Raw genomic sequence first — 72,089 nt, 5'->3', positions numbered from 1 at the left:
CATATCCTCAAAATATCTAGGATGGAAATTTCCTAATTTTACATGGTTTTCATTATTGTTTATAGTTTGACTCAGTCCACAGCTTCATAACTCTATCTTGTTCTTTTGAGTATCCTTGTGTTTTGGGTTCCGTATTCATAATATTCCCTAAACTAAAAAAAGTATCTTTTGCACATTTCATTAACTTTATTTGTTTTGAAATTCAGTACATGTCATTTATACCACAAAGATTCCTAAAGAATCCGGTGTTAGTCCTGATTTTTTCAGCTTATAATATAAATTCTATTACTGATTATCTATGTATCTCTGCTCTATTTTCATATAAATATATTCCTAATAAGAATTTGAAAAACACTGCTGTGTTTGTGTGTAATAATATATGTTCTGTAGTTACATAAATGATTATAACATAAATTTCAATAATGAAATAATACATTGATTTTAATAGGAAGATCACACGTTTTCCATTTTTATCTCCTGGAACATTATACAGTGCCTTTGATGTAATTAGTATTGTAAAAAGTTACTCACTGAATTGAACTGTTCAGCAAACTTACAGTACAGGAAACACAATTTTATTATAGAATACATATTTATTGGTTGAATAAATAGTCCTTAGAATGTACAAACCCATAGCCAGGAAAATGAAACATGGTAGATATGTAACTTATTATGTTAATTGCTTTATGTCATATGCTATAGTGTGTTTATATATGTGCTTATAAACATATATAAATCATATGCTTATAATGTTCTAGTTTACGGATGCATTTCATCCAGCAATGATGACTCCATGAAGCTGCATGAAGTTTAGGCAGTTGAGGGTTAGAATGTTTATCAACATCCCTCACACCGAGAAGCCCTGTTCAATGCTGTGCAACCTAACTGCTATACACAACTTCATGGCAAGCCAAAGCATTCTGCCTGAAAGCCAAGCAATTAAAACAACATCAGTTGCTTCTCACTGGCACTTCTATATTGTCACTCCTGTGTTGTAACTGGATAATTTTAGATAGCCTATAAAAAGCACACTAACAATTTACAAAAGTCTTTTCACTTACCATATTGGGAAGAAAGATGATTTAAACTCCCTTTAATAACTTCTCCCGGAGATAATTTAATGTTAACATCTTAACTGGAAGTTTTATAGCAAATAGATTAGTGGCTTGAGAATTCTCAGCAACACAGAGGTAAAGAGAAGCCCAAATATTGAATTTCCTGGCAATATAGTACAGTGTGAAAGAGGACGAGGGTTGGAAATCATCAAAAAGAAAACCTGCCTATGGCAAACTTTTCAATGTACTTCTGCTACATGCTGACTTTTCAGGAAGCAACGGATGGAGAGGCAAGGTCATTGTGCTAATAATTTGTTTTCCTGTAACAAACATCAGTGGAGAAGTTATGGGAAGGTTAAAAAAAATCTCTGAATGAACATTTTGCCGAGTGAGAAATAATTATTGCAGGCCTAAGTCTAAGTGCACATTGAGTAAAGACCACCGCCGTGGTGAAGGCACTGTTGGCATGGAGAATGTCTTTGCTTGGGTAGAAGATTGCCACTTGAAGCCAAGCGTGGTGTGGATAGCTTCTCTTCTGACCACAGCTGGAAAGTAATTTTCTTTTTCACTGCGTGCCTTCAGAGCCTTTAAACACACATTAAGTTGGGGCTGAGCTGTTCTTTTTTTTTTTTTTTTTTTTTTGGATTTTTTTTTTGGATTTTTTTTATGTTATTATTAACTTGAATATTTCTTATATACATTTGAGTGTTATTCCCTTTCCCTGTTTCGGGCAAACATCCCCCTTCCCCTCCCCTTCCTTATGGGTGTTCCCCTCCCCACCCTCCCCTATTGCCGCCCTCCCCCAACTGTCTAGTTCACTGGGGGTTCAGTCTTAGCAGGACCCAGGGCTTCCTCTTCCACTGGTGCTCTTACTAGGATATTCATTGCTACCTATGAGGTCAGAGTCCAGGGTCAGTCCATGTATGGTCTTTAGGTAGTGGCTTAGTCCCTGGAAGCTCTGGTTGCTTGGCATTGTTGTACATATGGGGTCTCGAGCCCCTTCAAGCTCTTCCAGTTCTTTCTCTGATTCCTTCCAACAGGGGTCCTATTCTCAGTTCAGTGGTTTGCTGCTGACATTAGCCTCTGTATTTGCTGTATTCTGGCTGTGTCTCTCAGGAGCGATCTACACTTCTGCACTTCTTTGCTTCATCCATCTTATCTAATTGGGTGGCTGTATATATATGGGCCACAGGTGGGGCAGGCTCTGAATGGGTGTCCTTCAGTCTCTGTTTTAATCTTTTGCCTCTCTCTTCCCTGCCAAGGGTATTCTTGTTCCCCTTTTAAAGAAGGGTGAAGCATTCACATTTTGATCATCCGTCTTGAGTTTCATTTGTTCTAGGCATCTAGGGTAATTCAGGCATTTGGGCTAATAGCCACTTATCAATGAGTGCATACCATGTATGTCTTTCTGTGATTAGGTTAGCTCACTCAGGATGATATTTTCCAGTTCAACCATTTGCCTCACAATTTCATAAAGTCGTTGTTTTTTTTATAGCTGAGTAATATTCCATTGTGTAGATGTACCACATTTTCTGTATCCATTCCTCTGTTGAAGGGCATCTGGGTTCTTTCCAGCTTCTGGCTATTATAAATAAGGCTGCGATGAACATAGTGGAGCACGTGTCTTTTTTATATGTTGGGGCATCTTTTGGGTATATGCCCAAGAGAGGTATAGCTGGATCCTCAGGCAGTTCAATGTCCAATTTTCTGAGGAACCTCCAGACTGATTTCCAGAATGGTTGTACCAGTCTGCAATCCCACCAACAATGGAGGAGTGTTCCTCTTTCTCCACATCCTCGCCAGCATTTGCTGTCACCTGAGTTTTTGATCTTAGCCATTCTCACTGGTGTGAGGTGAAATCTCAGGGTTGTTTTTGATTGCATTTCCCCTGATGACTAAAGATGTTGAACATTTCTTTTAGGGTGTTTTGGGGCTGAGCTGTTCTTAATCAATGTGTTCCTCTAGCATGGCTTCGCTGCTCCTTTCTATCCCCTCAAGATCATTTCCTGTGCTCATTTATGAGCCTGAAAGAATCTACGTAAAGCACTCAAAAATAGACTCCTTTATTTATCTTTTGCTTGCTTCACATTGTGGAAGGGTTGGAGTCATCGCTGAATGACGTCTCCTGTGCACCAATCTCATCTCCATATAACACAGATAATGATGTCTTATGTTAAAGGGTATGAATCAGTTACCTGACAGGAGGACTTTAGATATACAGTCAGATGTCAAGAAACACTCAGAGGAAACCATTCTTCATCATAGAGTTGAATAAAAAGCCTGTTATCAAGAACTACGCCAAGGTGGACCAGTGATTTTGGGGGCAAGCATAGGGTAGGGGGCAATTGATGGGTTAAAATTCTCTTCATTAAAAAAGAGTATGTGAATATTAAAGTAAGTGAAATTGGGAGTTAAAAATCTTGTCAGTGTTTGTAAGATATTTCAAAAGCTTGGGTTGCTTAAGCATATAAAAAAAAGATAACCAACACACCAACACTCTAAAATGTTTTATGTACTTTATCCTCTTAATATCTTTTAAAAATAACTTGATTACAACATCATCGTAGTGCTCATTACCACAAAACCACACAACTGATTAAAAGTGGAACCATGATTGGGAATCTATCTGTAATATTGTAATGTGTATTTCTGTTCATGATTCCACATTCTTCAGTTACTGCTTTTCGTATAACTGATATTATAGGGCTATTTTAGGCATCTGTATGCTTTCTAATTCTAAAAAGAATTCTCTAAGAGAACCAACTATTGACATTGTTTATTCACTAACGATAGGTATGAAGGATGTGTTCCACTGGTCCTAAAATAACAGCCAACAGCCAATTACCACTCTGCACTGAAGGATAGCACACAGCTACTAGTTGCCCCTCAGCTTGGGTGTGTCACTTGGAATAAAGCACAGAGCATGTCCTACTCTTCTTTCTCAGTCAGGTCAGAGTTTCACATTTCTTATTTTAGTTTCCTGCCAAGAACTAATATATTAAGATATATGTGATGAGACTTTAAAACACAGGTAAGAAAATCTTGCATTACAAAAGTCAACAGTGCAGCTCCTCGAAGCTTCTTTTTTCAACTTAAACTTGTGTTAAATCAGAACACTTTCTAATTGGAGCCAAATGTAGTGGAATCTGAGGCATTTGTGAGCTGTGAGCAGCTTTGACAGATGCATGGTAGACACAGGGTAAGCTGTGGGTGAGGAAGGAGGTTACACTTGCTTGGAAAAGCTTAGGATTTTTAGAAGCATAAAACTTGTAGGAGTTACAGAGAAAGGTGAGAAAAAGAAAAGATCCTTATCCCTCCTCTGGGGTTCCTGCCTGGCTACAAGAGGTGGCACCTTCAGGATCCATATCTCCACTGCTAGGAATCTTAGCTAACGTCATTGCCATAGACTCCTGGGAGCCCCATGTATCTCAGGTCTCTTGCACATCCTAGAGATGCTCCCACTGCCACCAGCTGCTGATTTCCATTTATTCTTCTGGCCTCTGGCCCTCTCTCCTGTCTCTTCACACATGATCCTGAACTCCCTTCCATTCCCCTCACTGTTCCCTCTCCTACCCACTTCCTTCCCTCTGTCTCCCTCCTATGACTATTTTTCCCTCTTCTAACTAAGATTCAAGAACCATCTCTTGGGTCTTCCTTCTTGATGATCTTCTTTGGGTCTATGGAGTATAGTGTGGGTATCCTGTACTTTATGGCTAATATCCACTTATATGGGAGTACATGTCATCCATGTTCTTTTGAGTCTGGGTTACCTCACTAAGAATATTTATAGCTTCATCTATTTGCCTAGAAAATTCATGAATTCCTTGATTTTTAATAAGTGACTAGTGTTCCGTTTTGTAAATGAACCACATTTTCTGTATCCATTCTTTGGTCGAGGGGCATCTAGGTTATTTCCAGTTTCTGGATATTACAAATAAACCTGCTGTAAACACAGTAGAGCATATGTCCTTGTATGGTGGGGTATCTTTGGGGTATATGCCCAGGAGAGGGATAGCTGGGTTTTCAGGTAGAACTATTCCCATTTTATTGAGAAACCACCTGATTGAATTCCAGAAGGGTTGTACAAATCTGGACTCTTACCAGCAATGGAGAAGCTTTCCCTTGCTCCACATACTCATTAGCATGTGCTATTGCTTAAGTCGTTTATCTCAGCCACTTTTATGGGTGTAAAATGGAATCTTAGGATCATTTTGATTTGCACTTCCCTAATGATTAAGGACATTGAACATTTCAACCCACCTGCAAAATATACAACCCAAAATTTATCCTGTCTACAAGAAATGCAGGGGAAAAGATGGAGCAAAAACTGAGAAGGGCCAACCAATAATGAACCCAACTTGAGACCCATCCCATGGGCAAGCACCAATCTCTGATACTATTAGTGATATGCTGTTGTGCTTGCAGATAGGAGCATAGTACAACTGTCCTCTGAGAGGCTCTAATCAGCAGCTGGCTGAAACAGGTGCAGAGATCCACAGTCAAACATTGGAGAGAGCTTGGGCCCTTTTATGGAAAAATTGGGGGAAAGATTGGGGGACTCAGAGGGGAACTCCATAGGAAGACCAACAGACTCAACTGACCTGGACCCTTGGGTCTCTCAGAGACTGAACCATCAATCAAAGAACATAAACAGGCTGGACGTAGGCCCCCTGCACATATGTAGTAGATGTGTAACTCAGTCCTCATGTGGATTCCCCTCAACAACTAGAGCTGGGGCTGTCTCTAAAATTTCTGTTTGCCTGTGGATCCCATTCCTCTAACTGGGCTGCCTTGTCTGGCCTCAGTGGGAGAAGTTCACCTACCCCTGCATATACTTGATGCGCCAGCATGAGAGGATATTGAGGGTGTGGGACAGGAACTCCTTCCTCTCAGAAAAGAAGGAGGAGTAGGGACTGTGTGAAGGGGGGACCGGGATGGAGCAGGGGGTAGTAACCAGAATGTAAAGTGAATAAATAAACGAACGAATAAATGAATGAACAAAGAAAAACAAAAGATCCATTCTTCTCCTTTATTGTTAGTTCTTGGCTTATCAGAAGTTGTCTGATTCTGGACCATATTTAACAAAGACAGGTAATCTTGGAAGATAGATTTTCCACTGAAAGCCAAGGAAATTCTTTCAAGCTTGAAATTGGTTAATAAAATAGTTACATTTCTCATTGCTATGTTAGAATGTCTGACAGGAGTAAAGTAGGGGGAGGTTATTTAATCCCACGGTTGCAGAAGCCTTGAGGACATCTTGTAAAGGACAGGGTAATGACAGGACCTCAGTCATTTGGTAAGAGTTCACCACGTGGTTTTTCACATATTCACAAGCGGTTCCTACGATTCCCATGACTCTGGGACTCATAAGCACAGTTATGATGTCATGAATTAATTATCTGTTCTACTGAGTTATGCATTCACTGCTCATGCTTTATCTTTTTCAGACATTGCTGCAATATTTCCAAGTGTCAGTGCTGTTAAAAACCTTGAGTAATGAATGATGGTAGGATTATCTTGTGTGCACTCTCTCAGCTAGTTAAGAGAATCATGTAAGAGGGTTACAGATATAGATATAAGCAATTTTGTTCCAAATCGAGCATTTGGGGAGCACAAATACACATGACCATGACTATACAACAAAAATCACCAAAAGGAGTTCACTGGAGGAAACACTGGAGCAGGAGCATCTTGTCAAATCAAAAGTGTCTGTCCTGAGCTAAACAAAACGTTCTCAGCTGAGGATTATCAAATGGCCAAAAAGCACCTAAAGAAATGTTCAACATCCAACATCCTTAGTCATCAGGGAAATGCAAATCAAAACAACCCTGAGATTCCACCTCATACCAGTCAGAATGGCTAAGATCAAAAAACTCAGGTGACAGCAGATGCTGGCGAGGATGTGGAGAAAGAGGAACACTCCTCCATTGTTGGTGGGATTGCAGACTGGTACAACCATTCTGGAAATTAGTCTGGAGGTTCCTCAGAAAATTGGACATAGTACTACCTGAGGACCCAGCTATACCTCTCCTGGGCATATACCCAAAAGATGCTCCAACATACAACAAAGACAGATACTCCACTATGTTCATAGCAGCCTTATTTATAATAGCCAGAAGCTGGAAAGAACCCAGATGCCCTTCAACAGAGGAAAGGATTAAAAAAATATGGTACATCTACACAATGGAGTACTACTCAGCTATCAAAAACAATGACATCATGAAATTCATAGGCAAATGGAACGAATTAGAAAATATCATCCTGAGTACGGTAACCAAATCACAGAAAAAGACACTTAGTATGCACTCATTGATAAGTTGATATTAGCCCAAAAGCTGGAACTACCCAAGATGCAATCCACAGACCACAGGAAGCTCAAGAAGAGGGATGACGAAAATGCAGATGCTCCCACTCCTTAAAAGGGGGGAAGTATCCATAGGAGGGGATATGAAAGCAAAGTTTAGAGCAGAGTCTGAAGGAACGGCCATTCAGAGCCTGCCCCACATGTGACCCATATATATATATTCAGCCACCAAAACTAGATAAGATTGATGAAGCTAAAAAATGCATGCTGAAAGGGACCGGATATAGATCTCTCCTGAGATATACATCCAGAGCATGTCCAATACAGAGATCAATGCTAGCAGCAAACCACCGAACTGAGAACAGGATCCCCTTGTGGGGAATTAGAGGAAGGATTGAAAGAGTTGAAGGAGCTTGCAACCCCATAAAAACAACAATGCCAACCAACCAGAGCTTCCAGGAACTAAACCACTACCGAAAGACTATACATGGACTGAACCAGGGCTCCGACTGCATATGTAGCAGAGAATAGCCTTGTTGGGGCACCAGTGGAAGGGCCCTTGGTCCTGCCAAGGTTGAACCAAAAGGGAAAGGGAATATGGGGGGCAGCAGCAAGAAGGATGGAGGCGGGGGAAGACCTGTATGGGGGAGAGTGAGTAGAGAGGATGGGGGCTTATGGACAGGAAATCTGGAAGGGGAATAACGTTTGAAATGTAAGTAAAGAAATATATCTAATAAAAAATTTGAAGAAAAAAAGTGTCTGTCCCAAACCGTGGTAGCCTCAAATATATGTCATTGGTATTCAGGTTTGGTTAGCATTAATGTCATTTTTGAATTTTTATCTGTATTGTTGTTGTTTCTCTTAAGATAACCTTTGGAAAGAAAGGGGCTGTGACTTAAATAAGTATAAAACTGTAGTAAAAACTTATCATGCAATCTACTTGGGAAGATAATTTTTTATTTTATTTATTTTTTATTTTTTTTTATATACATTTCAAATGTTATTCCCTTTCCCGGCTTCTCATCCATAAGCCATCCACCCCCCTCTTCTATGAAGGCGTTCCCCCTTCCCAACTGTCCCCCCTTCCTGCCTTCCCATCATCCTGACATTTCCCTACACTGGGAGCGGGGGAGGGGGGGCAGCCTTTGCAGGACCACAGGCTTCTCTGGGGAGATAAATTCTTATTGGTTTTCCAATACCAAGTGGTCAGCCTTGAAATCACACACACACACACACACACACACACACACACACACACACACACACACACACACACTAGAAAAAGGCAGATTGCATTTACATATTTAGGAATACATGCCAAAATGTACATAACAACAATAAAAAATCGGGAAGGAGGAACTTGATGTAATTATATTCCATTTCAAAGAACAAAATAAATAATAAGCATCGTTGTTCATAAGAGGTGACTGTGTTCCAAATGTCTCTAAAAACAGTAACATAAATTCAATTTTCCATTACTGTAAATCAAATTATATGATATTATATGATGTCCATTTATAAAAAGAGACATTGAGGCTTCTCACACTCTTAGAATCCTAGTCAGACTGTACTAATTAAAGGGGGAGAGTGCAGTTTACTTACAGTAAGAGCGAGAAGCATATAAGCAAGTCTACGTGAAAGACCAACAAGTATAAAACAGAAGCCAGTATGCTGAAGATATATTTGTCTTTCATGTTCATTGCAATAATGTTGAATTAAATATTAATTAATAAACTTCAATGCAGGTTACCTTCTCCCTCAATGGTTTATATTCCTGAATGAAGACACACGCACAGCCTTTATATTTTAATATGCCTTAAACAGCACAATAGCTGGGCCATTGCCTAGCTTCCATGCTGCTATAATCTACCTCCGGCCAATAATTCCAAGTTCCTACCTACTAAATTCTATGTTCTATCTTGGTTGCTCTAAAACCAGTAGGGCAGCCCTCTTGGCTGCGCTCTCTTGGCTTCTTCACATGGCGGCTATGCCTCTCTGTCCTGCACTCTTCCCGGGCATGGCATATCTGTTCTCCTCCATTCTCTCTGGGCATGGTGAATCTCCTTTATTCTCATCCTGCTTCCAAGCCCAGGAAATCCTAAAGTCCCACCTCTGTCCTCCAGCTTTTACCAATCAGAACCAACTGGGGGAAAGTTCCCAGAAGCTTTGTGCAGATACCCTCCAGTTTGGGGGGAAAAAACATAACTCACTTTGTGATGCAAACAGCTACCCAGTAATATTAAAAATTAACTAACTTAAGTGTCTATCAATAAAGATATAAATTAAAAAGTGTGGCATATATATGAAAGAGAGTACATGCAGTTTTAAAAAATATTCAATCATACATATAACATAGATGGATAGATGGAATTGGAAGACAGTTTACTAACTGAAGTAAGCCAGGACCATAAAGACAATACCCTATGATCTCACTTATATTGGAAGACAAAAAGAATTAACTCAGAAACAAAGAGTAAAACTGTAATTTGTGGAGGCCAAAGATTGAGAAAAGAGGTGATGAAATAAGACAATGAGGAAATGATACACAATTTTATTTAGACTATAGAATTAAGCTTAGTTTCACTGCACAGTATGGAAATCATAGCAAAACATATTGCTATCACAAACTGCCAAAATAACAGGTGGCTTACATTGGCTTAACTAAATCTTTTTATTACATTTATACACACAGTTAACCCCATAAATTATAGGTAATTATAGGTAATTATCTTTCAATTAGTATAAATATCAACAAGTAAACAAGGAGGAAATTAGTCACCAGTTCCTTGTGGGTTTATGCATTTTTAACTAGAACCTTCAAAATATTACACTTTTCAGTTGTTGGTTAGTTCTTGAATATACATCTGGAAATAATTCTAATAAAGAGAAAACACATTCTCAGATGAATAACTGGTTTCACTATGCAACTTAGGAAATATAAAGCTGAATTTTGTTTGTGAGGATATTGATCACAATTCTTGACATTTATTTACTTTCAATATATTATGTCATACTGAGGTTAATGTTGCAGTGCTGTGCGGTTTGGATATGAGCTCTCTTTCTGGTTGCCAAAAGCTATCTTCTTACTGTAGCTCTACATCAGAGAGAAAGTGTGGGAGAGAGAAAGATGAAGGGAAAGAGTCAGGGAGAGGAGAGGGGCAACAGGAAGAAGAGAGAGAGAAATGTTGAATAATTTTTAAAGCATTTTTAATACCTGAACAATATATTCAGAAACCACATGACTCAACATGTTGTAGGCTTTAAGAATGTTTTAAAGGAAATGGTAACATTAAAAAATATTACTGGGACAAATGTAAGTTTCCTCTGGCAATTATTCCTTATGTGAGATGTTATTCTTCACTCAGTAAATATTTAATAACTACTTGGGTCAATAAAGCTCTGTCTAAATGGATTGATACCCATCAGTGAAATGTATAATACAAATAACATATAAAATGAAGTTACAGTATTCAGTTATGTATTGATTTTATGTTGACTTTCAAGGTGTTTAGGAACAAAATATATTCATAATTCATATACATATTATGTACACATACAAAAATGCATAAGTAATGTTAATAATTTTCTATTGGAGCTGGGGAGATATTACCTAACAAACACAAGAACTTGATTCTGGTCTCTAGAAGACATATAAAAGAATATCTGGGCATGGTGAAACATGCTTCTAATTCTAGAGCCAGGAAGATTCCTAGACTCATTGACTAGCTAGCCTAGTCTATTTGGTAAGTTCTATGTCAATGATAGACATTATCTTAAGAAAAAGTGTGAATAGCTTTCGAGATATAATACCTGAGCTTGATCAATTGTTTCCACATGCATAAGCAAACAGACACACACACACACACACACACACACACGCACACACGCACATACACACACACTCACACACTCACACACATTCATCAACATGCACACACAAATGCACACATATGTATCCACATCAATAGCTTACTATTGCATCATTTTCTTGCTCTTTTCATTTTTCTTGATTCTCTTATCTAATCATTATATGTCTGTCCTTTGTGAATGTGTTTTACTTTATGCAACATGTGTCCATGCTTTGAAATACAGAGTGACAGAAAACAGGAAAAATACCCATGTTCTCATACTGTCTGCATTAACCAGTTTTACCTTAAAACAAAAACAAGGCACGATATCTCCTAAGCTGGACTTTTAAGCAAATTAATTGAAAACAACAAACTATTGTTTCTTCCTAAATTGATCTAGGTTAAAGTAGAGCTCATCCCTTTCAGGTAATTTTGTCTAAGAGAGCAAATTTATATGAACATTGCAGTGGAGTTCTTTACTATATTCTGGATTTTTGCTTCTTTGTGCTCAAAGATGTTTGTCTCAAATCTCTAGAGCGTCATCAGAACGCTAGAACCAGCAGGCTGTCATGTTATACCTTCAGTATTAAGAGGGGCCTTTTCTACAAGTAAGAATGGTGGAATTCAGTCTAGGGATGCTGGGAAAGCAAGCCAGACTGTGAGCTTGAATACAGTGCGGCATTATGTAAAATGCCATGAGCCCAGTGACTGCACAGAACTACTGACAGGGCCCCCTAATGCATAGGTGTGAGTGTGGTGGGAGTTTTATTGCTGTGGTTTTCTAATCTGAGTATCCAGTCCCAAATAGTAACTAGAAGTTTACCTTCAAACCAGTTTTCATATTCGGTATGTGTTTCATAATTGAATGTATGTGCACCTTCAACTCATATGGTGCCATGAAATTTTAACTGAAAGTATGCTAGAGATTTGAAAATGAAATATCAGTGTGATTTACCTTAAGTGTTTAGAAACGTCCAAGAAATCATACTAAAGCATGTGCTTCATTTCAAGTAAAGTTTTAAAAATAATGCAAATATATGCTTTTTTCATTTAAATGATGAGAACCTTAATTGTTTATTCAATACAAAGTGGATGTACACATACATACAAGCCCTAAAATCATATACATACGACAATACTGACAGACTCAAGAGAATGTATGTATGTATATATGTATATATGTATTATGTATGTATATGCATATGTATGTGTGTATGCATATATGAACAATGATAACCAAAGAAAAAGATGCCATGGCACAGGGAGGGAGTAGGGGAACATAAACGAGATTGGAGAGGACCCAGGGGTAAGCAGAGAATTGTAAGAATGAAATGGCAGTAACAAAATTATGTAATTATATTTTAAAGTAAAAACATTATTAAAGAAGAAAATACAACGAAAACAATAAAATCCATCTGTAGGTTTTCCAAGGATTTTTTAAATACTTTTTTAAATATTGACTATCATAAACAAGCCTGACAATTCAACCACCAACATTTTGCACTGCACATATAATTTGGGGAAAGTATACAGCCATTGCTGACTGGCACGTAGCTGTTAACTGGGCACTGTGAGGTTTGCCTATTTTTAGGATATAGGCTATCACCATGGAACATTCATTCCTTTGTTTTGTTTTCATTATTGTAAAGCACTATGTTAGGATATTCCCATTATTAGGAACAGGACATACTGAAGTCAGTTGATGAGAATTTATTACTGGCATTCCTGAAATCAGAGACACTGAGAAAGCCTGCCAGGCCTCAGTTAAATGGAACGCTACTTGGAATTGCCAGTTACTAACAAATTAGATGAAACAAAAGTAGTGTTGGAGATAAGGGTTCTCCCTTCCTTCCCATGCTGGTGATTGCCTCTGACTTACGAAGAGCACTTTGTCATGTTCTTCATAAATTCTTCCAGCCTACACTTAAACCACATCATTTTTTTAAACTTGTCTCACTAAGAAACAAATTGTTCCAAGAAAGAGAAGAGATTTTTATTTTTATGGAAAATATTTTTTTTCATGTAATTTATTTTGATCATGATTTCCCCTCTCCCAAATCCTCTCAGATTCCTCTCTCCTGTCTTCTCTCTCTCTCTCTTTCTCCCTCTCTCTCTCTCTCTCTCTCTTTCTCTCTTTCTCTCTCTGTTCTCCTCTCCCTCTCTCTTAAAAAGCAATAAAAAGCTATAACCAAGGATTAAACAAATTATTAAATAAAGCACTCTCACTGAACAGTAGTAGTATAAGTATGAAATAGAGCTGCAATATATTTACTTTCTTGTCTAACAAATTTATATTTCTAAAAGGAAAATACAGGAATCTATATGCTATAATGGTAATTATTAAAAATATTTACCTACCAGAGGCACAAATCACATTAGATTATTCTCTGGTCCTCATTACTTTCCTATGGTATTGACCCATTTGCACAGAAACAACGCATGACCCTCACAGAAAACCAACAAGAAGAAATTAAGTAACGCTAGTGAACTGTCTCAGGAAGAAGTAATTGTGTTGGAAAGAGCAAAGTGCATCTTAAATAAATGGAGCCTCGACTGCAAGGGGAATTATGTTAAGTGCCATTATCCATGACAAATTCATTTTGTGAAGGTATAACTCCTACAATTTTTATTCTTGCTAAAAGTCATAAGAAAAATACCCAAATTGTTATTTCTCTATTGCTATAAAAAGATTTGACAATACAGAACTTAACAATTCCTACCTTCCTTTCCATTTTTACGTCCAGGTCATAATGTGGTATGAAATTCTTATGAAGCAGCTCTGCCTAGAGATCTTCACAGTGCCATTGCCCTGTGTAACGAGACTGTGCAGCAGAAACATCACTTACCACGCAGATGGAAAGATAGAAAGTTCAAAATACGGGCTTAGCGATGTGCAGTTTTTGCATAACAATACAAACTGTACTTGGTGTGTGGAATTAATCTATGGACACTGAAACAGTTTATCTCAAACGTTTGAGTCAGTAGAAAAAACTTAGTCATATGTACAGAGACATGCCTATGCTTGTAGAGACGTGTGGTGTATGTGTGCATGTACTTGTGTGTGCGTGTGTGTGTGTGTGTGTGTGTGTGTGTGTGTGTGTGTGTACATACCCAAACAGTTAGATATAGATCCAGAAGACCTTTATGAATGGGAATATGTCTACATTTGTAGAATTGTACACTATGCACATTTTTGGCATATGCATCAAACTAAATAGGTGAGGATGAATACAGATGGTTCCTGAATTAAAATTGTTCAACTTAATAGTTTTTCTACTTTATGACAATTCAAAAACAATGGAAATTCATCAGAAATCTTTTGAATTTTACATTTTTAACTCTTCTCAGGCAAATGGCTTGCCACCTTTGTGGTACTAGCCCAATCAATGAAGTTCCTCTTGATTTGGAAGAGCATAAGTCTCCTAATAGGCTGTTCTTACCTCCTTCACATTGGGTAAGCCTTCCACCAAACTTCATTGCCCCATTCTTATTGCCCTCCAAGTTTGAACCTTACTTCCCCAGTCTTCCAGTCTTGCATTGCACTGACTTTCCTCCCTTCAGGTGTCCATTCACAAGCTTCCTCATTCCCATTTTTGTTTGTTTGTTTGTTGTTGTTGTTGATTTCTGGTTTTGATACTGGTGTTATACTGGCATCGCTAGTGCTCATTCCCTTTCTGTGTTTTTAACATTAATGAAGTATTGGCTATAGATCTTCGGTAACTCCAGTTGATAAGAATGGTCTCCTTGTTGGTGGGATTTGTAGAAATAAGCAGATGAATAGCAACAAGAGTAAAAATAGTTTGATCCAAGTACTTGCACTATTTAAATCTACAATTTCTTGGATTTATGCTGTTCACTTTAACAAAATAGACCACTTTAGACAGGAGATTCAAGAGCTTTTACACAGCCTTGAGTCTTAATCTTTTTCTCTACAGGAATCTTATGTTCACTCACTCTAACAATAATTGTTCACCCTCCTGAAGAGATGATGAGGAGAGCCAGTAAGAACAAGCATAGTAGCTGCTTCACACGATGTCGAATCATATCTTTACTTAAATGTGTTCATTTGACTCGTCATTACCTACTAAATATTTTTTTACCAGAACCTTATCATTATAAAGTGTGGTATTTTCTTAAAATCACAAGTTGTTCTCTCTAAACAAATAGTTGCATTTGATTGGAAAACAGGAAAAAGGTGCTGAAAAGCTTGGAAAAATGTTCACCTTTCAGGAAATCAACCTAATTCAAAGACGAAACAGTACTGGAAGTTATGTTCCTGATGGAGAGCACTTTTGAACTCTCAAAATGGAATTTATTTTGAGCTTTTGCTCATAACCTTGACCTTTAAGGAATCTAAAACAATTATAAGAAAACATCAATTCCAAATATGATAGAATAGAGAAAATATATTTAAAATGATAACATTGGCACATATAGGATGTTGTTATATTGTTAATAATGAGGCATTCTATATAAATGTACACCTCTATTCATGATATATATTTACATTTTAGACTACTTTATGAATTATGGTAATATATAATTTATATTTTAGACTCTGTCATGAACTTTGTTATAGTGTGAATGTGTCAAGGAAATTAGGAAAGTGCATCCTGTTGAGTATGCTGAACATGCAGAATGGGTTGTGAAGTCAGTCTCTTAGCAGGGCCAGACAGTAACCAAAGGAGAGAAATAAAAACTAATGAAAGAGATAGACATTGGCAAACTCAGGACAAAATGTTTCTTTTAGAAGGTCACAGTATTTTTTTTTCAGTCTGGCTGGTTGTTTCTTCATAAGAACTTAGAAATATTTAGTTTACTGTGTTCAAATTTTTCTAAAAGTCTAGGTTTGTATTATTATCTTTAGGCATTTGCATTTACTTAATTGATGGCTGCCTACCTAATATACATTATTCATGTTTTCCTTTTTAGGAGATCCTTAGTTTCCATTCAAACATCTTTTTTCCACTCATTAACTAATACAATTATATTCCATGTAGCTGAGGAGAAATTGATCTCTCTGTTAATACTCAGAGTGGTAATAAAGTAAAAAAACAGAACCTTGGAGCAATTATTGATGGAGTCATCCACACATGTGAACTCAGTTATCGAACTTCAAACATCAGGACCTCTATGTGACCTTTGGACCCTTGTTCATCTATATCCAGGATATGTCTTGAAATGATTTTCTGTGAAATAAAAATTTGATCTGTGGTTTGGACCAGTTTAAAGACATCCTGCTACCTCTATCAAAAACAATTTAAAATTAATTTTTAATATTGAAAAATAATAGAAAGGACACGTAAATGTCAAACCTATTTCCTGAACTCTTGAACAGTCCTTTCAGCTATCACCTGCTGGAGGCACAACCAGGCACACCATGTTGTGATTTAACACCAGATAACAGCAAGGAGAAAATGTTTATTGTTTGTGTTCTCTTCCTAAGAACACAAGAGCCAGAGCAAAACCAGTGAAAGTGAATTGAAATTGTCATTTGTAATAAGATGTTTATTATCTAATGGTGGTAATGTTTATACTTATTTAAATCCATGAGGCTGAGAGATTGGTGAGAACGTTTATCATCCTGTGAGAACAAATCATGGTTATTTGAAAGGCTTTGAGTATCATTTAAAGTTAAGATTAGTGGTTAGGATCCTACAACTGATAGAGGGCTTATATACAAAATATACAAAGAACTCATGAAGTTAGACTGCAGGGAGACAAATAACCCTATTAAAAATGGGGTTCAGAGCTTAACAAAGAATTCACAGCTGAGGAATGCCGAATGGTTGAGAAGCACCTAAAGAAATGTTCGACATCTTTAGTCATAAGGGAAATGCAAATCAAAACAACCCTGAGATTCCACCTCACACCAGTCAAAATGGCTAAGATTAAAAACTCCAGTGACAGCAGATGTTGGCGAGGATATGGAGAAAAAGGAGCACTCCTCCATTGTTGGTGGGATTGCAGATTGGTACAACCATTCTGGAAATCAGTCTGGAGGTTCCTCAGAAAATTGGACATTCCACTACCTGAGGACCCAGTTATACCTCTCTTGGGCATATACCCAAAAGATGCTCCAACAAATAACAAAGACACATGCTCCACTATGTTCATAGCCGCCTTATTTATAATAGCCAGAAGCTGGAAAGAACCCAGATGCCCTTCAACAGAGGAATGGATACAGAAAATGTGGTACATGTACACAGCGTCATACTACTCCGCTATCAAAAACAATGACTTTATGAAATCCATAGACAAATGGATAGAACTGGGAAATATCATCCTGAGTGAGGTAACCCAATCACAGAAAAAAACACATGGTATGCACTCATTGATAAGTGGATATTAGCCCAAATGCTCGAATTACCCAAATGCACAGAACACATGAAACTCAACGATGACCAAAATGCGAATGCTTCGTTACTTCTTTTAAAACGGAACAAGAATACCCTTGGGAGGGAATAGGAGACAAAGTTTAGAACAGAGGCTGAAAGAACACCCATTCAGAGCCTGCCCCACAAGTGGCCCATACATATACAGCCACCAAACTAGATAAAATGTATGAAGCAAAAAAACAGGCTGACACGAACCGGATGTAGATCTCTCCCGAGAGACACAGCCAGAATATGGCAAATACATAGGCGAATGCCAGCAGCAAACCACTGGTCTGAGAACGGAACCCCTGTTGAAGGAATCAGAGAAAGGACTGAACGAACTTGAAGGGGCTTGAGATCCCATATGAACAACAATGTCTTCATAGAGCTTCCAGGGACTAAGCCACTACCCAAATACTATACATGGACTGACCCTGGGCTCCAATTGCATAGGTAGCTATGAATAGCCTAGTAAGAGCACCAGTGGAAGGGGAAGCTCTTGGTCCTGCCAAGACTGAACCCCCAGTGAATGGGATTCTTGGGGGGAGGGCGGTAATGAGGGAGGAGGAGAGGAGAATACCTATAGAGAAGGGAAGGAGGAGGGGTTAGGGGGATGTTGGCCTGGAAATCGGGAAAGGTAATAACAATTGAAATGTAAATAAGAAATACCCAATTTAATAAAGATGAAGAAAAAAATAAAATAAAAAAAATAAAAAGATCAAACATTCAGGTGTATTCATAAAAAAAAAAGATTAGTAGCTAGACTACGTATTTGTTAGAACCTCCTACATTTCTTGTATTTATTTTATCTCAATATTTGTGTTTGTGTGTTTGTGTGTGTGTGTGTACATGTCTCTGCTTGTGTGTGTGTCTGTGTGTGCGCGCGCGCACGCGCGTGTGCGTGCATATGGAGGTCTGGAAACAACTTTGCTGTATGTAGTTTCTTGAGAACTACCCACTTTGGTTTTGGTTTTAAAATTTTAATACTTTGAAATTTTTACAAAGATACATATCCACCCCTCATCTTACCAGTATATCCCTCCAACTTCATGTCCTCCCTTTATAATTTTATAAATAACTTATTTATGCTTTAACCCACATACTCCAGTATGTAAGCACATAAGGATGTATGTGGGAAACCTACTTGGGACAACACCCCCTAATTAATGGTGGTGCTTCCCAATAGCAATTGCCTTCCACAGCTCCTCAGCTGGGGGCGGTGCCTCAGAAGCCCCTGCTCAATCCACACTAGAAACATTTAATTGGCTTGATCTTGTGCAGACAAAAACAAGTCTGAGAATTTCATTACACATTGTGTTATTAACTGTTTTTAAACTTATATATAAGTTTTTTTTATAAGTTTCAGTTAAATATTGGTGAATTTCTTTGTCCTTCTTAATGTAGAACACTTTTCCTTAGCTCTACCATGTTTTCCCAAGACATAGGAATTTGAGCATTCATCTTCAGTCTTATAGTCCTATAATTATATCTGTTCATTCTTATGGTTAGAGTCTTACAAGTATCACTACTATTGTTATTTTTCTTTCTTTTCCTGAAGCATACTTTGTGAAAATTACTTAAGTATGACTAACACATAATTATTTTACTTTTAAATAAAACTTCAAATTTTCTTTATGAACAGATTTCTCAACATAAGGAGTTTGCTTTCAATGTGTTTGTGTGTGTGTGCTTCATTTTAATTAAGTTACAAAAAGAGTTTTGTTTTTTCCAATATGTATTGTATATAATCTGTATGATTTCAGGTTCTAAAATAAGTACCTGGGAATACTCAGGTCCTTCATATATTTATTATCTGAGTGCCAACTTCCATTGTTAAAGTTTATTACTATCATTGCAATTTTCTCTTCAAAAATGCAAGAAAATTTACAATGACACTTAGTTACTAATGACTGACAGTCAGTGGTACTCCACTGATGGTAGCTACTCCCTTCACTAAAACTAGGGAGTTTTCTGCTTACAAGTGTTACACTGTGCAGTGGTTAAAAGTTCAGAAAGCTTTGGGGTTGAAAGTTTTATTGAATATTTCTGTATCAATATTCATAAGTGAAATTCTCTTTCTTTGTTGGGTCTCTGTGTGGTTTAGGTATGAGCATAATTGTGGCTTCATAGAAGGAATTGGGTAGTGTTCCTTTGGTCTCTATTTTGTGGAATAGTTTGGGCAGTATTGGTATTAGGTTTTCTTTGGAGGTCTGATAGAATTCTCCACTAAACCCATCTGGTCTTGGACTTTTTATTTTTTTGGGAGACTTTTGGTGACTGCTTCTATTTCTTTAGGGGTTATGGGACTGTTTAGATGGTTTATCTGACCCTGATTTAACTTTGGTACCTGGTATCTGTCTAAAGAATTATTCATTTCATCCACATTTTCCCGTTTTGCTGAACATAGGCTTTTGTAGTAAGATCTGATGTTTTTTGGTTTTTTGGGGGTTTTTTTGTTTGTTTGTTTGTTTTGGTTTTCTCAGTTTCTGTTGTTATGTCTCCCTTTTCATGTCTGATTTTGTTAATTTGGACACACCCTCTGTACCCTCTGGTTAGTCTGGCTAAGAGTGTATCTATCTTGTTGATCTTCTCAAAGAACCAGCTCCTGGTTTTGTTGATTCTTTGTATAGTTCTTTTTATTTCTACTTGGACAATTTCAGGCCTGAGTTTGATTATTTCCTGCTGTCTACTCCTCTTGGGTATATTTGCATCTTTCTGTTCTAGGATTCTAAGATGTGCTGTTAAGCTGCTAGTATACGCTCTCTCCAGTTTCATTGTGGAGGCACTCAGAGCTATGAATTTTCCTCTTAGCATTGCTTTCATTGTGTCCCATATGTTTGGGTCCCTTTTTATATTATTTTATCACCCTCAAATAGCTATACTTTTACTTCTTCCTTTCATATTTGTATCCCCTTGATCTCTTTTGGTTGTCATATTGATCTGGCTAGAACTTCAAGTATTATATTGAATAGATAGGGAGAAAGTGGCAGCCTTGTTTTATCCCCGATTTTAGTGGAATCCCTTTTAGTATCTCTCTATTTAGTTTGATGCTGTCTATTGGCTTGCTATACGTTGCTTTGGTTATGGTTAGGTTTGTGCCTTGTACTCCTGATCTCTCAAGTACTTTAAACATGAAGCAGTGCTGGGTTCTGTCAATACCTTTTTCAGCATCTAACTAGGTGATCATGTAATTGTTTTTCACTTTCAGTTTTTTATATGATGAATTATCATGATGAATTTTCATATATTGAACCATCCCTGCATCCCTGGGATGAAGCTACCTAATCATGGTGGATGGTGTTTTGGTGTTTGTGGATTCAATTTTTGAGTGTCTTATTGAGTATGTTTGTAACAATGTTCATAATGTTCTTTGGTTAATTTAGCCAAGGGTTTTTCTTTTCTTTTTTTTTAATTCTCAACTTTATTAGACAAATGGTACTAAAAAATAACAAAGATTCCAACATTTGCTCTATTCTACTTATATTTCATTAATAAGACAGTGGCTGAAGTAAGACACTACTTCACGATCTCTCCACAGATGTCCAACTATTTCAGTGTCAAAATAAGCTGTTTATCAGCCAACCATATATGGCTAAATGATTAAAATGGCCATCTATACTTTACATAGTAAAGCATTTTCCAACTTTAATGTACACAGTGACAAAAAAGAAAACACACACATAGTAATTCTGAACACCTGAAGATGATCAAGCAGCTTCATAATCGAATCAGGCTTTATGATTTGCAGAAAGGGCCTTTCTAGTCTTCAGATTATAGTTTCCACATTATTAAAGTGAAAAAGACTCGAGTTGAAACCAAGGAACTAAAGTGCTACTTGGCTTTTGAAATCTGGGAAAGTAATTCTTCATGAGGTAAGGCACCTGAGTCATTTGATTGTATTGGGTTCTGTTAAAATAATTACACTTGATTTTAAAACAACCTTTGCTAATTAAAAGTAGGGTTCTGTTTGTTTTGGAAATGTAACAATATTAAATAGTCCATTACCTAGAATGTATAGTTTTGGAGAAAGCATAACACAGATGTCGTTTTACTACTTGCATACTTTCTGCAAAAAGTTGGGCCTAAGATTGATGGATGACCTGTCTCTTAAACTTGAATAAGCATATCATGAAACAAAAATTACCTGTCCATATGCTCCTAGTCATTCCTTTAAGTATAATTTCTGCATCATGAGGAGAAAATGATTGCAAGGAATATTAAGACCAACAACCAGTGAAGTCAACTTGCAATTTTCCTCTGATCATGTAAGAGCATCTCTCCTGTTTAATCACCACAGTATAAAGCTAGTGGTCCCCAAATTATATTGTGTTTTGAACCTCCACACATCCTGTAAACAGGACTTCCTTTTCTTATCTGAATTAAGAAGTTCTTCTGACACACCACCTGCACACTTCCCAGTGGGAGAGAGTAGAATACCTCCGTGTAGATTCCATATTAGTTAAGAATGACTAGCACATATACAATCCTGGAAAACGGTACAGGACACACCGCAGAAGGCACTAAAGCCTCAGCTGGTGCCCAAAATGCCCACGTCTGAAAACTCCGTTTCCTTGTTATAAGGGCATCTTTGCTGCCTACAGCTGACAAGACACGCTGCAGTATTACTCATGGGCTTGGAAATGTTAAGGAAGTTAAGAAGAAATGCTCCTTTTATGGCAGACAATGATTCTAAACTCTGAAAACGTCATTAGTATTCGACACAGCTGCTCGTCTTCTGAAGAACAGTACCATACACTGTCGGTTGGCTTTTAATCATTTATTTAAGCGATGATAATCTGTAAAACTCTCTTAAAGAAAAACTGATGTCCAAAACAGTGGGCAAAAGGGAACCCAATGGGGAGAATTTACCACAATCACTGTAACCCCTGTGAAGTAAATGTTAAAACTTCTTACATATTTTGCACTTTACAAGAGTGTATGTATATTTGCACAAATTTCGAGCACATCATCAAACTGTATATATTGAAATTTTATGTTAAAAAAGTAAGACAATGCAAAATCGAGTAACTAGCATCATTTTAAAGAGCCTCCACTGCTCATCTCCGTGGAGAGTTCCCCTCCGGATCTCTGCTTTTCTGGCAAACACTGATGCACCCACCACATGACAAGTGTGGCTGCCACCATGGAAATGGAGACTTCAGAAGATGGTCAGTTTCAGTAACATCTGGTATTTCATGATGTCCGTGCTTAGCAACGGGATGTCCACAATGTCCCCTCATAGCTGGAAGAGCTTTAGTTGCCATGTGTTTCTCTCTCCATTTATACCTTGGGTTTGATCCCACCGTGAAGGAGAGATAGAGCGGGTAGGCCTACACAGCGCCAGCCTTGCTGCACAGATGCTCTTTATGTGTTTGGCAATTCCCATTGTGCTGTACTTTATTTTCTTCCTCAGTCCTTGGAGAATCCTTCTCATCTATATCTTTTCTCACAGTTGAATCTTCCTTCCTCTTTATTGTGTTCCTTCTCCTTAACTGGTATTAGTTTTCTCCACCTGCTCCTCTCTCTCTCTCTCTCTCTCTCTCTCTCTCTCTCTCTCTCTCTCTCTCTCTCTCTCTCTCCTCTCTCTCTCTCTCTCTCTCTCTCTCTCTCTCTCTCTCTCTCTCTCTCTCTCTCTCTTCACTAGTTCCTTTCTCAGGTATCTTTTCTCTTGTCCTGTGACTGCGACCAGCTCCTTGACTTCTGCCTCTCCCTACACTTAGAATGTTTCTTATGCGGCCTGTTGGATCTACGTCTTTCTTTCTATCTTGAACATGACCTGTTATGTGCTTTGACTGTGATCTCTTCCTTGTAGAATGGGATTTTGAACTAGACCTGGACTTTGAGCAAGTCTGGGAAGGAGATCGCCCGCCTTTCCTTTCATTGCTCTTTCCAGACTCTGGTTCAATGGCTGCCGAGATAAATGACTGAGCCTCTCCTCCTGTACTCTTTTCATTATTTCTTCTAACTCCTTAGCTACAGCCTGAGGAGTTATCTCAGGAGGTTTTACTATGGCATTCTGGGAGTGATTTATTTTCAGTGCCCTGTTTCCAAACATAACTCCATTAAAAGCAAGGGTCCTTGGTACAGAATTTTGGTCTGCAAATTCCACAAAAGCAAATCGAGTTGGCTGAGTCTCATCATCTGTCATCCGAAAAAACTTCACTTCTCCAACTTGTTTAAAAAATTCAAGTATTTGATCAGCTGACATTGTCTGTGAATTCAAATTTCCAACATAAATTGTTCTCCTAATTCCATCAGTTTGGGAAGGATCCACATTTCCCGTAAGTGGTGGCTGTGGTATCTCTCCAAGTGTTGTAATATTTGGGTCCAGTGCTGCTTTCGGTATGGCTCCCATACTGCTCAGTGAAACACCAAGACTACTCATCGCAGTCAGGGGACTGGAGGCTGGTGTGGGAAGCAACCTGCATCAGGCACCAGGTACCAGGCACCAGGCTTGTCATGGCTGGAGCAAGAGTCGGTAAAGAAAGGGATTTGGCTTCTTCTGGGATTTTACCTTCTGCACAAGGAACTACAATCAGAGTTTAGTAAATAAAAACCATGTTAGAAAGGTGCTGGGCCACACCAACACTTGATGGGTCATGAAACTTAATATAACATACTTGGGAGAAAAAGGCAGGAGGTATATTGTCTGGGAGGTAGAGCGTAGCTCCTCAATTTCTTCTAGGAAGGAAAAGAGCATCCCCTGGTCACTGCCTCACTGTAACGAGAGGTTCCTCACCTGAATCACCAACTAGGGAAGAAGCCTGAAGCCACTTCTATTCATCCCAGTCCCTCTGCCATTGCCTTCCCATTCCCCAAGATTCACGATGCATCAGTGACTGCTAAGGGTTTGTCTATCTTGTTGATTTTCTCAAAAAAGCAAAACAAACAAACAAGCAAAAATCAGTTCTTGGTTTCATTGATTCTTTGTTTTCTTTGTCTCTCACTTCTTGATTTCAACCCCAATTTTCATTATTTCCTGCTTTCTATTCCTCTTTGGTATGCTTGCTTCTTTTTTCTTTTTAATCTAGAGCTCACATGTGTACTTTTAAATTGTTGGTAGGAGAACTTCGGAGGCTCTTAGGGCTATGAACTAAGAGCAGTACTTTTAGTACTGCTTTCATTGTGTGTCATAAATTTAGGTATGTTGTGCCTTTAATCTTATTGAATTCTGGAAAGTCTTTAATTTCCTTTTTACTTCTTCCCTGATTCAGAGATCATTGAGTAGAGAGTTGTTCAATTTCCAGGAGTGTGTAGGCTTTCTTGTATTTCTGTTGTTATTGAAGTCCAGCTTTAATCCATGGTGGTCTGATTAGATACAAGGTGTTATTTCAATTTTCTTGTACCTGTTGATTCTTGTTCTTGGACCAACAATATGGTCAATTTTTCAAAAGGATCCATGAAGTGCTGAGAAGAAGGTACATCCTTTTATGTTTGGGTGAATTATTCTATAGATGTCTGTAAGGTCCATTTGATTCATAATGTCCGTTAGTTTCATTATTTCTCTGTTTAGCTTTTGTTTGGGTGAATCATCAATTGGTGAGAGAGAAGTGTTGAAGTCTCCAACTATTAATTTATGGGATTCAATATGCTCTTGTGTTTGGGGCATGGATGTTCAGAAACTGAGATATCATCTTGGGAGATGTATCCTTTGATGAGTATGAAGTGTCCTTCCTTGCACGTTTTGATTAATTTTAGTTGAAAGTATTTTATTAGATATTAAAATGGCTACCCCAGCTTCCTTCGTGGGGCCATTTGTTGGAAAACTTTTTTCCAGACTTTTACTCTGAGGTAATGTCTATCTTTATTGCTTAGGTGTGTTTCTTGGATATAGCAGAACGATGGATTCTGTTTTCACATCTATTCTGTTTCACATTCTATTCTTTTTATTGGAGAATTGAGCCCATTGATATTGAGAGATGTTGATGACCAGTGATTGTTATTTCCTGTTAATTTGGTGTTATTTGTGATTGTGTGTGTGTGTGTGTGTGTGTGTGTGTGTGTGTGTGTGCTTCTTTTGTTTTTGCTGGTATGGAATTACTTATTTCCTGTATTTTCTTTGGGTTGCAGTTGTCTTCTAGTATTTTCTGTAGGACTGGATTTGTGGATAGATGGTGTTTGAATTTGGATTTGTTTTTGAAATATCTTATTTTCTCCTTCTATGGTGATTGAGAGTTTTGCAGGGTATAGTAGCCTAGGTTAGCATTTGTGATTTATGTTTTTAGAGGTCACAAGATATCTATCTAGACCCTTCTAGAGTTTTGAGTCTCTGTTGAGAAATCAGGTGTAATTCTGATAGGTCTGCCTTTGTACGTTATCTGGCCTTTTCCCTTGCTGCTTTTAATATTCTTTTTTGGTTCTGTTCATCTCATGATTTGATTACTATGTGACAAGAGGATGTTCTTTTCTGTTCCAATCTGGTTGGTGTTCTATAAGCATCTTTTATGTTTATAGGCATCTCTTTCTTTAGGTTGGGAAAGTTTTCTTTTTTAGTTTTCTTGAAAATAATTTTCTAGGCCTTGGAGCTGGGATTCCTCACCTTCTTCTATTCCTATTATACTTACATTTTTCTTCATAATATGCTAGATTCCCTGAAGTTTTGTGTCAGGAACATTTTAGATTTAACATTTTTCTTGACTGATGCATCAATTTCTTCTTTTGTACCTTCTAAGCCTGAGATTCTCTTTTCCATCTCCTGTGTTCTCTTAGTGATGCTTGCATCTGTTTTTCCTGTTCACTTCCCTAGGCTTTCCGTCCATAGGGTTACCTCAGTTTGTGTTTTCTTTATTGCTTCTATTTATACTTGAAAGTCTTCCACACTTTTATTGATTTTCTTTGCCTGTTCAATTCTATTTCCTGTATGTCTTTAAGGTATTTATTTGTTTCATCTTTAAAGCCCTCAATGTGTTTGATTTAGTTTCCCTGTATTTCTTTAAGGGATTTACTCATTTTCTATTTAAAGGCCTCTATCATCTTCATAAGTTCAAATTTAAGGTCATTTTCCTGTGCTTCAGTTGTGTTAGGATATCCACAGCTTGCTATGGTAGGGTAGTCATGCTCCAAAAGTGTTATATTGCCCTTGCTTCTGTTGATTGTGTTCTTTCAAGGGTCTTTAGCCACCTGGATGGTTTTAGTCCCTAGATGTTCGTGCTGTAGTAGGTATTGGAAGGGAATTTGACCTTAACAGCCCTGGTGTGACAGGACTCTGATGAGTAACCTTTGGTTCTATTGTACCAGATCAGTAGTTCTGTATGTTTTAGGATCTGTAGGTCTGCATGACTCAGCATTCACAGGTGTTATGAAGATGGGCTGAGAGTTGGCAGGAAAATCTATATTTAGAATTATTAAAGTGACATTTTTACTTCCACAATTGTATAATTTAAAAGTTTAAGACTTTCAAATTGATGAAACAGGAAGAGTAATAAAAATCCAGTATTGAAAAGTATCACAAAATAATTGCACTGGTGCAGTATGAATAGAGAGAGAATCTATAAAGGATAGATTAAGATAAGGATTAGGATTATGACTTTCAGCAAATGCTAGAAGGGCCTTAGGTTGGTTGTTCTGGGTTTACTTTCCTAGCAGTCTGAAAGAAAGAAAGAAAGAAAGAAAGAAAGAAAGAAAGAAAGAAACAAACAAACAAACAAACAAACAAAGAAACAAAGAAACAAAGAAACAAAGAAACGAAACAAAGAAAGAAACAAAGAAAGAAACAAAGAAAGAGAAAGAAAGAGAAAGAAACACTACAAGAAAAGAAAATGTCTTGACCTTCAACCTGAAATCTACATAATCCTTATGACACAGGCAGTAGTTTGATTACACATGAGAACATACAGTGTTGAATGTCATTAAGTGCTTCACATTTAGCATAAAAATTCTCAGGTTTCCTTGCTTCTTTGGTTCTTCAGCTTTTTTGTTGTAGTAACAAACAAGATTTATATTAAGTATATTTATGTTTATTACCAATTTTCTTTGCACTACTAATGCTTTATCCACAAGCCTTGTGATGTGTAAGAAAAATAAAATTTCTACTAAGAAGACAAAAGAAAAAGAACATGTATCTTAAGAACTATTATAAATATGAAAAGTTTGATATTAAAAACATGAGGTGAATTTAAAATAATTGATAGTTCTATGCCCTTGTAAAACTTTCTTTATGGTTGGACACATTAAATGGATTTTCGTTTCTCTCTTTAGGAGGCAGTTAGATTTTAGATTAATAGAATTTCTAAGTAGAAACAGAGTGTATCATAATATAAACAACTAAGTTGAATCTTAATAAAGCTATATGCCATTGCTAAACACAAAATCACACAATAAAATGCATATCATTTAGAAACAATAATTCAAAATTGCTATCAATGCTCTTAACTATTTGAGAAAAAGAGGTATGGATTCTTGTGAGAAGGCACATACAAGAATTGTTTTTTTTTCTGTTATCTTATACAAACTGCAAGAACATCATGACTGTCTGATGTACTACAGATAATTTTGTGTAAGTTATGGCACCCAGAACAGAAATGCAATGAGTGGAACTTCCACAAATCAAAGCACAGTTCTTAATGATAACACTTGTTAGAAGAGAGAGGGTAGAATTGTTCCTCACTGTAGGAGTCCCACAGCATCTTTTTTTATTTTAGCATCAACTTTCAGTGCATCTGCATTGCCAGAATACCCACAGTGTTTGTGTCATACAGACATAATTCTATTTGCTTTAATATCCTATAATTACTATTTCAATAAAATAGTTATCACGTTTGTTGCAAAATAACAACCAAACAAAAGTTCAGTCTTTTATTCTGTGGTTACAAGAGACTTCCGTGAGTTTGAACGTTTAATTTAGTTCCTCCATGGTCATTCAAAATGATAATACATTGATCTCAGGAGAAACACTTCAGAGTTGTCAAGCTTGAATTGTGTTAAAGATAGACTTAAAAGAGAAATACTACAACTGTGGAAGTGTAAGCTTCCTGCTCAATAAACACCAGCAAAGATGCTTCACTACCCTGTTTCTATGTCCTATTTTTCTTGTTTAGAGTCCTTCAAACCTTTCATCTTCCTGAGAGCTCAGGAAGTCTGGAGAGTATGAATGGTCCTTTGTTGCATACGCTATTTATTATTCCTTACAAGCGATAAGAATTTATTTACGGAGCTTCAAGTTTTGACCACAGGGCTGAAAGCTTCTGATTCATATCCACTGATATTGAATAACAAAGCAGTTACACAGAATAATCTCTGGAAGGGTCTGTCAAATATTTCTCACCCTTAGCATATGTTAAACACAGCATCCAGTAGTGTTAAAAACACAAAACAACTAGGAACTGTCTTGGGGGTTCTGTGGATAAGAAAGTCAAGGAAACAGCATCAATTCCCAGGTTCCTCAGAATCAACACCCACACGGACACTTGTCTGACACAGGCACTACTGAAGTGAGCGTGATGGCACATAGCTGTGTGATTTTCACCCTTTTGAATTATAATGTGACTGTTTTAGAGGACCATGTTCAGGATGGAGTACACTCTGAGCTGGGAGGATTTGTACACAGCAGTCTTCACGCTGCTCTTTACATGGACCTGACGTCTTGTTTACCTGGCAAATCTTCTGAAGGTTCAGATTCTTCCAGACTGCTGCAATGTACTTATGTATTTTCCTTTCAAATCTCCTGATATCTTAAGAGAAGCCCAGGGGGAAATTTATAAACTCAACCACTTAATGTAATCTGGAAAAAATCCTGTGCCTGATCTCTGCATTTAAAACAAAGTATTTAATACTGAGTTGGGCATACCCTATACCCACTACCTACCCCTGCCACCATGTCTGCAGCCCAATAGGGCACACTGGTCAAAACAGATAAGAGACCCACTTTCCCTCAGAATTCATACCCTGGGGTTTGCCTTCTCCATTTACAATAGCCTACAACCATCAAGACATTCTGCCGAGAACACTCTATTGAGATTGGTGGCATTATTTTCTTTTGCTCATCCTACACAGATGTAACCATAGGTATATTCATAAGAGATGCTTCAAGACTAATAGGCTTGGAAATATACTGTACATAGAATTAAATGGGTTTTCTGCATTCTACAGAACATCTTTGCAGCTTTGTTTAGAAGAGAAGGAGAATAATATATCCTTAGAGAGTTGTTATTGCTTTTTTTTTTAATTAGTTAATTCCTAAAACAATAAAAAGCTAGTAGATATCAAGTGTATATATGTTTGTTGGAACATATTTCTGGGTAGGATTTAAACTAATACTTTTATTAAAATAAAAATCAATGAGTTGTTTTAGCTTTGCATTCCTTATTTCATTGAAGAGTGGTCATAGATTACTGGAATGATATTAGTCTTTTGAAGGTGGCAGTCCCAGTAAAAGGGGAGGAATTAGGTAAGTAGTATGGGAAGGTCTACTATGGAGTAGGGAGAAAAGGAAAAAACTGTAAAAAGTAACCAAAAATGAGGATAGATCACTCTTCAAGAGTTCCTTTCATGATGAGACAAATTCTAAAGATAATGTCTGATTGGTAAATGTTTTACCTGCTCTAGGAACCCTCTTATTCCTTTAGTTTAGATCCTAAAGACCCACCCACTAGATACTGCTTCTACTCCATCACCCACCCTTGACATTGTGTCCCTATTCCCACTGCTAGGAAATATCCACTGCTTAAGTGTAGGCCATGCCAGTCATAAGAACAGAGACCTTCTGTTGAAGCAAAAACTATGTTAGCTGCCAGAAGTCCAGCCTCAACTCCTAAAAAGACTTCCTGTTTTACCAGAGGTGACACTGGTCACCAGAAATAAAAACCAAAAGACCAGAAGAACAAAGATGAAACAGAAACCCAGAAACAAAACACACCCATCCAACAAAAACAAACTCAGAAACTTGTACCCAGACTTACATTCAACCCAAACCCAGATGCCTAGATGCTAGTGTACGAACAAAGTCAACAACAGCCAGGGCAACGTGGCCTAGCCAGAACCCAGCTATTCTACTACAGCAATCCCTGAATATTCCAAATAAAGCAGAAGCATAAGAAAATGACCTTAAAACCAATTTTATGAAGTTCTTAAAGGGGAACAGAATAAATCCCTTCAGAAAATCCAGGAAAACACGACAATTGGAGGAATTGAATAAATCCTTTAAAGAAAAAAAAACAAAGAAATGAAGGAAATTAATAAAATCATTGAAGAACTGAAAATGGAAATAGGAGCAATAAAAAGAAATCTGAGGGAATCCTGAAGATTGAAAACCTAAGTAAGCAAACAGGAAGTACAGACTCAGGCATCACCAACAGAATATGAGATGGAAGAAATAATCTCAGGCACTGAAAATAGCAATAGAAGAAATTGATACATCAGTCAAATAAAATGTTAAATCTAAAAAACTTCCAAAATATCCAGGAAATCTGGACCACTATAACAAAGCCAAACCTAAGATAATGAAAATAGAAGACGAGTTCCACCTCAAATAGCCAGAGAATATTTTTAACAAAATCATACAAAAATTATTTATTAAGAAAGCTATGCTTATAAACGTACAAGAAGCCTACAGAACACAAAATAGATTGGACCAGAAAACAAAATCCTCCCAACATATAGTAATAAAAACATTCAACATAGAGGACAAAGGCAGAATATTAAAAGCTATAAGGGGAACAGCCCAAGTAACATATAAAGGTGGATCTATTAGAATAATACCCAACTTCTCAGTTGAGACTTTAAAAGCCAGAAGGTCCTGGATAGATGTCTTGCAGATTCTAAGAGACAAGAGATGCCAGCCCAGACTACTATAGCAAACAAAACTTTCAATTTCCATAGATGGAGAAAACAGAATATACCATGTCAAAGTCAAACGAAAGCAATATCTATCCACAAATCCATCCCTAAAGAAGGTCCTAGAAGAAAAAATCAACCCGAGGAGGTTGATACCAAGGAGGTTCTCATACTAAACATGTGAAAACACAAAAAATAAATAATATTACAGCAGCAAAACCAAAAGAAGGCAAACACACACACACACACACACACACACACACACACACACACACACACACCCCAACCACCACCACCACCGCTACTACCAGTACCACTAACAACAAGGCAACAGGAATTAATAGGTTAATAATCATTGGTGAAAAAATACTCTCAATATCAATACACTTAATTATCCAATAAAAAGACATAGCATAACGAAATGGATGTGAATATAGGTTTCATCTTTTACTGAGTACAAGGAACATATATCAACATCAGAGGTAGATGTAACTGCAGCATAATGCATTAGAAAAAGACATCCCAAGTAAATGGACCCAAGAAGCAAGCTGGTATAGCTAGCTTCTAATAGCTAAGAAAATAACTTCTAACCAAAATTTATCAAAAGAAATGAGGAAGGACACTTTACACTCATCAAAGGAAAAATCCACCAAGATGACATCTCAAGTTTGAATATCTATACCCTAAACACAAGGGTACCCACATTTGTAAAAGAAACATTACTAAAGCTTAAATCACACATTGTACCTCACACATTAATCATGGGAGACATCAATACCCCACTCCCACTAACAAACAGGTCATCCTGACAAAAACTAAACAAATAAATAATGGAACTAACAGACATCATCAATCAAACGACACAACAGACATCTATAGAACATTTCACTAAAACATAAAGGAAGATACCTTTTTCTTAGCACATCATGGAACTTTCTCTAAGACTACCAAATATTCAATCACAAAGCAAGTCTCAATAGATATAAGAAAATTGAAATAACCACCTACTATCAGACCATCAGGAATTAAAACTAGATTTCAAGAACAAAAGAAACAACAAAAAGCCTACAACTTTATGGAAACTGATCAACTTTCTACTAAATGACCACTGAATAAAACAAAAATAAAGAAAGAAATTAAAACTTCCTAGAATCCAATGAAAATGAATGCACAACATGCCAAAACTTATGTGACACAATAAAAATAGTGCTGAGGAAAGTTCATAGCACTAAGTACCTATTAAAGAAATTAGAGAGATGGCATAGCAGTGACTTAAGAGCACATCTGAAAGCTCTAGAACAAAAGGAAGCAAATACACCCAAGAGTGAGAGATGTCAGGAAATAATCAAACTGAGAGATGAAATCATTAAAATAGAAACAAATTGAACAATACAAAGAATCCATGAAACCAAGTGTTGGTTCTTTGAGAAAATCAACAAAATAGATAAACTCCTATTCAAACTGAAAGACAGACAGAAAACATTCAAATTAACAAAATCAGATACAAAATGGGGGCAGACACTCAGGTAATTCAAAGAATCATTAAGTCTTACTTCAAAAACTTTTACTTCACAAATTGGAAATTCTAAATGCAATGGACAAAGTTCTTGGTAGATCCCACTTACTAGAGATAAATCTAGATCATTTAAAATTTTAAATAGGCACATAATCTCCAAAGAAACAGAAGCAGTCATTAAAAGTTCCCCAACCAAATAAAAGCTCAGGGCCAGTTTTAGTGCAGAATTCTACCAGACTTCGAAAGAAGAGCTCATGGTTTTACTTTTCAAATTATTCCACAAAACAGAAACAGAAGGAACATTGCCAAATTCATTTTATGAGACCATAGTCACACTGATATCCAAAGCACACAAAGATACAACTAAGAAACTTAAAGATCAATTTTCCTCATGAATACCGATGTAAACATACTCAATAAAGTACTTGCAAATGAATCAAAGAATACATCAAAAATATCATCCACCATAGTCAAGTAGGCTTCATCCCAGAGATGCAGAGATGCTTCAACATATGAAAATCTGTTGATGTAATACACCATCCAATCAAGCTGAAAAAACAAAGAAGCTCCATGATCATCTCATTAGATGCTGAAAAGCTTTTGACAAAATCTAACACTCCATCACGATAACAGTCATGAAGAGATCAGAAATACAAGGGACATACCTAAATATAATAGAGGAAATGTACAGCAAGCTTATAGCCAACATCAAATTAAACATAGAGAAACACAAAGCAATTCCTCTAAAATCAGGAATAAGACAAGTTTGTCAATACATATATTAAAGTTCTAGCTAGAACTATTGCACCTCACTAATAAGGCTTTCCATGCAAAATGGAGGACTCCTTTTTCTTAGGAGGCCTTCCTCTTCTACCCCTGATTTGGGGTATAGTAATATGTATAGTAAAGCCTTTATGTGTGGCTCCAAGTCAAATGTAAAGCTTTATGCCTGGCTTTAAGTGAAATGTTTCAGCAAAGCCTTTGCTATATTTGGGCCAATCAGTGGGTGCTGAGAAATTGCTTTGAGATTGATTGAACCTTGAAGAAATGTTTTCTCTCTAGAGAATCTCTACTTGGTGCTACATGAGAGTGTGCAACTACACCAACCTTGGTCCCACAACACTACTGACAAACCTGGAGATCTTACTTTGGATTATGGCTAGCTATGGTCAAAATGGATTGAGATTTTTATGGGTTGTCTGTTCTTATGGGTAGCAAGGACAAGATAACTTTGGTAGCTGAACATTTCCCAGTCCCAATTAACCTTGTGTAATGTTTGGATAAAGTAACTGGAGTGAGCTAGCTAGGTGTCAGTCTTTTCCAAGAAGGCTGAAACCCTCTGCTCCTTCAGAAAATGAAGAATTAGCATCTTGATGAGCTTCTCTCTCTACTGGGACACCTACAATCAACATCAATCAGTACTGGGAAGTCCAACCCACACCCTACCTGGGAAATGTCACGAAATTGCAGGTTCAAATTCCATGAAAATGAGGTATGTCTAGTACATTAAGCCTTAGCCAATGGAACTTTACCGAAAGAAAAATCCCTTCCCACTCTACTATGCATATATATATATATATATATATATATATATATATTCACCTTGAATAAAGTATATGTCTACAAGCCACTGTACAAGCTGAGATTATCTCAGTGAGCTATTTCATTAAGATCCTAGGAGAAGCCTCCCACCCTCCTGTCCTTAGCATTCACTCCCAGATCCTGCAGACCTCACCTGTTCTAGGCTCTGCTTCACCCTTTAGCCTGATGTGCAGCAGCATCTAGATACCCTGAGAGGTAAAAAACAGAGAACATGGGATGACAGCTGGACCCCAACGTTTATACCACAAACAACAAGACAATTAAGGAATCGAGATAGGTGGGCTTTGAGGTTTCTGAGCTTGGGATTTAGGGAGAAACCATAAGGGGAGAGAAGAAGGTAGAGAGGAGGAAGCTGCCATGGGGGTAGGTAAATCATGAAAATGTAGTCGTGAGGGCTAGCCAATTGGAATTAAACGCTGCCCAGATGTAAGGTGGCAAATTATAATGAGAATGTTGATGGGGAAGTAGATTCTAATAGCATATTTATCTACCCAGATCTACTGCTGATTAAAGCTTATTATATAAATCATATAAAGGTTGTGTGTCTTTTATCTGGGAACTGAAAGATTAAAGGCAGGACAAAAACCCCTAAGTGAATGTAAATATTTACTACAACATTATTCATGGATGATATGATAATATACATTACTGACCTCAAAAATTCTACCAGAGAACTTCTACAACTGATAAAAACCACCTTCAGCAAAGTGGCTGGATACAAAATTAACTAAATAAAAACTCAGTAGCCTTCCTATATACAAATGACAAATGCATTGAGAAAGAAATAAGGGAAATAACACCTTTTACAATAGCCATACGTAATATAAAATATTGTGGGGGTAATTCTAACCAAGTATCTGAAAGATCTGTAGGACAACAACTTCAAATATTTGAAGTTCTGTCATAAGAACTTGAAAGAAACTGAAGAAGATATCAGAAAATGGAAAGATCTCCTATGCTCATGGATCATTAGGATTAACATAATAAAACTAGCCATTTTACCAAAGCAATCCACAGTTCCAAACAATACCCATCAAAATTCACACAAAATTCTTTACAGACTTTGAAAAACAAGTTCATACGGAAAAAATAAAAGTCCTGAGACATCTAAAGTAATCCTGAACAATAGAAAAACTTATGGAGGCATCATCATCATCCCTGATTTCAAGAACTACTACAGAGCTATAGTAATAAAATCCATATAATATTGGCATAAAACAGTTAGGTTGACTAATGGAATTGAACTGAAGACCCTGACATAAATTCACACACCTCTGAACACTTAAACTTTGATAAAGAAGTCAGAAATAAAATAAAGCATCTTCAGCAAATGGTGCTAGACTAACTAGATATCTACATGTAGAAGAATGCAAATAAATGCATATTTATAATTCTGCACAAAACTCAAGTTCAAGTGGATAAAAGACCTCAACAAGATATACTCAACCTGATGTAAGAGAAAGTGGGGAAATAGCCTTGAATTCATTGGCACAAAAGATAAGATTTTTAACAGAACACCAGTAGCAGCTCAAGTACTAAGATCAACAACAATTAAGAAATGGAGGCCCTGGGTTCGGCCCCCAGCCCCAAAAAAAAGAACCAAAAAAAAAAAAAAAAAAAAAAAGAAATGGAACCACACGAAACTGAAACACTTCAAGTCAAGGACACTGCCAATGGGACAAAATGGCCACCTACCAAATGGGAAAAGATCTTCACCAACTCCACATCTGACAGAGGGCTAATCTCCAAAACATAATAAGAATTCAAGAATCTAGACATAAACAAACCAGATAATTGAATTTTAAAAAGTGGGGTACAGATGTTAACAGAATTCTCAGCAGAGGAATCGCAAATGGCCAAGAAACACATTTAAAAAATGTTCAACATACTTAGGCATAAGGAAAATGTCTTTAATCCCAGCACTCGGGAAGCAGAGGCAGTCAACCTAGTCCATAGAATGAGTTCCAGGATAGTCAAGACCACATAGGGAAACCCTGTCTCAAGCAAGCCGGCAAGCAAGCAAGCAAGCAAGCAAGCAAGAAAACAAACAAAAAACCCACAAATGACAGCTCATCCTGCCAAGTAAACCAAGGGGAACACTTCTCTTCTCTACTGCTGTTGGGAAAGAAAACTTGTATAGCAACATTGAAAAACAGTATGGCAATTTCTCAGGAAACTGAGAATTGATCTAACTCAAGATCTAGCTATTCTAATCTTGGGCATCTAATCAAAGGATACTTCATCCTACTCCAAGGATATTTGCTCAACTCTGTTCATAGCAGATTTATTCATAATATCCAAGAACTGGAAACAACCTAGATGTCGCTCAAATGAAGAATAGATTAAGAAAATGTGGTACATTTACACAATGGAGTGTTACTCGGCTGTTAAAAAGTAACATTATGAATTTTGCAAGCAAATGGATGGAACTAGAAAAAAATCCTCCAGAGTGAGGTAATCTAGACCCAGAAATACAAATATGGTATGTACTTACTTATAAGTTGATATTAGCTATAAAGTAAAAAATAATCATATGACAATCCACAGACCCTGTGTCTTAGTTAGGGTTTTTACTGATGTGAATAGATACCATGACTAAGGCAACTCTTTTTTTTTTTTCCTTTTTTTTTTTTTTTTATTAACTTGAGTATTTCTTATATACATTTGAAAGTGTTATTCCTTTCCCGGTTTCCGGCAAACATCCCCCCTAATCCTTCCCCTCCCTTCTTTGTGGGTGTTCCCCCCATCCTCCCCCCATTGCCGCCTCCCCCAACAATCTAGTTAAGCTGGGGTTCAGTCTTAGGACCCAGGGCTTCCCCCTTCCACTGGTGCTCTTACTAGGATATTCATTGCTACCTATGAGGTCAGAGTCCAGGGTCAGTCCATGTATAGTCTTTAGGTAGTGGCTTGGTCCCTGGAAGCTCTGGTTGCTTGGCATTCTTGTTCATATGGGGTCTCGAGCCCCTTCAAGCTCTTCCAGTTCTTTCTCTGATTCCTTCAACGGGGGTCCTATTCTCAGTTCAGTGGTTTGCTGCTGGCATTCGCCTCTGTCTTTGCTGTATTCTGGCTGTGTCTCTCAGGAGCGAGCTACATCCGGCTCCTGTCGGTCTGCACTTCTTTGCTTCATCCATCTTGTCTAATTGGGTGGCTGTATATGTATGGGCCACATGTGGGGCAGACTCTGAATGGGTGTTCCTTCAGTCTCTGTTTTAATCTTTGCCTCTCTCTTCCCTGCCAAGGGTATTCTTGTTCCCCTTTTAAAGAAGGAGTGAAGCCTTCACATTTTGATCATCCGTCTTGAGTTTCATTTGTTCTAGGCCATCTAGGGTAATTCAAGCATTTGGGCTAATAGCCACTTATCAATGAGTGCATACCATGTATGTCTTTCTGTGATTGGGTTAGCTCACTCAGGATGATATTTTCCAGTTCCAACCATTTGCCTATGAATTTCATAAAGTCGTTGTTTTTGATAGCTGAGTAATATTCCATTGTGTAGATGTACCACATTTTCTGTATCCATTCCTCTGTTGAAGGGCATCTGGGTTCTTTCCAGCTTCTGGCTATTATAAATAAGGCTGCAATGAACATAGTGGAGCACGTGTCTTTTTTATATGTTGGGGCATCTTTTGGGTATATGCCCAAAAGAGGTATAGCTGGATCCTCAGGCAGTTCAATGTCCAATTTTCTGAGGATCCTCCAGACTGATTTCCAGAATGGTTAAGGCAACTCTTATACGGACATTTAATTGGGGCTGCCTTACAGGTTCAGAGGTTCAGTCAATTATCATCAAGGCAGGAACATAGCAGCATCCAGGCAGGCATAGTACAGGAGGACTGAGAGTTCTATATCTTCATCTAAGAGCTGCTGGCAGAATACTGGCTTCCAGGCAGCTAGGATGAGAGTCTTAAAGCTCACACCCACAGGGACACACCTACAAGACCATACCTTCAAATAGTGCCATTCCCAGGGCCAAATATATACAAACCATCACATCCAGGGATGTTAAATAATGAGGAGGGCTCAAGGGAAGATCCATGGATCTCCCTAGAAGGTTATAGAGGTAGGGACAGAGGGATCAGGTGTCAGGGGAGAATACTGGGGAGACAACTGGAATTGGGGGTGCGGGTAATCTTAGTGTTTTATTGCTGTGAAGAAATACCATGACCAAGGCAACTGGTGAGGCCTATCACAGCAATATTGTAGTCACTGATACCAACTTCCGTCTTAGGGTTTTATTACTGTGAAGAGACATCATGACCAAGGCAACTCTTATAAAATAAAACACTAAGTTGAGGCTGGATCACAGTTTCAGAGGATCAGTCTCTTATCATTATGGTGGTTAGCATGGCAGCATGCAGGCAGACATGGTGATGAAGGAGCTGAGAGTTCTAAATCTTGATCCAAAGTTAGCCAGGAAGAAAATATCTTCCACAGGCATCCATTAAGAGAGTATGAATCACATTGACCAGACTTGGAAGAAAAAAAAATATATATATATATATATTTGATATATATATCAAAGCCCAATAAGGCCACATTTCATAATAGTGCCACTTTCCATGGGTCAAGCATATTCAAACCACAGGGGTCATTTCATGGGCAAGGTAGAAACCTAGTGCAATAGAAACTCCCAGGAATCTACTAGGGTGACACTAGTAAAGACTCCTAGTAATCATGGATACAGATATTTATTAAACCATTTTCTGTAAGTAGACAATGCTTCCAGTGGAGGAAGCAACCTAGCCACAAAACCTGCCAGTAAGATGGAGTAAAGGTGGTGCATAATGGGAGAGACCAACTAATGACTGATCCAACTTGAGACCAATGCTACAAGAGGGAACCCACCCATAACATTGCCTGGAGGCCAAGAACCATAGGCTAGATAGCCCAGAGACTTAGGATAGAACCAAATATGATGGGGAAAAAATTAATGAAATGATTTCTAATGATACTCTGCAATAGTTGCATAATCATCAATACAGAGGCTTCATCCAAAAATTGACAGAAGCAGATGCAGAGACCCACAGCCAAATGTTAGGTGGAGTTCATGAATCCTAATGAAGAAAAGGAAAGATTGTTGGAGCCGCAGAGATCAAGAACATCACAACAAAAAGCTTGCAGAATCAATTAATCAAGGCTCATGGGGGACCACAGAGACCTAACCAACACTCAGGGAACCTGCATAGAGCCGTAGGGCCAAACTAGGTCCTCTACATAAACGTTATAGTTGTGTTGTTTGGTGTTCTTGTGGGGTTCCTTACAGTGGAAGTGGGGGTTATTTCTGGCTCCTTTGAATGCTATGGGGACTCTTTTCCTCATACTGTTGCTTTTTTCAGCCTTTATATAAGAGTTTGTACCTGGTCTTATTGCAACTTGATATGCAATGTTTAGTTGATGTCCCTGGAAGGCCTGCCTTTTTCTGAAGGGAAATGGAGGAAGAGAGGAGGTGGGAGGGAAAGACTGGAAGGAGAGAAGGGATTATGATGTAATATATGAGAAAAGATTAAATTTTTTAAGGCAATGGCCTTCAGTGAGTTATGAAGAGATGGCCAAATTTTAAACAAAAGTAAACTTTTTAAAAGAGGCAACATCATCTCTAATAGACTCACATTTTGTAAATTTTAATAGACAACAGTTCAATATGACAATGACAATGTCAAACGATAGATTTCATCAGTTCTCCTAGGAAACTGAGCACACAATGTAATTTTTAATAAATTTAAGTTAACAATAATGAACACGAGAATCAAGAGAGATATTCATTCTTTGGAAATTTTCAGGTAGTTAAGTAAACAGGTTTATACTGTATTTTTATGGTATTATATTACTTAATTTTTCCAAGAGTAAAACATAACAAAATTAAAACAAAAACTAGAAGGCCAGATTCTTTCCCTCCATTTATAGCTTCAGAATCTCTCTCATTCAGTCTCATATGAAAAATATTTGGTTGGATAAGAAAATACTTTGGAAACAGTACAATGGAGGTTCTCTGGAATCTGGGAGAGTGGCCCTAGCCAAGACTCCTACTAAAGGGTGATTCTGAGACTAAATCAAGCATCTTCTATAACTGGGCAAGGCTCCCAGAATTAGAACTGGGACATCAGCCCAGTAACAAATCCTTTGACCTACAATCTCTCCTGCCAGGAAGATTTGCTGGGGTAATGATGGCACAGAACTTGTAGGAGTAGCCAATCAATGGTTGGTCCAACTGAGGTCCACACCATTAAAGGGAGTCCATTTCTAACCTTGCCTGAATGCTCAGGAATCAGAGGTTGGACTACCTAGAGATGTATGATAAAAACGAACAAGATTAGAAAAAAAAAAGAGTTAATGAAATGATTCCCAATGATAATCTGCTATACTCATAGATTTATGCCTAGTCCAACTATCATCAGAGAGGCATTATCCAGCATCATACAGGAACTGATAGGAGCACATACAGAAACCTACAGCCCAACACTAGTCAGAATCAAAGGAACCCACCAGAAGCTGGGAAGAGAGGATTGTAGGAGCCATAGGGGTCCAAGGCATTATGGGAATGACACACATATAAACTAAGCAGAGCTCATAGAGGCTCATACACACACACACACACACACACACACACACACACACACACACACACAGAGTCATGTAGCTTGGTGTTCTTGTGGAACTCCTAACAGTGGGAGTGTGGAGAGGTTCTGACTATTTTGTCTGCTCTTGGGACCCATTTCCTCCTATTGGGTTGCCTTGCCTAGTTTCACACCTAGTCTTATTGTAACTTGCTATACCTTGTTCAGTTGATTTTACTTGTGGACTTGCTCTTTTTTAAAGAATCTAGGGGAGCAAGGAGGTAGGTAAGTGGAGGAGGAAGAGTAGAGGAAGGGTAAACTGAGGCCTTGATGTAATATATGCTAGAAAAAAAAGATGAGGGAGGGAAAGAGAGGGAGAGGGAGAAGAGGAGATGGAAGGAAAAAAGGAAGGAAGGAAGGAAGGAAGGAAGGAAGGCCCTCCATCTGCTAAAGTAGCCAATAAAGTAAAGTGACAGAAAGCAACTAGGGACATCTTTTGGCAACTAGTGAATGCACTCAGTTGAGAGGTACTAGAGAAGTAGAGTTGAGCCTAGAAAAGCATTTCTCTCAGTGGATTTCCAGAGAAATCTGTGTTTGGGTTTTATGTTTTAAAGCACAAATAAACTTTCTAAAAATTAGGAAAAAATAAAAAAAAAAGAAATATATCCTAAATATATCCTAAATTGAAAAAATCAACAGTGTCTTTTATGCAATTTTGACTCTTAAAGAATAGTACCTTAATGCTAAAGAAATATGCATTTTTTAAATCAAGGGAATAATTTGTGTCTATCAGATGAAATCCTTCATTTACATAAGTTTCTCAGAAAAGAATTATTATTTCCTCATTTGTTCTGGGGGGAAAAAAACTAATCACCTGGATCTTACTATGTACTCACACCTTAGAATTTCAAACCACTTATAAATAATGCATTACAACATTTGAAAAGGCAAATATCACCACGCGATTAGTGTAAGCGATAGCACTCTCTGTCTTTTATAAATGAAATGGTCCTTGAAGGATTTATAACCAATGCAACATTCTTGACTTTTAACTTAGCATTTTTTTTTTTTTAGTTGACAATGTTGTTCTTCCTATGGGGTTGCAAACTCCTTCAGCTCCTACAGTCCTTGCCCTAACTCCTCCATTGGGGTCCTTGTCCTCATTCCGATGTTTGACTGTGTATATCCACACCTGTACTGCTCTAACTCTGTCACAGCCTCTCAGGGAACAGCTACGCCAAGCTCCTGTCAGTATGCACTTCTTAATATCAGCAATAGTATCTGGGTTTGTTGACTGTATATGGGATGGATCCCCAAGTGGCATAGTCTGTGAATGGCCTTTCCTTTAGTCTCTGCTCCACTTTTTGTCTCTACATTTCCTTTTGACAGGAGGAATTCTGGATTAATATACAAACACCAAACCCAGATACTATGGCAGGTGCTGAGAAGTGCTTGCTGACAGGAGCCTGATATAGCTGTCTGCTGAGAGGCTCTGCCAGACCCTGACAAATACAGAGATGGATGCTGGCAGACAACCATTGGACTGGATCTCCGATGGAGGAGTTAGAAAAAGGACTGAAGGAGCTGAAGGGATTTGCTATCCATAGGAAGAACAATATCAACCAACTAGATCCCCCAAAGCTCCCAGGGATTAAACTACCAACCAACGGGTACACATGGAGGAACCTATGGCTCCAGTTGCGTAAGTAGCAGAGGGTGGCCTTGTTGGGCATCAATGAGAAGAGACACCTTTGGTCCTGTGACCCAGTGTAGAGGAATACCAGGGTGGAGAGGTGGAAGTGGGTGGGTGGGGGAGCACCCTCATAGAAGCAGGGGGAGGGGGATGGGATAGAGGGGAAACTGGGAGAGGGGATAACATTGAAATGTAAATAAAGAAAACACCCAATAGAAAATAGGCTTTAAAAAATTAAAAGTCACAGTGATGATTATAATAATGTCTACCTCATATAATTATAAATATTGGGTTTTCATAGAAAAATCATAAAGTGGTATTTTAGTCCATTTAAGGATTTGCTATGTTATTTTTCAATGTATTATCATGCATTTAAAAAGATGAAAATAATGATGCTATCTATGATTTGTCCATATGTACGAACCTTTTTTTCAGAATGGTGGATGTATCACCTCATTTTATCCTGAGAGCAATAGGCTTGATAATAATGTTGTGAGTAAAAAATAGATGATGATTTGATAGCTAAAAGAATATTTATGAGGTGGGTGGGTAGCCCCATCCCTCATACAGGGTCTGTGCCTATCCACTAGATATGGTCTCTACAGGTTCTAAATCCTCTTTGTTGGGTATTTCTGCTAATGTCCTCCCTGTTGGGTCCTAGAAGTCAGTCTCTTGTGTCCCTGGTGTATCATACCAGACCCCCCCCAAAGCTCCCAGTGAATAAATCACCAACCAAAGATTACACATGAGGGGCCCCCGTGGCTCCAGCTGGATATGTAGCAGAGGATGGCCTTATCAGACATCACTGGGAGGGGATCCTCTTGTTCCTGTGGAGGTTCGATGACTTAGGGCAGGGGAATGCTAGGGTACTGAAGCAGGTGTGGGGGGAAAGTGCCTGGAGAAGTCAAAAGATGGTGACAAACAGTATGTGCTCTTGACCTAGACCCTAGCTCATGTTTTTTGAATGTGCAATGACAAAAACACAATTAAAAAACAAATGCATGATGAGCCTGGTCTATTTCTGGATGACTTGATTGCATCATATCATGAACTTCAAAGAAGCCTTGATCTGAACAAGCAACATGTACTTTGTAGTATGCATGTTGACGCCACTAATAAACCTTCCTGAAACTCTTCAGCTCAGATCTGAGAGTGTTGTATGTTACTAATTTGCTGGATTTGCCCATGAGATGGCTCATTAGGCAAACACACTCTCCCTCAAGCCTGATGATTTGAGTTTGATTCCCTGAACCTACATGGTGGGAGGAGAAAACCAACTCAAGTAAATTGTCCTCTGACTTCCACACATGGACGTATACACGTAAACAAGCATGAATTAATAAAGTCAATTAACTTTTCTGCTCTTACAGAAGCATGATAGTTTAATACAGAAAATGAGAACTTTTAATAATACTTGGTGCATATCAAATTAGTTTATCTCTTTGAATGAATATCTGGCTTTTAAAATTGCTCTTTAAATTGATGACCTGAGTTTTAGATAAAATGGAGAACTAATTCTGGCTTGTGATTAGGAAATTAGTCCAGGAAGTTCTGAAATGACCCTAAATATACTACTGCCATTCTGTGCTATGCATTTAGATGGCACAATATTCTCAGCATTAATAGTTCTAAAATCAGCATTGAACTCTGAAGAATATGCAAAATGGTCCATATCCTGCAGTCTGCAATATTTGGCTAAGATTTAACTATTCATATAAAAAGGAATAGGCATATACATCTAATTAGTATGCAAAATTACTCATTTTTAGTGAATGTAAAATTATGTGTATACTAAAAATGTTTTAAATTAAAAAATTGATTAATTAGCAGTAAATATCTGATGTTTTGTGTAACAAATTTATTTCTGGGGAGATGCAATACAAACTTCCACTCACCCCAGAGAGGAAGCCAACAACAACTAAAAGTACAGATCCCACCAAAGACCAACTTGGAGAACCAAGGAGTTTTATTGGGAAAACTTACAGGAGTATGAGTGAAGGATTATTTTCAGAAACATAAATGACTCAGAGACTCAAATAAGTTCCCCAGCATGGGTGACCAGTTCATAAAAACTGGAAAATGTGGAACAAACTGCATAGCCTGCATATAGCTCAAAGGGTTGGATAGTGACTTGTCCAACTGACTCTGGTCCAAACCTCTCCCAGAGGCTCAGCTGGTTTCTGTTTATCCCAGGCAGCAGGTCTGGTTTCAGAGTCTTCTTCTGGGCTTTGCCTGTCTGAGATTCTCTTTTGCAGCTCAGCTTCTCTTACTTTGGTAGCTTTCGTGCTGTCAAGCTGCTAGTGTCTGATTCACATAGAGCAGGGGATTCCTAGAGTTTTCTACCACTTAAAACCCTTTCCACATAAGAAAAAGGTGTGTGACCCTGCATGTAGGTGTTTAAATAGGTAAGAGGAACACACGTCATGTAAAGTTTTATTGGAACAACCCAGAAGGCTCCTTAAACAGGAAGGTAACCAACTCAATTAGCTTCAAGAAATCCCTGAAACTGAACAAGTTCACTACGCCACTCCCTACCAGATCAGTCTAGAATTAGACTGATTATCCTATGAACCAACGTCTCTTGACTCCAGCCCTTTGATTCTTAGGTGATAGCAAGCACTTTTTATTTGTTTTAACATTATAAAAATGTTTAGAAATTTGCCTGCCTCAATTAAGCACAAATGTAAAGATAGGTGGGTGGGGCTCCACCCTGAAATTACCAATTCTACCACACTGGGCCTAACCCTACTCTGTCCCAGGCTGACCCTGACCTCAGGAATCTGCCTGCCTTTGTAAACATAAAGAAAAGAACCTAAAAAAAAAAGAAAAGAAAAGAAAAGAAAAAAAAAGAAGAGAAAAGAAAAAATAAAAAAAGGAAAGAAAAGAACCTAGATCTCCTGTGATCACCACTCTCTAAACTCTATCTCTTTCCTTAGTATTGTTCTGGCAATTTGGCTTACAATGCAGCTGCTTTTTTCCTTTAGCTTCATGAAGCCCTTCATATAATTCATATTGCATCATTATTTTTTACATAGTTGAGGAATTATATATTTTCAATCTCATGTTTTCGGATTTTTTTTCTGCAGCCTTAAGGGCTGCCCTGAAGGTCCCAGCATTTACCATTATGCTAAGACATAGCCATACCTTTTTCTCCCAGGCTCATGCTGTCTCTGATTATTATTATTAATGTTAGCATGGATGGCATCCTTGAAGGGGGAATGTAAAGATATGTACAGTATTATACAAACAAGCCTGTTGCTCAGGCAGCTATTGATACTTATGAGGCCCGTGCCTGCTAACCCTGTCCCAGGGGCAGAAACCATTTCATTGTTTTTCCCACCAAGGCCATGCCCAACCCAGCAATCTTCTATCAGTTAATAGTTTCAGTATACCATTTCCAGTTTGGAGGCACAGGACTAGTCATTTTTTTACTCATGTCAGTTCTTCTAATTGCATAATGTAATTATTTTGTTTTGTTTGTAAGACTGGGATTTACAACATTTTCCCTCTCCTTTTTTCCCTCCTAATTTGCACATATACGCCTCCCAGTATCTTTCAAATTCTTGGATATATATATATATATATATATATATATATCTCCTAACTATACCCTGTGATTCTTAATGTAAAATTAATCCATTATTTAAAAGATCATTGTAAAAATATTGATATGGTTCTTTGTAACCTTCAGTTCACCACTACTCAATATCTCACATTTAAATTCACCTTAGAAAGACTAAGATATAATTTGTCCATTAAAATATATTAAATTATTGAAACAGAAATTTATATAATTTTGACAGATTGTGCAAACTGTAAAGAACCAAGCTTTAAAAATAACTAACAAAAACTGAGATTCATAATGTTTATAAGATCTAGATAAGTAGAAAAATGACATACATTATTGTGGCTTTAGAAATTATTTTAAAGAAAACAAGATTTTAGTGCACTCAAGGACAGGTTTGATGAAAGTCCATACTTCAGTAAATGGAAAAAATCACACATACACACACACACACACACACACACACACACACACACACACACATGTGTGTGTGCGTGTCAGTAAAATCTGAACACTTTTCAATTACAAGAGCATTCAAGTGCTAAAATAAAAAATCAATTTTTAAAATTTTGATGTCAACTTAGTTTCAAGCAAAGTATTAGTAATACTTTATTGCTACAACAGACAGTCATGACTGACCAGGAACTTTTAGCCAGATTTTGTCTCCTCATTATTAAAAAGGAAGTTGTATTTCTGTAGATACACTCAGGAGAGCAGTGAGGTTGCAAACCTTATATAGACTTCTGCTCTGAAAGCAGTCACTGTATACTGAAAAAGCAAAAATAAAAACAGTTGCCAAACAATGGAACAGCAACAGTAAAGGAAGCAGAACGACAAAGCAACTACGTACATCTCAGAGCTGGTGTGTCACAGACAGAATGCTACCTCTTTTGAGAAGAGAAGACTCATATAGTCAACAAACTGAGTCAGAACGCAGAGTGCTACATCAGAGGGGGAGACTGGCTCAGTGCAGAAGGCACGGAGAGTAAAGCAGTCATGCTCAGAGTCTACACGTAGTGTCAGTGTTTCCAGAACAACCTAATTAAAACAGTTTTGATGCCCTCTATCCCCCATTCATCTTAGTATCAATTGCGTTGTTAACTTCTGAGTTGTTCTCCGACAATGAATAAACTGTGGAAATCAGAAAGGATTGTGGAGACCCAGAGATGTGGAAGGACCCCAAAGATCAGGAAAGATTTTAAGCCTAGATCTTATAAAATGAGACACTTACTACAAAAAGCTGTATATGTCTTCAAAAAAAAGTTAGACCTTGAATTGTATGGTCCAAAATCACTGTCATAGAAACAGTTCTTCAGCACTGTGGAATTTGGAGTGTGTGTGAGTGTGTGTGTGTGTGTGTGTGTGTGTGTGTGTGTGTGTGTGTACACGCACGCACGCACACGCATTCAAACACCAATTATGGTTTACTACATATGTTATAATAATTCTTGAGTTTGCTAGGATACATTTTTGTCTCTAGTTTTAGCTTTTTATTTATTTTTTAAAATTATTTCTCTTATGTTTGAGATTATAATACAATTACATTATTTCTACCTTTTACACCTCTAAACCTTTCCATATTCTTTTCATTGCTTTATTTGAAATCTATGGCCTTTTTACATTATAGATAGATAGATAGATAGATAGATAGATAGATAGATAGATGATAGATAGATAGATAGATAGACAATCTTAATCCATCCATCTATGTATCTATCTATGTATCCATTTATATATGTGTCTGTCTCTCTATTTACATATCCTTAATGCATACCATGCTTAGACTACATAATGTTGCTTGTACATAATATTTTTGTGGTTGACCATTTGCCATTGGAGAGTCAGTGGCTGTACTCTTCCATTTTTAATTGGAAATAATACACTAAATTGTTCACTTTTAGGACTAAAGAACTAGTTCTTGCTACAGATTTATATTATTATAATATAATTAAAATACATTCTGAGAATAAACCTGCTTGGAAAATTAGTTTGATTATCTTGAAACTAACTAGAAATGGTTATTTAAAACTAATTTTGGAAAATAATCAGTAACAGAATAAGAAATTTCCTAATGAGTCATTCAAACAGTGGAATACCCTCCTTTTGAATTCTACTAAGTGTATTATTTGTCAAATTCAAAGACTGTACACCAAGAATTAGCTTTAGAATGTTTCTTAGAAAAAATATATAGTTAGGTAAGGAATCTGTGAAGGGAAAGAAAAAACTCTAAGAAATTAAAATGCATAAGAGTTCACTTGAAAATCACTTATAACTCAAACCAATCCCAAGTTTTAGCCAAACATTATAAGTAAAAAAAATGAAGAAAGAATTATTTCATTATGTGTTAATTTAAACCAGTATATGTCAACACATTATTTACAGATCTATATATTCATCAGCTATCCTCACAATAGTATCAAACAGCACTACAGCTAGCTCAGGGGTTATAAAGAAATCCTTTCTCTCTACCGAGCTTAAGCTCTTCCTCAGTCTTCTGAGATCCCTGGCCTGTCTAGAGTTGTTTTCTCTCAGCAGTGATGGAGATGCAAAAGAACAAAGATGCCAGGCAAGCACTCTTTAGGACTCAAATCAGAGATACTGCCATCCATCCACCAAATCTAAGTCACACAAAACCAGCTTTACAGTGAGAGATGGGAAGGGAACTTTACCAATAGGAGGCGTAGCAAACTTGCAAAATCTGTTGAAGAGTAAATGAAGATTGATACTTACATCTGCTATCAACAGTATTATTTTTATTGCTAAAAGGGGGAAGATTGTATATATTTTCCAACCAACCTTCAGACTCAAAATAAATAGAATCTATTTATTGAAAAAAAACCTTAACCATCTAATTATGTATTGATGCAGTCATCCTTTAAAGATAATGACATTTTAACATTCAAATCATAGTACCTAAAACAGATAATCTTAGTAACCTTTAGGTTGTTCTGTCCACAAGCAGAAGAAATGAGATCTGAAGTAGAATATGTATGCATATATACATACAGATCTCAATTTTTTCTAGCCTATCTAGTCAATGAGAAACAAATGGCAGATGCTATGACTGCCTACAATTTAATGATGGAACAGTGTGCCATTCCAACCATCATTTACTTCAGATAAGAGGTTGTTCTAATGCTGTTTTCTGAAGAAAAGGAGATTTGTCAACACAGAAAGCCTGGCTCTGCATATTATAATATGACAACATCCTTTTGTCTACAATAATCGATGACGATCATGCATTCTGTCACACACACACCTGTAAAGAGCTTACAACCCTACAGTCACAACATAAGCCCCACCTTTCCAAAATGCCCGCCTTAGACTCTACAGTAGTTGTTACCAGGGAAGAAATGTGAAAAGTCATCGAACACAGACATCCATAGAGGAACACAAACCCTCAAATGCACAGACTGAGCACACGCATAGTGCTGAGAATGCCTGGTTGCAACAAAGCTAATGAATGCATTGTTTTTAAATGGATTGCAAAGTGTTGTGCACAAATAGATGGCACTCTCGCTAAATACCCAGCATCGATCTATCACTACCTCTGCAAAACATGTAAAGGAGCTGTGTCTCTCTTGGGTTTTGTGAGTAATGACAGTTTAAGGAGAAAAATAGCATATGGTTAGAATCAACGCTGTGGCAAAGAATTAGATCATAATGGGCTATGGTAACACATGCAGTGTTTTATTTTATATTTTTTCTCTTCTTGAATGCTGTTATGATGCATGATAAGACTTCAGAAATTTGAAAGAGCTGTTGTGTCTATATATTACTTTTAAAGACAAAGAATTCCAGTACAAATTAGGAGAAACATAAAATTGTCATGCCAAAGATGTAAGAAACATGTTTACAATTGTATTTTATCACTTATGTTAACGTTATCTTTTTGGCTTCTGAAAATGGAAAATTCACAAATAGGATCCATGTCAGCCCCCTTTGGTCCTCTAACTTCTATTTATTCAGTAATAATTTTTTTAAAAGAAAGCAAGTAGTATTTGTACTACTATGTTTACATTTTCAAGCTTTGTGAGAACAATTTAGAAACATTTACTTTTGACAAAGTTGTATGTGATGGGAGAAAGGGAGAGATGAACAGAGCAAGTAGCTGGTGACTCGATCAGACCCAGCAACAGAGGGTTTCTATACTTTTCTTCTGTGTGGACTCTTAGTAACCATGGCAATGATGCTGCCTGCCAGCTCATAGTGCTTTGAAATCATGTCAATGGAAACTTTATGTACAGATATGATTGAATAGGGATAAGTGAAGTGGAGGATAAACTGGTTCACAGAAGGGAGGTGAGTCCCTGTTGGTGAACAGCCCCCTCCTCTAACTTAGTGATAACCTTTCCACTTGACTGGTCTTCACACAACCACCAACTCCCCCAGGCCCATTTTCTTCTTTGAGGAATTCTCTCATTTGCTGGTTTTACACAATAAGGAATGCCAGGTCTTTCGGCTACCGTGTCTTTATATCACAATTTTTAAATAAGAGTTCACTGCAGTCTTCGCCATTTACAATGATTATAAAACTTGGGTGGCACAATAGCACCACCCAGCAGCCATTACACATCGTTTATGCTTGTTGTTCTGTCTGACAAACTATCTGACAGAAGTAAGTTAAAGGAGGGAGGGTTTATTTGGGCTCACTGTTCGAAAGGCACACCCATCAGAACAGCAAAGGCTAGGCAGAGGTCATGGCAGCTGGGGAATGTGGCAGAAACTCTTCACATGGTACAGGCCCAGAAGGTTAGAGTTTGAGTAAAATTATATGTGGGTAACACTTTCAAAAGCCCTCTCCAGTAATTCACCTCCTCCAGGCCAGCCCATATCCTACAGCTTCTCCACAGTTCCACAAGTTAATGAACAAACATACATGGCAGAAGATCATGGGGCATTTTAGATGAAAATCATAGCACATGTCCTAACAAATGCTTTCAAACAGGCACCACCACAGACCGCGTGTGTATAACACAGCACGGATGTTAGGGCTTCCAGCCTCGGGTTCCAGAGTCCTGGAGGGTACTGGTGTGGTTATGCGTCACTTGACAAAGGTCTGTTGAAGTCGCAGAAGCAAACCTTCTGCTTCAATATTCTTACTTTGCCTTTAGCTTTCCCTGAGCTCAGTCTGTTCCCTTGCTGTATGGTGCCTTGAGTTTCTGGGATTCAGTGGTAAAGATCTTGTCTGCACGTGTAAAGACATGGAAAAAGTCAAGATTAATGCTCACACAATTTTAATCAAGACCTCTCTTCTTTCCCATTCCAAGATAGATATTAAAAGGTACCTGGGGTGGATTAAATAAACATTCGGGGCATTAATTTCTCCCTTCTTCCCTCCATGCTTCCTCTTCTCCTTCCTCCATATATTTCATTTTTTACAATGATTAACAGTGAGGAAGGAATGAGGTATATCCCACAGCAAGTCTGTGGGAGGCCAGAGGGCTAATTGAAGGGTCAGCTGGTTCTTTCTTCCCACCATGTCAGTTTCAAGGATCAAAATCTGGTTGTCAGGGTTACAGCTGAGCCATCTCACAGATGTCCTTCCTTTATCTCCTTTCCTTGTTGGTCTGTCATAATTTTAACTGAAAAGCTTTTAGACTTGCAATTTGGGTGTAAATATGCATTTAAATTATTTGAAAACATTTCACCAAAACAAAACAAGAACAAAATAAACAAACAAAACAACAACAACAAAAAAAAAAACCTGAGAGCCAGACCTTGGCTTTCAACAAATATCCTTGGTCTTTCTGTCTTCCTAAGACAGCATGCTTACAATACCAGGATTCAGTAAAGAGATTACTAGGTTTGGGATAAGATTCAGTCACAAAGTACTTGTTTACATGTGCAAAGTGATACATTTCACTCCAGTATGAATACATAGATGATTAATCTACTAACAAGTAGATTGCTCTGGACTTCTTAGAATTTCTCTACAAGAATGCAAAGACACAGTCAAATCAAAAGAATTTCTCACATGGATGGATAAAAATAAATACTTCATAAAATTATTGTATAAAAAGAAAACAACATTTTGCTGTCAAGAGTCTGTATGCTCTTGTATGCTGGTAATTGTTTGCAAAACTCAGCACTATTTGACTTTCATATACATTGCACTATTTATTATTATGGCCACAACCCTGGGAACCACTTCCCTAATTTCCTTACCATCTACTTTTGAGAACTCCTGTATGAATAAAATATTGGTGGAGAACACTGGGATTGGGAATTGAGATTCAGCAGATAAGAGTTGTGCAGCAAACACCTTGACTTCTCACTCAGTATTACTCTCACAATGGCATCACATAATCACAGCCTCAAACTCTGCAGAGCAGCCCTGACATTGGCACCTGTTTTTGTCCGAGTGGGGTCAGTCATTGTCTGCCTCCGATCCACCACCAACCAACATGAGATCATCCCCTCCGAGACTCCACACATACACCTGCCTTCTCCATCACCATTTTCATTCAGTTAACCTTCCCAGACACTGTTAAAAACACAATTCTATATCAACTCACTATCTACTTGAAATATTTAGTTCCTGTTTTTATGACTGAACCCTGGTTAATCCTACATTTCCTTCCTGATGGACCCTACGACCTCTAACAGATATAGCTAATGTTAATGATTATCAAGGCAGCTACCAATGACAGGGAGCATTTGTGAGCTAACCGGACTACTACATGTAGTTGGAAAGATATGTTTTCCCTATAAATGTATTATATAACTAAATCAATCATACCTCTGTCACACTTGAAAGCTTATGTTAGGTTGGAGTGGCAGTTGGAGGAGCAGACTAACATATGCTCCACAAATTTTAGTATAGTGATTATCTGGCACTTAATGAAAAAATTTCAGTTTTTAATTTAAATAGCAATTTTTACAAATAATTTTTATAAGTATATATTTTCTGTAATAGTTTTTGAAATAATAGTTACAACCCTTGATTACTCCATAACAACAGGCTGTGAGAAATGGTGACTAGGAACTTATCATATAGTGACTTAGCACCATCTCGTGGAATATCAGAGGAACTGTCAGGAAAATGTGGCGCAGTAATGCTGGCACTAGATATCTGAAAAGTTTCGATGTATCTAAATTCTACTTCTCAAATGTTCAAAACATGCTGCTTTTTAAATTCAAACAAAACCAAATTTTTTACAGAAACCACCTAATCCAAACTTATCCTTATCTGACATGGCTATATACAACAGCATATACAGTCACTATACACAGGGACTTCAGATTTTAAGCAAAAGCTATGCATGCTGAAGATATTAAAATAAATATTTCAACATTAAGATGCTTTGTCTTAAGAACCCATTTATGATCCTGGTGAAGTAATGCATACCTTGAATTCTATCACCCAAGAGATCACAGGAAGAACTAAGCTTCCATGCTAACGTGGGCTACAGGATGAGACCCTATCTGTACTCTAATTCATGCAAGCACACATACACACATGCATACATACGTAACTCATACACTCTGTAACATTTCTTTCAGGAATTTTTAGATATTCAATTTTAAAAATGCCAAAAGTAGTGTTAATGCATGGAAATACTAAATTGCTAACTTCAATACCAAATTCATGAATGTGAAAAAAATTGTGAACATCATTGACTCCCACTTATTGACTCTCAAGTACAAGAGGGGAGGTCACAATCAGAATGGCTGATATATCATGATAAGGAATATCATTTCATTTATTTAGTTCCAGGAGGAGAAAGAAGGGACCAAGTCAATTCTCTCTCTCTCTCTCTCTCTCTCTCTCTCTCTCTCTCTCTCTCTCTCTCTCTCTCTCTCTTTCCTTTCTCTCTCTCTCCCCCTCCTTCCTTCTCCTCCTTTCCTCCTCTCTCCCTCCTTCTCTTACTATTAGCAGCATTCTTACTTTATATTGCAGTAATTAAGCCATCAAAAAGCAACATATGCAGAAAAAGGTAAGGGTTGGTTTATCCCACAATTTACAGTCCATTATGAAAGGAAGTCAGGAACTTGAAGCAGGAACCAAAGTAGAGTCAAAGAGAAACATTGTTTAATGAGTTGTTCCCCATGCTTGCTCATTGTGGTTTCTATACAATGGAAGACCACTTGACCACAAGTAGCAACACCCACATGGACTGGGTTGCTACACTCACCATTAATTTTGTTTTAAAAGCAAAACAAAAAAAACAAAAACAAAAACAAAAACAAAAACAAAAAAATTAGGAACTTGAGTATCCTTCAAAATTTAATACAGCAGTAAATGTTGTCAACACCATAGTATGAGATGAAACCCAGTCTTGAAACCTCTATTTTGCATTTGACTATTTTAATTTGAGGTGTATGTAGAAGTATACAAAATGTAAAGGTTTTACAAACTCAAAAACATTCCAGGGTGCTCATTCCAGTGTGGGTTAAGAGTGGTATAAAAAGTCCTCCCAAGTCTAAGATATCCAAGGGGCAATGGTGCCTCAATTACCAGGAAAGGAAAATAGGAAGACATCCCTGTGACTCCAGAATTGTTATACCTGGTAAGACTTATCCAAGCCACAATGTTAGAAAACGCTGGTCCATGTTTCTTTCAACATAAAAGGGGTTAGGGTGGCTGTCCCAGGAGCATTCTCTCCTGTTTCCTCACAGGCATATCCTGTTATGATAACTAAAAAATACAAACCTTTTATCAGGAATGATTGTTAACATAGCAAAAGGCACAAATTCATATCACGACCCTGGAAGGAACCAATGTTTCACCTTAGGGAAAAAAAATGAGTTTTATGACCGTTTATATTTTTAACTTCAAATGAACCAGGATCAACTTTTACATTCACCACCTGTCACTCAGCTGCCTCAGACACAGTTCTCAAGCTCTGACTCTAAACACCAGGCCATCACCTCAACCCTAACCCCACCGATACATAGTCTTTGCCCTGAACTTCCGACTGCCTGGACTCTGAATCTCCAGCTACCCAAGTAGGGACAAGACATTCACCGTCAAACTTAACACTTCACACGGATAAGGCCATGGATGCAATATGCTATAAAGCTATGGGTCGTCCCTCCTCTACACCCTGCCATCACCACCCCATTGATTACGCCCTTACCCTGCTTGAGCTTAGACTCCCCACATCCTTGAGTTCTGTAGTGATGCCTGCTTTCTCACCATCAGAAATCGCTGGCTCAGCACATCCCTTGTCTCCACTTGATGCAATGCTTGACATCAAGCCTGGTATAGGACGATGTCCTCTGGGGCCTCATATGTCACCTTTCCTGTCTTCCCTTATTTCCCACTCCTGGTAATACTGGTAAAACTTCTGTATTCTTTGTGTAGCTTTAGAGATGAATTGTTCTGAAATGATCTTCAGGAGTCAAAGGAGAGGGTGGGGAAGGGAAGAAAAGGGAAGAGGAAGAGGAAGCCAAAATTGAAAATAGTTGGCTATGATTTCTAAAACAGAAAACTCTGGACAGAAAATATTAAAATGAATGCTTATTCTTAGAACATATCTGAAATGTTATACCTAGCCTTCACATGTTAACATTTAAAAATCTGGAAAATGAAGTATGAATTTATCAGTGACTAATATGTAAATGTAAGGCAGCATACTGTGGTTACTACAACCTTCAAATTTTGCCATGCAGTAAAATAGTTTCAGAAGTCCATTTCTGCCTTTTTTGGAAAGTGGACCTCCAGTACTCTTATCCCTTTTCTGAAATTTAATGTGGCCCAACATAGAGAAATTTTAGAAATGGAGACAAGTTTAATATTGTCTGGCCCTGTTATAGCCAAGGAGATGCAGAAAACATATTAGCTCATAATACAGATTTTAAAAAGCATAAACTAATCCAGGGATAAGGACAGTAGTCCTCCTTGGGACCAGCAAGGCTTTGCTTTATAGGCTTGTTTATCATTCTTAGAAAGTAGTTTACAGAGGGAATTAGGTTATTGACACTATGTGATGCTACTGAGATCACTTGTAGGTCACTGTCAGATGCCAATAGATTAATATGGGAACAATGGAAGATACATGTGTATGTCCAGGACCCTAAACAGGTAGATAATTGTTGTTGACTCCAATTCATTTGAACACTGCCTGTTCCTTCTGTAAATGTTTATCACTTTGTATCCACTACAGACTGTTTTGGTAGACTACATGATGACACGGTATAATTTTGCAGGAATACATGAATGTGATTATGTCCTAGTGGATTATTTTTTACTCTGTCCCTTTTTTGGTATGATATGGATCATATGGAAAAATTCAAGTTTTTTTCTAAGTTCAGAAATGGAGAGTGGAAGGATGACTCAGAATTCAGTAACAGCTCCAGGGACCTTACTATGCGTCAGACTTTCAGACTACAGCCTCAAGATTGTTCAAATTCTGATGGCTCGAGCCATGTCAACATGAACAGATTTAAATAGAGAGAATGATGCCCAGTGCCCACAGCAATAACAACAGACTCGCCTGATGCAGTGGTGCAGCCAATGCACATCTTCACAAACCAATGTCAATCATGCACAGGCTATGCTTTTTCTAAGGGTTTTGCTTTGTTTTGTAGCTGCTCTGCTAAAAATGCACCTAGTTTGCCAAATCTTACTCCACTTTTAGGTAGTTTATACATTTCTTAATTCCAAGTTGCCTTTACAACAACTTACAAAGCCACAATTATTAAAATTCCATACTAACTACTGGAAAAATATTAAATGACATGGGCATATAGCACCATCTAATGATAAATCCATTTATTTATAGGACGGTTTTATTTCATTGACAAATGGTATCATAAGAAAATGCCATGATTCCACTTAGTAAGTAGATTTTCTCAAGAAGTTCGAATCCCTGGTTTTGTTACTGATATGACCCCTCTATTAGTTTACAGTGTGATTAAAAAATAAGCCATCTTGTAATTACTATTAGCAAGAGGTCTGCAAATGATCCTACTCCAGGCACACTCGACACCTGTTACCTATTATCTTCAAATCTACTCTTCCTGGAGGTCGGTGGCAGGATAAAGCTCAGTCTGGTAAAGCCCCTTCCTGCGAGCTTCTGCAGCAGAGGGAGCCTGCGCCTGAAGAAAGACTTCCCTCCTCCACGTGTGCCTCTCCTTTCTGGCTCCGCAGTGCTTACCTGGCAAGTGGGGCAGCCCAGTGAGCTCACCCGGGGAGGTTTCGCAACGCCATGTGGAAACTTTCCCAGAAAGTTCTGCAGATGCCACAGCAGCTTGGCAGCAAGGTCAACAGCACCTTCTTAGACAATTTCCAACAAGAACAAAAAATGTTCTTCACACACACACACACACACACACACACACACACACACACACACACACACACACGGGGGATGGGTAGAATCTTACCAACACAGACTGTATTCTGTGCCAAGAAGCCTCAAGATACTATTAAAGAGTTGTTATTCAAAAATATATTTGCTTACCACAGTTAACTAAAATCACAAAGGATGACAACAAAAAGATTCCTAAAAATTTCAGAAATGTTTAAATATCTCTAATACTCAGGTTTTAAAGAGAATCTTCAAGAGGAATTTTTATATATTTGAAGCAAATGAAAATGAAATGACAACATCATCTTCTTCCTAGCTACCTACAAGTCTGCCAGGAATGGTGCTGGCCTATTTGAGGAATCTAATCTAAATTTTTATGCATCCATATACCTGATTACGAAAGTGGATGGTTGAAAAAGAATCTACCAGTTTCAGTTTTAGTGAACACGTGTAGAGCCATTCGTTCTGAAAATGCAATTTGAGCCAGCTTTTGTAATAGCACGGAGAGTTCTAATGAGGATGGAACCGTAAGCTGTGAAGCATCATTTGGAAAGCTCTGTTTATCTGGATTTGTAGTTCGCCTCAAATTTTAAACCACGTGGTGCTTACAGCCTAGTGACATGGTCAGTGTCCCATGAGCTCCATGACCATCAGGAAAAAAGACATCTGACATAAAGTCTGTGACCTTTCTCCATTTAGAAAGTCAGACTCCAGGGTCAAGGATGTAGCTCAGTGGTAGAGCATTTGCCTAGCATGTGCAAGGCCCTAGATTTAATCACCAGGCTTACAAATGAATAAATATTAAGTAAATGTCCGAACACTGAAATAGTTTACTTTACGCTTCTTAGTGAATTTGTTCAAACATATACTTGGTTACAAAAAAAAAAAAATAATGAGGGGTTGGGGATTTAGCTCAGTGGTAGAGCGCTTGCCTAGGAAGCACAAGGCCCTGGGGTCGGTCCCCAGCTCCGAAAAAAAAAGAACCAAAAAAAAATAATAATAATAATGTAGACTTATCTTTAGCCCATTGTTAACATGTAATTGCAACACAGCTAAATAAATTTATATAAAATACATTACTCACTAAAGAAGGCTTTCTTTTTCTCTAGCAGGACCCTTCGGTTGGGAACTGAGATGGCAACATGAATCAGCTTTCTCTGTTATGTTTACTGTTTGCTTGGTTCCATCTCTGGTTCTCCTCGCTCTGCCTAGGACTGTGAGGAGGCCCCAAGTGTAGCAAGTGCAAACCGAGAGTCAAGATAACTACAATAACATTCCTCACTAAACCTGCGTTGGCTTGAGTTATCTAAACATTCATCAAGTACCCTTAGTAAGTCAAATCAGATAGGAAGCAAGGTGCAATATGTTAGAGGTTTTGTACATTCTAGAATAAATTGTACAATTATTAAAATACTATTTTGTCTGCCCAGCTTATTGATTTGTACATGGACAGACTTCTTTCTGCTATGGAGGCTGTGGATCCTTTGATGGTTGATATTATGTTTCATTTCAGAGTTTCTCCTTTTGTCATCACCACTCCAGCACTATGAAGCTTACATTACTACTTAGTAATCATTTAATTTGTTCTGATTCCTATCTGAGATATCATGAGAATCATGGTGAAAACATTTTAAAGACATAAATTATCATTAACTGAGAAAATGGTGGGGGGGACTCCAACAGAATGACCATCAACCATTGCAACATCATGAAGATAAAATTAAAAATTATTTCAGCATTGAATAAATCAGTCTTCTTGTTCCTTGCCCTAAGCACATTTATCTTCAAATCTGTGGCGTTAAAAGGAAAGTAACTTAATTATGGCTCATTACCTGCATGTGAAATGTACCATATTACTGAAGCTAAAGAAACAACTTCAGGTTTGTAGTTGTAACTATTAGTTACATAAAGTGCTATTAAAATGTTGGATCTTGACTATTGAAATAAAATAGAATGTAAAATTTGGTAACTAAAGAGGCAATGGTGGTGAGGAGGGTGGTAAAGAGGAGGGTCAGAGAATTAAAACATTTTTTATCAATATGTGAATAGGTGATTGGGAGTTTGAAATCACAGAGGTGATCAGCTCAAGATTTGAGTAGCAAAGATTGGCAAGCTGAATAAAAATAAATTTAGGATTAGCATACCAAAACAGCATGAGATGTATATCATTGAGGTTTGTCAGATCAACAACAGCAAGAAACCTACACTGTGTTTTGGCTTACTTTGATAAATTAAATTAATAACAACAACAATTCCAGTGCAGAAAAGGTTCAGATAGGGCACAGTTTTATATACCTGAGGTATTTAATTTTTTAAATTCATATATGAGTCATGTTAGTTAATTGATTCTGGCACTGGAGATTAAAACCATCGATTGATACACAATAAACACACAGTTCTAACATCCAGACACCCAAAGCCCTGTTTATTTTTTAAAGTTTCTTAGAGATTGTGTCTCGTCTCTCTCCTCAATCTCGCGTCAGGCATCCCTGCCATTGGATGGTGTTCTAAAATCATGAAGCTAAAAGCAAGCAAGCAAACAAAAGCTCCATCAGCAACCAACGAGTTTAAATGTATGTATGTAAGAAGACATTTAGTGCACAGCCGTGGTCATAATCTCCCAAATCAAACTATCTACAATTGAAGAGAGAGCAGTCACCAGCAGCCTGCAAGTGTGGGGACTAGAAACAATGTAATCAACGGAAACATTTCATTCTGAAAATATTCATCTAAGAAGCATTTTGTTCTGAAGGTGAGAAATGATTATTCACATTGATCTTCACAGTAGTATTTTATAAAGCATTTCCCACCAATTTCTGGAGTTGAACGAAGAATTAGTAATGTAGACACAAGAACCTGATTGCCAGGATGGACTTAGCTGTAATATTTATACAGGTTTTTATCCTTTCTAATTTAGCAAATTCTCTATACCTCCATTGTCTCCTAGAAAATAGTTCCTACATTTGATGTTTGTTTTGTAAGTTTAAAAAAAAGAAATATCTGTTGAGAATGTACAATCACCTCAGGTTGATAATCATGCAAATTTTTCATTTAGTTAAAAAAACTAAAATGTTGGAGTATTAATTTACTCCAAATAACAAATGAGGAAACAGAACCAAGGACCACCTCCTTCCAAACTCCCAACTGTTTGTGTAATAAAATTAAGAGAAAAAATGCAAATGACCCAACAAATAGTTAAAGTATGTCATTAAACAATGGTTGCTCAAGCAGATCTCATTTTACAAGACTGGGGCATGTGACTGGGCGTGTGTATGAAGGTCACAGGGTACTTTGCAGGGATTGTCTTTCGCCTTATACCATGTGGATTCCAGGAAGGGAATTCAGGCCCTTCTAAAGAAAAGAGTAATTTTATCTCCTAAAATATGATACTGGCCTGCAAACTCAGGTTTCTAACTTAGAAAAGAATTGACTGAAAGTAGATTTTAATATATATATATATATGTATGTATATATATATATGATGTATTTATATTTAGTAGTCATCTTTCTACTTTTAATACATGATGTGTTCAGTGAGATTAATTTTAAGAGAAGACTAGGTACAGCCTTCCTTCATACCACTCAAATTTTCACACACCAATCCTTTCCTTGTTATCACATAAAACAAAGAGGAACACTCCTCCATTGTTGGTGGGATTGCAGACTGGTACAACCATTCTGGAAATCAGTCTGGAGGTTCCTCAGAAAATTGGACATTGAATTGCCTGAGGATCCAGCTATACCTCTCTTGAGCATATACCCAAAAGATGCCCCAACATATAAAAAAGACACGTGCTCTACTATGTTCATCGCAGCCTTATTTATAATAGCCAGAAGCTGGAAAGAACCCAGATGCCCTTCAACAGAGGAATGGATACAGAAAATGTGGTACATCTACACAATGGAATATTACTCAGCTATCAAAAACAACGACTTTATGAAATTAGGGCAAATGGTTGAACTGGAAAATATCATCCTGAGTGGTAACCCAATCACAGAAAAAAACACACATGGTATGCACTCATTGATAAGTGGCTATTAGCCCAAATGCTTGAATTACCCTAGTTGCCTAGAACAAATGAAACTCAAGACGGATGATCAAAATGTGAATGCTTCACTCCTTTTTTAAAAGGGGAACAAGAATACCCTTGGCAGGGAAGAGAGAGGCAAAGATTGAAACAGACACAGAAGGAACACCCATTCAGAGCCTGCCCCACATGTGGCCCATACATATACAGCCACCCAATTAGACAAGATGGATGAAGCAAAGAAGTGCAGGCCGACAGGAGTCGGATATAGATCGCTCCTGAGAGACACAGCCAGAATACAGCAAACACAGAGGCGAATGCCAGCAGCAAACCACTGAACTAAGAATAGGACCCCCGTCGAAGGAATCAGAGAAAGAACTAGAAGAGCTTGAAGGGACTCGAGACCCCTTATGAACAAGAATGCCAAGCAACCAGAGCTTCCAGGGACTAAGCCACTACCTAAAGACTATACATGGACTGACCCTGGACTCTGACCTCATAGGCAGCAATGAATATCCTAGTAAGAGCATCAGTGGAAGGGGAAGCCCTTGGTCCTGCTAAGACTGAACCCCCAGTGAACTAGATTGTTGGGGGGAGGGTGGCAATGGGGGGAGGATGGGGAGGGGAACACCCATAAAGAAGGGGAGGGGAGGGATTAGGGGGATGTTTGCCCAGAAACCGGGAAAGGGAATAACACTCGAAATGTAAATAAGAAATACTCAAGTTAATAAGAAAAAAATTGAATTAATCAAGCTCTACTATTGAATTAGAGGAATTATATTCCATATGTTTTCCATAAACCAAAAGGACAATATTGCATTCCTTATTCAGTTTCAACATCAATGTCAGACATGTCCAATCACATGTTCAAAGTCAGGAGCTCGTGAACGAGGAAGGCAGGGCTGGATTCCTGTTCTCTCACTTACAAGCTGCGGCTCTCCAGTACACCCCATGGCCTCTCCAAAACTTCATAAAGAAAATACTACTTCTGACATTCCAACCTGATTCTACAATCACTTTTCAAAGGATAAAACCATTCTGACTGAACCATCACATTATACTGACATACGCCTATAAGATGAAAATTTCCGTAAGAACAACAGCAAAACTGAAAACCAGAATAGCAGTGTCAGAGCATAAAGAAACCGTGATCAACAAACTGAAGCCTGAGAGAGCTGTAGCCCTCATTACCCTACCACCATCTATCTATCTATCCAATGAAGACATAGAAAGATGGCTACAACAAGATATCTACCCCATAGTTCCACCATCACGCCAAAGGGAGTGACAGTGCCTTGTGCAGAGGTTAACTTGTGAGAGACCGCTGTCATTTTGGTGGGTAAATGGCGTTTTAACGCCAGAAGCACAAGGCAGTAGTGCTACCATAAGACCAGTAGAGGGCAATAGTGTTCCAGCAGAATGCCGTTTTCAATCAGGCCGCCTTGAAAAGGCGTGGGAAGCCAAAGAAAGCTAGTATTACCCATTTCCTCACCTGAAGGTCCATTGTCTAACTCATGATTAGCAGAGATTCAGCCCAGGCATCAAATACATACAGATATACATATGTATGTATGTATGTATGTATGTATGTATGTATGTATGTATGTATGTATGTGTACTTAGATTTAATAAAATTCTTGCAGTTATCGATTTTGGTTTTGTCACAATAAATAAAATATTTTCTAAAATAGTCATTGGAAGGAGGGAAGAAAATGGTTGTAAGAGGGGATGGGGGGAGAACCGGATGGAGTGGGGAAAGCCAGAAGAGAGGGCCAGGAGAGTGAATGAAAATCGGGCTAGAGGTGGGCATCTGGATAGCCTGCCAGAGACCTAGAATGGGGAGAGGCTCCAGGGAGTCTGTGAGGGTGACTCTAGCTGAGGCTTCTTGCTGTGGGGGATATGGATCCTGAAGTGGCCACCTCCTGTAAGCCAGGGAGGACTCCCAGTGGAGGGATAAAGACACAAACCCACTCACAAAAACCTTTGATCCAAAATCTGTACAGCCTACAAGTTCAGGAATAAAGACGGAGCAGAGACTGAGGGAACGGCCAACCAATGGAATGGTCCAACCTGGAATGGGACCCAACCCATGCACAAGAACTAACTAGAGCAGGGGATGTCCCTGACTCTGTTGCCTGCCTATTCCTCTACCTGGGCTGCCTTGTCTGGCCTCCATGGGGAGGATACAACTTGTCCTGCAGTGACTTGAAGTGCCAGGGTGGGTTGGTACCCAGGGAGGCCTTCCCCTACTCAGAGAAGGAGTGGGGATTGGAGGAGGGACTGTGACAGGGCAGGGACAAGTAGAGAGGAGGTGGCTAAGATCAGATGTAAAGTGAATAAATAAATACATGGAAAAATAAAAGAGAAAAAACAAAGTTAGGCTGCAGTCCAAATTCTAAAAGCTATTATATCACAAGCAATATATAAAATATTCCCAGCATGAAATCCTCATTAGCTGTAGCCAAAAAGACCTGTTACCCAAATTACCAAAACATTTATGTCCTATATTCTGTACCCTATGTCTTCCTCATTAAACCAACACCTATTATTCAGTCAATTTGCTTGCTTCCTAGAAATTGAATAGCTGATAAAGTGTATGATTTCTGCACCACACTGACCTGGTCTGAATCCTGCATCCTGCATCTGCCACTCATTAATGTAGTGACCTTGAAGACTCCCCAGACTTCATAGCTTCAGTTCCCCGATCTGCAAAATGAAAGTGTTTCATGCTATCATGTGTGAATCAAATTGAAAGATGTATGAAAATGCTTATACGACTTCAAAAAATAAAATGCATGTGGTTAAGTTACTTTTCTGTTGCTATGTACAAAAATCCTTGCCTGCACTTAAGTTTTTTGCCTTAAGGATTAAATCCAGTAAATAAAGAAGGATTTGTCGGTCATGTAAGACTGCAGCTACTGAAATGTCCATTTACAAATGAAAACTACAGCCTTAGGAAGTTTACTCTTTTAAAACTTTGGAAGGCTAATCATTATAATGAGTATTATGATCTTGAATAAGTGATTTACTACTTGAAACAAAGATTTACATGAAGTATAAAGGAAAAGTAATTGCCAGACTTTGACTAAGTTGAAAAATCTTTTGTTAAGTAATAGAAGGGATAAAGTCTGAGTTCAAAACAATAATCACAAAATAAGGAAGAAAATATTTTATAACCATAACAAAAATACTGACAATATATCAATAACATTAATAAGCTATCGGTAACATTAATATATCAAAGTTAATCAAGTTTCAGATCAGAAAAGTTATAGGAAACTGAGAAATTGGAGTGGAAGCAGAGACACAAACAGACAAGGAAATACGTAGACTCTTCGCTACTTACGACTCCCCACACACCTATGTCTTCTCACACAGGATAGGTCACATCCCCGAAACATGCTCAAGAGGCTTGGAATGAAGGGACTCGCCTGTATTGGACACCTTATTAACAACGATGTCTGCATTTCCACTGACTCCATTATTGGTCTGAACTATGCAGTGTACACCTTGTATTCGTGTGATTCCAGCCACATCAAGGTCCATGGCACAGCCCAAGCTGAGATAGGAACCCTGTCCTTAATGTGAAGGCCATCCCCATCTTGTAGAATCCAAATCCCACTGATATAAAATGGTTTGACACTGGTACAGAGCCTGGTGTGGAGCCCACCAGTGTCTTCACTGCCTTGCGGAATGTCAGAGGTCACTTGAAGAGTGAATCTGAAAGGGACATTCTCTCGCCGTATTCTGTGGACCCCCATGATATTTTGATGGGCATAAACCACAAGATATAGGATACTTCACTCAAGGTTACATTGATGGCTCTTGTACCACCAGCTCCTTAGCCCACTTTGCTAAGCTCATCTATACAGCCTTGTTATGATGGAAGGATTCATGACTACAGCTGGATTATTACCACCATGTAAAAGCCTGTGAGCAGCCCCTATGATAAAGTGTGGTGTGGTGTTTGTAGGACTTCTTGATGAAGAAACTGCATCATCTAGCACTGCCAAGACCGTGGGCAAGGGCATCCAGAACTGAGACGGAAAGTTGTTGGCCTGGTCTTCCACAGGCCTACTTCCATCGTGTCTGTGGAAATCTCAAACATTTTACCTTTTCATTGACTGACGAGTGTTTGACTGGATTTGCCATATCAGGAAAGCCCTGGTGAGACCACACGGCTGCAGGAGATGTCTTGTACATCTTTCCCTGGTTGAACTTGAAAGTGTCTGATGACAGTGAAGAAGCTGCCAGCCCCGGCCTTGGTAAACATGCTTGCCAAATAGTCCTTGCATGATATAGAGTATATTAGATTCCCTAAGTTGGCTCCAGCACCTTTCTTCTTGTCTAAAGGAAAAGGGAAATACTTTGACTTTTGCTGTTAGGAGGAATCACAGATTTATTCAAATATTTACTTATTTTTTTTTCTTTCTCTGCCCAACATGTTTGGTATATTAGGTTGGTGGTCAGCTGGTGACAGAAAGCAATGTTCTGCTATGTGGTTTTGCAAGTCTTACTTCTCACTGGGAACTATGTCTCTATTATTCAGCTGAAGCCCCACCCGAAACTGAGTCCCAAATAATTCCATGATAAAGCATTTGTATCATCAGTTTATAGGATCTTTGCCTGCCGCAGCTTTTTAAGATCATTTGAGATACAGATGCTTATAATAGAAATAAGAAACAATGCGTTTTAAATTCTTGCTGTTTTTAGATGGCTGTTGCTCTCTTATGCACCTCGATTCAAGGTCCCAGTAACCTCTACAATGCAGAGCCTACAATTCAATCTTTCTGTTATTTAACCTCTCAAGAACATTGTTCATAGCAGACATATCTTCTGCATGTGGATTCCAAATGCAACACAAGTCTGATTCTCTTCCTGCTAATCTTTGTTCAGTTTACCTGTCTTCATAACATCTTACTATGTTTTTTTAAAAAAGTTAGAGTTCTTTATTTATTATGTATAGTATTTTACATGCATGTATGCCTGCAGGCCAGGACAGTGCACCAGATTTCATTATGGATGATTGAGAGCCACTATGTGAGTGCTGGGAATTGAATCCAGAACCTCAGAGTGGTCAGTGCTCTTAACCTCTGAGCCATCTCTCCAGTCCAACATCTTATTATCTTTTAAATCTTCATTTACTATAACTGTGTGTGTGTTCACTGTGCACACAGAGAGGACAGAGGATAACTTGTGAGTTGTGGAGTATGTTCTCATGTGGGTTCCAGTGCTTACAGAGCAAGTGCTTTTACCTGCTGAGCTTTCTCACTGGCTCCTATAGTCTACAATCTCAGTACCCGCCTGTCTAATCCAGCCACACGATGCTATTTTTGTTTTATGTGTGGGTTTTATTTCCTAAAATGAAAATTGAGTTTTGCCATGTTGTCAGGGCTGGCCTCGTTATTCATAGTCCGACTGCTTCAGTCTCCTGGGTGCTGGGATTACAGGCATACGACCCCATGACTTTCAATGCTCTCTCTATACTAATGATTCTCAAATGGAGCTCTTACACCCCATCTTTTCCTCTTGACTGGCATAGTCGGTTGCCTCTTCAACTTCTCTACCTGGTATTTCAGTTATTTCAGAAGTGACATATCGGATATGATCCAGTCTGCTTCCATTAAAACCACTGGAACTTTTTGCTACACTACAGCACATTGAACTTCTATTCTCCCTGCTAATTCAGTTTTTCAATCTAAACCTTTTCATGCCATTTTTAAGTTTTGTTTTCATGTAACTTTGCAAGTCTTTTGCATAATATATGATGACTCCCAGTTTGGTGTTTTTTATGAGATTCTGGAGTGTATGAATACATGCTTCTTGTGCCTTTTCCTTCTCCTTCTGTTTGTTTTGTTCTATTCCAGTGCATTAGTTTTTGTTTTATCTTATTTCATTGTTTTAAAAACAGTTTTCTCTTTCTTTCTGTCTCCTCATTTCCTTAAAAATTGTAACAAATTTCTTCCTTCGAGCCAAATGTATACAACAATGTCTTAAGGATTTCCCTCCTCCTTCTCTACCCCAGGACACTTGTGTACACACAGAGGGAGCAAGGGCTGCCTAAGCCAGGCAAAGCCCACCCACTACCCTTCCATGATGATACTCTTCTAGCAGCATCCCTTCATACATAACTTTTTCTATGAAGTTCTTTTGGGAGGATCATACAGAATAATTGCCTTCTGTGATCATCCATGTTTAATTTTGCATTTTATACAGACTACAAACACTGCTGTGAGGTGCAGAATGGCCATGCTCTCCCCCTGTGGTTTATTTCACTCTGCAGATAAGAGACCATCATGAAGAGAAATCAGGATAGGAACCTGGAGGCAAACACTGAAGGAGAAGCCATGGAAGATTGCTGCTTACTGGCTTGTTTCTCCTGGTTTGCTCAGTATACTTTTGCATATACCTCACAACCCCCTGCCCAGAGATGGCACCACCAACAATATATGCTGGGTCCTCTGGCAACTATCGCTAATCAGGAAAACGCTCCACAGACTTGCCTAGAGGTCAGTATGATCGAGGCATTTTCTCAGATGACAAAATACTAACCAGCACATGAATCTATACTCATGTAGAATAATGGGTTTCGTGACTTACTTACATGTCATAGCACTCTGAGCATTATCTTACTATGGAGCAGTGGACAATGAAAGGTATCCTGGTCCTCAGTTGAGCCAAAGGCTTTGAAGCCTTGGAGACCCTAAAGAGATGGTAGGAGTTTCACCTGCTCCAGGGCAAAAGCCCACCACCACTAGCTGTACCCCCCATAAATTGTGGCCATCAGTGAAATAAGGGCAATGCCCCCAAACCCTTCCACATGTAGATGAGGCATCCCTAACCTCTCAGACCAAGACAATAGGAAACAAGATGTGACCTGTGGTCACATAGGCTCAAGACAGTGATCTCCATTCTAATGAGGTACATAGAGGCCTGGAGGGCTTAGTCAATAGCTGTTCTTCCCAGACACCCTCCCTGCAAAAGGTATCTAATCTCAAGCCCACCCTGAGAAGTGGGGTACAGTTTTATGCATCCACTTTCCACCATGGCAACAAATGATTCAGAACCATGGACTGCCTCTTTTCATCAAAATCTGCTGTGGGGGAGAAGGCCTTTGCCTACAGAGCCACTGCCTAATCTCCTGTAGAAGGCCTCTCTGCCCTCCCACTCACAACCACCACCACGCCTGCCATCATTCCCCTCATGAGACCAGCCAGAACCACCCCTCCCCCCCCCCCCCGCCCCCTCACTCCCCACCCTGACTCCAAGCTAGGCCCAGCCCTCACGCCCCCAACAACTCCAATGTCACCTCTTCTGCCACTCCCAGCAATGCCTAGATGTCCAATGTCCAAGATCCTGTGAACCAGATGGCCTCATTTGCAGGCCTGAGTACCCCTGAACCAGCTCGGTCAACCTCTCTATGTTCTGTCTCCCCAAGTGTCTGTGTCCTAGGAGGAACAGATACCAGATGAAGGGTTGTGGGTCCCTTGTCTGCTTTGCCACAGGGCACAGCTGCCTGGGGAGGTAGAACGCTGGGAGTTTGACTGTGATTGTCCCACATGGTGCCAGGCAGGAGCTAGGCCAGAGGGAAGTGCCAAGGCACTGCTCAGGGGTGGGAAAGCGCATTCTGACTCACAGGAGCACTGGAGCTGGTTTGGTGATCTGGTTTTCAGGCTGTTGGATATCCATGCTCTACTGGAAACTGTGGACCAGAGAGCTGAGTCTAGCCGGGGTAGGGGAGAGGGAGGAGGGGAGCTCTGGCTGGTCCTACAGTGAGAGTCCTTGGCTTGACAGTGGGCAGAGTTGGCAATCATGGCTGGGATTGCAGATAGGCCTTCTACAGGAGATTAGGCAATGACTCTGTAGGCTAAGGACTTCTCCATAGCTCCTGACAGCAGATCTTGATGAAAAGAGGTAGTCCATGGTTCTGAATCATTTAATGCCATGGTGGAAAGTGGATGCATAAAACCGTACCCCACTTCTCAGGGTGGGCTTGAGATTAGATACCTTTTGCAGGGAGGACTGTCTGGGAAAGGAAGCTTATTGGCTAAGCCCTCCAGGCCTCTAGATACTTCATTAGAATGGAGATCACTGTCTTGAGCCTATGTGACCACAGGTCACATCTTATTTCCTATTGTCTTAGTCTGAGATGTTATCGATGCTTCATCTACATGTGGAAGGGCTTGGGGATGTTGCCCTTATGTGACTGATGGCCACAAATCTATGGGATGCTGTAGCTAGTGACAGCAGCCTGGGGCCTTGGAGCAGGTGAAGCTCCTACCATCCCTTTAGGATCTCCAGGGCTTCAAAGCCTTTAGCTCAACTGAGTACCAGGCTACCTCTCATGATCTACTACGCCAGCTTAAAGCACCCTCCCCTTAATCCTGCAGCTGCAGATTGCTTCCTTTTCCAATGTTAGTCCCTTTCCTTTCTTCTTCCTTCCCTCCTTTTCTTCCTTCCTCCCTCCTTCTCTCCCTCTCTTTCTTCATTCCTATGTTTGTGATTCCACATATTAGAGAAAGCAGTCATGTTTTGTCTTTGAGTCTGGCTTATTCAACATAATAATGTCTAGTTGCATTAATTTTCCTGAAAAATACATTAAAATTGTTATTCTTTAAGGGCGAATGATACTTTGTTGTGTATATCCAATACATTTTCATCTATCTGTCAATTGATGAACACACTTAGAATATTGTGAATAATGATGTGATAAGGAATCATGAGTACACACATATCTCTAGAGTAATAGGCTGACTTAAATCCTTCTGGTCTGTACACTCAAAAGTGACCGGATAAGTTGAATTGATTTAATTTTTTTGGAGGACCCCTCCAATACTGGTTTCTATAATAATCAAACTTTGAGTGACTGGATTCCTTTCTTTTCACTGAATCCTTGTTTTATGTTTTATTTTTTTATTTTTATTTTTGTTTTCTTCACAATGGCCATTCTGTATAGCATAAAATGGAATCTCATTGTAGTTTTTTATTTTCATCTCCCTGATGGATAAAAGTTGTCAAACTTCTTGTTTCATATCTTGTTTGATATCGGCCAACCACCAGAAAGAGAAAAAAAAGAAAGAGAGCAAGGGGAAACAAAGAGAGACATAGATAGAGAGACACAGATAGAGATAGAGAGGCAGAGAAAGGAGAGAGCATACGGAGAATTCTCTGAAGTGAAGAAAAGAACCAGCAAGAGAGACCAGGGGAAGTACTATGTTTATCAAATAGGAGTAAAGTAAAGTGATATATTTCATGCATGAAAATGCCATAATGAAAACCATTGCTGCATAGGCTAACATGTCTGTTGACATTGCCACTGTTCAAATTGTGACTGTGTAGCTACTTCTAGGAGATTTCACAGCAACTTCCTTGTGTTCAGGTTCTTATAATCTTCCCAGCTCCTCTACTGCTGTGTTCTCTGAGCCCTGAGGTAAAGGCATTGTGATGTAAATGTATCCACTGAGCTAGGATCACCACCATCCATAGATTTCTGTGTTGTGTCCAGTTGTGATAGTTTCCATTTTCTGAAAAGGGAAGCTTGTTTGACGAGGGGTGGTAGCTATATTTACCTGTGGGTATAAGGAAAAGACTTCAAATGTAGTTAGGAATTATGATGGTGAAACAGAATAAGGGTGTTTGACTCTTTGCTAAGGTCTATGACCTCACTAGTCCCAGAAGCTGGTCAGATTTCTAATAACAGCCATTATTTCCCTCATGTTGTGTAGGCTGTAAATCCAATTAGATAGTTGTTGGTTACACCATTATGTGACACTTACTGCATCTTTATGGAAATGTTATCATGTGACTCATTGTCATGGTTTGTAGGTGTCACAGTCAGGTAGGATTTCCATCTGTTACCAGGGGCACTAGACTACAGGAAGGAAGCTTTCAGATTAGTTCCAGTTCAAATCATCCAAGACCTGTTTTCTAAGTATGAGTGTCTGTAGCAACAAGCAAGGGCTTACCTTCAACTTCTGAGAGGCAACAAAGTACTAAATTAGTAGTCTATACTGCTTCGGGAGTCATTTTTAATACCCTGACTAACCAATCAAAAGGGGGTTTCTCTTTCCTGGTACTGGGGTTTTGTTAGCCTATTGTTCTTGTGGGGAACATTGTCGTCCCAAGAAACATAAATTCTCTCTCTCTCTCTCTCTCTCTCTCTCTCTCTCTCTCTTCTCTCTCTCTCCTCTCTTCCTCTTCCCTTTGCAGGTAGGTACATATAAAACAATATGATTCCATAAAACTATATTAAATAACCTCAGTACTATTTATCTCTGGTCCCTCCTTCTCCTACTCTACTGACTTCTCTCCCTCCTCCCTAGTTGCAACTCCCTCTTGTTTTTCCAATGTACGTTCATCTACTGAAAGACACTTAGCTTGTTTCCATTTCCTAACCACTGTGAACAGGATGGTAACAAACACTGCTGAGGAAGTATCTGTGGAGCAGAATCTAGAAGAAAATATAGGCAGTGCCTTAAAGGATATATATAAGAATAGGAAAATTTCCTGAATAGTGTTC

The 72,089-nt window shown here is 38.4% G+C and overlaps 1 pseudogene; it reads right to left on the bottom strand.

The window, feature by feature from the left end:
• Nucleotides 1-23,014: 23,014 nt before the first annotated feature.
• On the bottom strand, nt 23,015-65,116 carry LOC116898528 (annotated as a pseudogene).
• Nucleotides 65,117-72,089: the final 6,973 nt, after the last annotated feature.

Source organism: Rattus rattus, chromosome 4, assembly GCF_011064425.1.
Source record: "Rattus rattus isolate New Zealand chromosome 4, Rrattus_CSIRO_v1, whole genome shotgun sequence".
Lineage (NCBI taxonomy): Eukaryota > Metazoa > Chordata > Mammalia > Rodentia > Muridae > Rattus > Rattus rattus.
The sequence above is the reverse complement of the archived record's forward strand: the minus strand, read 5'-3'. Positions and strand labels throughout refer to the sequence as shown.